General features: G+C 34.9%; 5 protein-coding genes across 9 annotated transcripts in view; 2 read left to right on the top strand and 3 right to left on the bottom strand.

Annotated features, from left to right (window-relative positions):
- Positions 1-828: 828 nt before the first annotated feature.
- On the top strand, positions 829-9,252 carry LOC132628170 (uncharacterized). 2 transcript variants are annotated; one of them, XM_060343913.1, is made up of 12 exons: positions 829-1,246; positions 1,873-2,092; positions 3,012-3,212; positions 3,367-3,437; positions 3,673-3,832; positions 5,488-6,081; positions 6,697-7,077; positions 7,524-7,599; positions 7,690-7,753; positions 7,930-8,068; positions 8,317-8,430; positions 8,517-9,252. In XM_060343913.1, the coding sequence occupies exons 1-12, from the start codon at positions 1,134-1,136 to the stop codon at positions 8,580-8,582; spliced, it is 2,199 nt and encodes a 732-aa protein (XP_060199896.1). In that variant the 5' UTR covers positions 829-1,133; the 3' UTR covers positions 8,583-9,252. The 2 variants fall into 2 exon arrangements, with proteins under 2 accessions (XP_060199896.1, XP_060199897.1); XM_060343914.1 differs by lacking the exon at positions 829-1,246 and having other exon boundaries at positions 1,954-2,092; positions 3,017-3,212.
- Positions 9,253-9,437: 185 nt separating this feature from the next.
- On the bottom strand, positions 9,438-17,121 carry LOC132628171 (uncharacterized). 2 transcript variants are annotated; one of them, XM_060343915.1, is made up of 15 exons: positions 16,845-17,121; positions 16,058-16,449; positions 15,750-15,870; positions 15,545-15,659; positions 13,563-13,726; positions 13,376-13,447; positions 12,212-12,280; positions 12,035-12,115; positions 11,836-11,955; positions 11,687-11,761; positions 11,489-11,569; positions 11,103-11,176; positions 10,959-11,019; positions 10,228-10,283; positions 9,438-9,706 (listed from the first exon to the last, which is right to left on the bottom strand). In XM_060343915.1, the coding sequence occupies exons 1-15, from the start codon at positions 16,974-16,976 to the stop codon at positions 9,622-9,624; spliced, it is 1,698 nt and encodes a 565-aa protein (XP_060199898.1). In that variant the 5' UTR covers positions 16,977-17,121; the 3' UTR covers positions 9,438-9,621. The 2 variants fall into 2 exon arrangements, with proteins under 2 accessions (XP_060199898.1, XP_060199899.1); XM_060343916.1 differs by having other exon boundaries at positions 13,563-13,717; positions 16,845-17,118.
- Positions 17,122-27,113: 9,992 nt separating this feature from the next.
- Positions 27,114-32,380, bottom strand: LOC132628173 (L-ascorbate oxidase homolog). Its single transcript, XM_060343917.1, has 8 exons — positions 32,109-32,380; positions 31,710-31,819; positions 29,404-29,674; positions 28,741-28,843; positions 28,293-28,638; positions 27,828-28,190; positions 27,650-27,728; positions 27,114-27,554 (listed from the first exon to the last, which is right to left on the bottom strand). Exons 1-8 carry the CDS (start codon positions 32,241-32,243, stop codon positions 27,342-27,344), a joined length of 1,620 nt encoding a protein of 539 aa, XP_060199900.1. The 5' UTR covers positions 32,244-32,380; the 3' UTR covers positions 27,114-27,341.
- A 17,119-nt stretch (positions 32,381-49,499) lies between these two features.
- LOC132628174 (uncharacterized) lies at positions 49,500-50,252 on the bottom strand. The gene has a single exon (XM_060343918.1). The coding sequence runs from the start codon at positions 50,142-50,144 to the stop codon at positions 49,806-49,808; it is 339 nt and encodes a 112-aa protein (XP_060199901.1). The 5' UTR covers positions 50,145-50,252; the 3' UTR covers positions 49,500-49,805.
- Positions 50,253-63,268: 13,016 nt separating this feature from the next.
- The window catches only part of LOC132628175 (ubiquitin-like domain-containing protein CIP73), an 11,057-nt gene continuing 2,754 nt past the window's right edge, over positions 63,269-71,571 (top strand). The window contains exons 1-15 of one of the 3 annotated variants that reach the window (XM_060343920.1): positions 63,269-63,549; positions 65,189-65,352; positions 65,655-65,772; positions 66,819-66,923; positions 67,023-67,144; positions 67,237-67,305; positions 67,549-67,698; positions 67,794-67,863; positions 67,941-68,095; positions 70,229-70,393; positions 70,476-70,547; positions 70,658-70,781; positions 70,907-71,080; positions 71,247-71,401; positions 71,482-71,571. The exon at positions 71,482-71,571 is cut by the window's right edge and continues 60 nt beyond it. In XM_060343920.1, the coding sequence (XP_060199903.1) occupies positions 65,224-65,352; positions 65,655-65,772; positions 66,819-66,923; positions 67,023-67,144; positions 67,237-67,305; positions 67,549-67,698; positions 67,794-67,863; positions 67,941-68,095; positions 70,229-70,393; positions 70,476-70,547; positions 70,658-70,781; positions 70,907-71,080; positions 71,247-71,401; positions 71,482-71,571 (1,698 nt within the window). In that variant the 5' untranslated portion in view covers positions 63,269-63,549; positions 65,189-65,223. The remainder of the gene's footprint in view (positions 63,550-65,188; positions 65,353-65,654; positions 65,773-66,818; positions 66,924-67,022; positions 67,145-67,236; positions 67,306-67,548; positions 67,699-67,793; positions 67,864-67,940; positions 68,096-70,228; positions 70,394-70,475; positions 70,548-70,657; positions 70,782-70,906; positions 71,081-71,246; positions 71,402-71,481) is intronic. The other 2 variants (XM_060343919.1, XM_060343921.1) reach the window with 2 other exon arrangements.

Genomic DNA, 71,571 nt, shown 5'->3' on the forward strand with positions numbered 1-71,571 from the left:
TCTATCTAAGTCGAGTGCCGAGGCCGAATACCGTGGCGTCGCTAATGTCGTCTCCGAGTCCTGTTGGCTTCGCAACCTTCTGTTGGAGCCCCGTTGTCCCATCCGGATAGCTACATTAGTTTATTGTGATAATGTTAGTGTCATATACCTATCAGGTAACCCAGTTCAGCACCAACGCCCTAAACATATTGAGATGGACATACATTTCGTACGTGAGAAAGTTGCCCGTGGAGAAGTCCGTGTTCTTCACGTCCCATCCCGTTACCAGATCGCAGACATCTTCACAAAAGGTCTTCCGCGCGTGCTCTTTGATGATTTCAGGGACAGTCTAAGCGTACGACAACCTCCCGCTTCGACTGCGGGGGTGTGATAGACTATGTAATAGTCTACGTAAATATTGTAAATATTAGGATAATCTTTTCATAATTAACAACTACATATTAGGCATGATCTCTTCCTTATGTATAGTAATTAGGTCCTATAATTTAGCCTAGTATTATGCTGATAATTAGATACCTACTTTGTATATAATGACTTTCATACCTCAATAGGATTGATTTCCTACACTTATAAATTTTAATACGTCTTCCCCAAACAATTTTGTTTTTTTCTAATTTATCCGCACGATTAATTAAATATTGACCAAGACAACTAAGACCCCACAATTCCAAGAGTGCATCCGTACGTCATTTTCTTTTCCCATGATATTAGATCTCCTTACGATAATGAAAGAATCTGATGAAAATGAGTGTCCCAAAGTATATGGCGACATAATTCACAAAATGACAACACTTCTCATTTCTTTATTACTTTTCGCGCGTATTTTAGTTTATCTAAGCCCCAAACAAACTATTCAAACTTTGACATCTTCCTCACAATGTTCTCATTTGTACACCAAATCACGCCATAATACTTCATCTCAATTTTCTACAATATGCATACCTGGTTCGCATTAATACGTGACGCTTGTCTTTTCTTCTATCTTATATTTAACTGGTGCAATAAGCAACGTTGTTCCTACGTCAAAGACTTCCAAAAAAAAGCCTTTTGATTCATATTAAGCAACCTTAGCTTGTTAAATTTTACGTCAAAACTTTCCGATAGAAGGATTTGTTGACGTTATTTTGTGGAGAATGGGTTCGCTTCAGGCCATTGACGAGCCCAGCCGGACATATCCATTTGCTCGGCGGGATGAATCCGTCATTGATAACTATCACGGCATCGACGTTTCTGATCCTTATAGATGGTACGTGTTACTCTCCCTGTTTCATTTTATATGATATTCATTCGTTCTTAAATCAGAATGACAAATTTTTATACTTTGAAGTTCTTTAAACTTTAATGACCTGCTCTTATTACCATAGAATTAATATCATGGTACTAATTAGCATACTTAAAAGTTAAATCCACTAGTTTCAAGTTTTTCCTTAAATTCCATGACTCGTCAACGGTTGCGTAGCTTGTGGCCAGGCCTCAATTGAATCCCCTTAGCATATATTCTGCATTATTAATAGAGTAAAAATGTTTTTTTTTATTTTTTTTTTGGTTATATATATACTGTTGAATCTCTTTGACATAGGAAAAGAGTCTAGTTCAGTAGCTACTGGCTAGCATAGGTCCGTGGAGGTTCAAAGTTTGCTTTGGGTTAGGTTCAAATTCTAGGTGTAATATTTTCGTATTTTTCTGAATCCATTTGTTCATGTTTCTAGTTCCTTCACTGCATGTATGAAATGGAGTATAATTTGGAGAAAAGAGCTTATGCATGCTCTTAATTACCGGTTTTTTATAACTATATAGAACGTTAAATTGAAGGAAATGGATTCATTTTTGGCCGTGTTTTGATTTATTTTGTGTTTTTGAACTTTGTGTTAGGCTTGAGGATCCAGATTCAGAGGAGACAAAAGAGTTTGTTGAGAAACAAGTGACTTTGACTGACTCAGTGCTCAAGACTTGTGAGACAAGAGAAAAGCTAAGGGAAAAACTAACAAAATTGTTCGATTTTCCCAAGTATGATGTTCCATTTAGGGCAGGTGATAAGTACTTCTACTTCCATAATACGGGCCTTCAACCTCAAAAAGTCCTGTATGTTCAGGTTCGCGCTCTCACTCTACTATACGCAATAGTTTAATTTTATCCTCTATTACATTTTAGGCAAAGGTGTAAATATACCCCTCAAATTTGCGATTTAGAGCAGATATACTCCCATTAAAAAAATGGTGTATATATACCTTTGCCTTTATACAAATAGTGCAAATATACCTTTTTCGCGAACGGGTTTTTTTTTTAAATCATTTTGCTTATTTTTTAATTAAAAAAATGACATGTGGCTTTAGAAAAATATGTCTACTAAAAAAAATGGGTAGACCTTTTTTTTAAAGTCATGTGATATTTTTTTTTAATTAAAAAATAAACTAAATGATTTAAAAAAAATCCGTTATCAAAAGGCGTATATTTGTACCATTTTGTAACGGCAGGGATATATTTACACCACTTTTATAACGGAGTATATTTGCTCTAAATCGTAAAGTTGAGGGGTATATTTGCACATTTTCCCTATATTTTATATACTTTATGGTCGTTCATACCCTAACACGTCGTTTCGTATTTGTACCTAACCTGGACCTCCAATTTGAAGTATAAAACCATAGACAAAATGCAGGGTAAATTTAGAACTTTTTTCTCGAAGTTTTTTGACATACACATGCATGTCGGGAGCTCTGTTAAATCGGGTAAATTCACAAATAGCCACAATTTAGTTGATTTCGATGCAGATGGCTATTTTCCAAAGATAGTGCTAAAAAGTGGTCAGTAGGCGCGATTTCTATGATAAAATCACGGACAAATACGAGACCATTTTCTAATTTCAGGAGTGTGAATGACCGAGGGTAAAATCAAGATATTTCATATATTGTTAAACTCTGGAGGGATAAATTTGGACATTTCCTTTTCTTAAGTCGCTTTTATGTTATTTTACTAATTTTATTTGTATGGATTGTGTTTTGTTACTCTAGGACAGTTTGGATGGAAAGCCAGAAGTACTGCTTGATCCAAATACACTTAGTGAGGATGGCACAGTTGCATTGAGTATGTGTGCAAGTAGTGAGAATGCTAAATATTTGGCATATGGTATTAGTTCAAGTGGAAGTGATTGGGTGACTATCAAAGTTATGAGAGTGGAGGATAAGGGCGACGAGCCTGATATAATTTCGTGGGTAAGTTCATAGAAACATATAATATCTCTATTTAAATTTATTTATGCTGACAAGATGAAAAATCATTACACTATCAGTGTACTATGGTCAAATTTCATTAGGTGCTTAGACTTAAATTATTCGTTATGGTCGTAATATAATTTGTTCTCTTCAGGTTAAGTTCTCAAACATTAGCTGGACTCGTGATAGTAAAGGATTCTTCTATAGCAGTTATCCAGCTCCCAAGTGAGTGTTGACAAATTTAAGTTGTATTTTTCTTAATTTAACTTGTTTCCATAGACGATTTGCTGAAATTTTACAGTATCACTACAATTTAATCTGCTATAGAAGGTCAATTGCCTGAGTGTTCGATAAATTATAACACTTAGTATGGACAGCTACCGTTAGTACCTTTCAAATGACCTGATAAGAAAACTATTTTATTTGATTAATTCTAAAGTCCGGAGATTTTGCTTCGCAGGAATGGCGAAAATTTGGACGGGAGAGAGACAAATGCAAATTTACACCAGCAAGTGTATTATCATTGCTTGGGTACTGATCAATCTGATGATATATTGTGTTGGAAAGATCCAGAAAATCCAATGCATAGACATATAGCTTCAGTGACCCAAGATGGAAAGGTAATTAGTACTTGTTAAGTCTAAATCTACCTTAATCCTAATTGTTGCATGATTGTTGTGATGTGAGCATTAGGGAATCTTAAAATAAAATCAGTTAAAACTTGATTTGAGCTTGTGGTTAGAGATTGATTCAAATACCAAAAGAAAAAATACATATTAAGGATGGTCATGCTAATTGATAATATAAGTTACATTGATAAATGGAAATAAAGATATTCATGATGCTAATTGATATAATATGTCACATTGATAAATGGAAATACAGATATTCATCAGCAACCTATTTTCCCTGCTCTCTTTACTGGTTGCTTGCAGTTATGAACTTCTTTTTCCCTCCCACCCTCCACAAATGGCATCCAACACTGCAGTTATCGATGCTGGCAGCACTAACCGACACAACTATGATAGTCCAGTTCAATCCTGCGTCGCAACTTCCAGTTAAAACTCGCAGAAGCCACAACTTTGCCACCTGGAAGGCACAATTTTCCATGATCATATATGGCCACGGCCTCTATGGTCATTTGAACAGACCTACTCCCGCTCTGTCTCACACCGCCACATCAGGCTAGGAGCAGGAGTAATCTATTTAGATGACCATAAAGGTCATCGCCATACATAGCATGGACAATTGTGCCTTCATGACAACAAAGTTGTGACTTCTGCTTAGTTTAATCAGAAGTTGTGAAACGGGGTTGAACTGGACTACCTTATAGTTGTGCCTGTAGTGTCGTTGGCATTGACAACTGTAGTGTTGGAGGCCATTTGTGGACGGTGGGAGGAAACCGAAAATAAGGTGAATGACTCAGATACATTTTATTGAACTAGAAGTAACATTTAAATACAAGTCAAGGGAAACAAACTTCCCGAGTGAACTCCTTTGATAGAGGAAAATCTCCTTAAAGGAAGGAACAACAAAAACAATCGTACTGAAGAAAAGGTCAAACAATAACAAGAAGAATAATTCTTGCGCCACTAGTTACATTTAAGGGGTGTCAAATGGGCAGGTCTGGATTTGGGCATATCAAAATGGGCTAAAACGCAGATGATAACCCAACCCACCCTATTTTTCATTAAGTTTTAATTCTTTGTTTGTTTGTTTTTTTTTTTTTTACAATAATTTTTAAGTACCTAATAAAACCAATTTTTTTCTTTATTATAACTATATATAACATACTCCCTCTGTCCTAATTCATGTGATACACTTTCCTTTTTAGTTTGTCCCAAAAAGAATGATACATTTCTATATTTAAAAATAATTTAACTCAAAACTCCCCTTTTACCCTTAATGAAATGATTTACAGTCACACAAATATCTATAAATTGTTTTAGACCACAAATTTCAAAAGTCTAACTTCGTGCCTAGTCAAACTAGCATAAATTGGGACGGAGGGAGTATTACATTAAAAAAATATCTTTTTGAAAATATTTCTGACAAAGTTTTCTGAGTGAATCTGGGCTACATATCAGCCTAATTTTTAGATGGGCTGAAATGAATTGGGCTAAAATAATAAATGTGTGGGTCTGAAAGGGTTGGGTGGGTCATGTTTCCGTGGGCTAATTTTGTGTCCTTAGTTAAATTCATAAATGAAAATAGAGTTTAACTGCTCAAAATTATTCCTTTTTGCCTAAATTAGATTTTCTGTTTCGTTTTGCAGTATGTTCTCCTATACATTTTTCGGAACTGTGATACTGTCAACCAACTATATTACTGTGCTTTATCTACATTGCCAAATGGGATTTCAAGTTACAAAGGCAAAAACGTGGCATTTCCCTTTATCAAGCTTGTTGACAAATTTGATGCATCATATGATTATGTTGCACATAATGGCACTGTTTTCACTTTTCAAACTAACAAGGATGCTCCTAAGTACAAATTAGTCAGAGTGGATGTCGAAAATCCTGATTTCTGGTTTGACATAATTCGAGAGGACGAAAAGGATGTGCTACAATCAGCTGTCGCGGTTAACGAAAATCAACTTGTTGTGAGTTATTTGAGAGATGTGAAAAATGTTGTGCAGTTGAGAGATTTAGAAACAGGTGCCTTGCTTCATCATTTACCTATTGATATTGGTAGCGTATCAGGAATTTCAGCTCGTCGCAAAGATGATTCTGTTTTTATTGGATTTATGAGCTTTTTGATCCCTGGATTGATATATGAGTGTAACCTCAAGGGTGAAGTTCCTGATCTTAAAGTATTTCGAGAAATCGTCGTTCCTGACTTTGATCGGACAGAGTTCCAAGTTAATCAGGTGAATGAGTTTTTCCCCCTATTAGTTTGTCATTATGGCATTAATGTGATGCTTATGAATGCGAAATTTACAGAAGTTTGTTCTAAAGACTTTTTAAACGTTGAATCACCTTATCTTAAAATGATTTTATAACCATTATTAAATTATGCTGGAGTATTGAAATCTTTACTTGAATATGTTGCATTTGCGTGTGTATTCCTGAGTTTACATAATATACATCTTTTACACCATCAAGTCATCTTTACCTGTTGTAGTAGGTAACATATCTTATTTTCAAGATTTCAAATCCCACATTTTAAGGAGACTTACCGGTAGCTATCATTTGAATGACCTGATAGTGCAAAAGTTGTTTGCTCTGACGATATATAAAACTTAAACTCGTGTATTCATTTAGTTTTTGCAAAATAGGACAATTACTGGCACCACGTCTGGAAATAGTGATATTTTCGTTTCCTTTGTTTGTATGTTCTTTCATCTCTCCTCTTGTGCTGTTAATTCCAGCCGATGTCACGACACTTTAATACAGTAGCGGAACCAGGAATTCAACAATTTATATATACAAGAAAAAATTGTTTTTTGACCAATTCTTCTTGTGAACCGGGCTCCATTTTGCAGGTATTCGTGCCAAGTAAAGATGGTGTCAAGATACCTATGTTCATAGTGGCTAAAAAGGGCATTTCTCTAGATGGATGCAACCCTTGTTTATTATTCGGATACGGAGGATTCAATGTCAGTCTTACTCCATATTTTTCTGCTGCTCGCGTTGTGCTTGCAAAGCAATTAGGTGTAGTTTTTGCCATGGCAAATATTCGTGGTGGTGGAGAATATGGAGAAGAGTGGTACAAGGCTGGTGCCCTTTCCAAAAAGCAAAATTGCTTTGATGACTTTATATCGGCTGCTGAGTATCTTGTAACTGCTGGTTATACACAGCCCCATAAGTTGTGTATTGAAGGTGGAAGCAATGGTGGGCTTCTTGTTGGAGCCTGTGTCAATCAGGTACTTTCAGCTATTTGTTCAAGGAATTTAACTCATACAGTCAAACCTCTAACCTCTCTGTAACGGCATTTCACTATAACAGCTAACTCTTTTTCTGGAATCGGTTTTTCATGTTATATTATATTATGTGTTCTCTATAACAACATTTAGCTATACCAGCTAAAATATAGCCAAACAAACTTCGCCGTTATAGGGAATTTTCACTGTATCTACTGGCATTGTAATGAGACAGTGCAACTTAACATGCTATGTTACAGATGTTTACTTGCATTATTGTTCAGGTTACTAATTCCACCTTTGTAGGTCGTTGCACTTTACTTGATAGTGTAAAAAACGTTTACACTGTCAGTGTGTAGAAGTTAATCTTGAAAATATATGCCTACTTTTACTTTTTGTTGCATAGTGTTTATAGATCAGTGTTAACTGTGGGAGCTTCATAATTGCAGAGACCTGATCTGTTTGGTTGCGCTCTTGCTCATGTTGGTGTTATGGATATGCTTAGATTTCACAAGTTCACTATAGGTGAGTGTGTTGTTTTTACAGTTATATTTTGCTACTACTTTGGTTGTTGGTTCTGTATGTTACAACAATTTATTTTCCCTTTCTCATTAGGCCATGCATGGACCTCTGATTTTGGCTGTTCGGATAAGGAGGAAGAATTTCAATGGTTAATCAAGTGAGTTCTTGAACTCTTATTTAAAAGGGCTTAACTTCGATTCTTTTACACTATCATCACTCAAAAACTATGTTGTTCGACTCTTCAAAAATGCCGATAGGTGTGTCTTTTGGAGGATCCAACACGTGCGACTACATTGAATTTACTCATCATATATACAATTTCTCCCTTTTCAGATATTCACCATTGCATAATGTGAGGAGGCCATGGGAACAATCTGCCAATCTAGCATATGTTCAATACCCTTCCATCATGCTATTGACTGCAGATCATGATGATAGGGTGGTTCCGTTGCACTCACTAAAACTATTGGCTGTAAGTTACTAATTAGCCAAAACATTTGTTCTTCACTTGTGCACATTCAAGGTGCATTAATTTATTTTGATTAGCATGAATATTTGCTGTTCATGAGATGCATCTAGCTATGAACATCGTGTGATTAGTAACTTAGAACAAATAGAAAGCAAACATGTTATAATAGGTTAATAAGTTACACTGATAGTATAGAATAATGTTACATTATCGGTGCATATAACTTAACTCCATACCGATATGTTCTACAGACAATGCAATATGTCTTGTGCACGAGTGAGGAGAAAAGTCTGCAGACCAACCCTATTATTGGTAGGATCGAACGTAAGGCTGGTCATGGATGTGGACGTCCAACACAAAAAACTGTAAGCTCCTCACCAGTAATTGTTGTATTTCTATTGTATCTTTGATTCAAAGTCAGATAATTGAACTTTATTAACCTGCATTGCAGATTGATGAAGCTGCAGATAGATATGCATTCATGGCTAAAGAATTGGGTGTTGCTTGGATTGAGTAAAATGATGTTTGTACAAAGGCATAATAAGGAAAATGGTGGAAGAATAAGGAGGTCATATTTTGTTGTCCTCACGGTTGGTGCTATATTTCCAAATAAAGAAATCTGTTTACAATAACAGTGTTCTCGAAAAAAATGAGAGGGTTTCACCATTTCAGTATCATTTGGGATTCTCCTGGCGTGAGGATGCAGCAACAATTGCGCCTCAGTCCCAAGCAAGTCGGGGTCGGCTATTTGGCGTGAGGGTGCACGGGAAAGAATTTAACAAGATGAACAACTTCTCATGTAGAATAACCACTGATCTAATTTCTTAGTTTTTATAGTTTTTGAAGCACCCTTTCCTGTGTGTATAAAGCTGGTAACCGCAATAAGACTTTTGGTTGATGGCGCGCCCCAGAATACTGATGTGTACATAATATTTCTATGAAAGAGAAATTAGAGCTTGTTTGGATGGACTTAAAAAAAGAAAAAAATAAGTTGGGTAGTCCAACTTATTTTTTTTGGTTTATAAGCTGCTTTAGATAAGCTAAGCCAAACGGATTCAATTAATTTTTTGGGCTTATTTTAAGCTCAAAATGACTTTAAGTTGGCTAGCCAAACACATAAAAAAACTGAAAACAACTTATAGGCAACTTATAAGCCAATCCAAACGGGCTCTTAGTATATTTGGATATTACCTTTTCCTCTTTTTCTTGACGAAGAGCCGTTAAATAGCAATCCTCCATTTCAATTTATGTGATACTATTTACTCATTAGTCTGTTAAAAAAAATGTTAATTTTTTTATTTGGAACAATTAACCTTACATTGCTTATTTTATAACTTAATGAGAAGTCTAGCGATACAAATGCTATGACATCTAGTCCTGCTTTTTGCCCCTAAAAATTGGGAAGACAATTTGAAATCAACTGATTTTGGAGAATTAGGTGTTTCCTCACATAATAAATAGTACAAAACGCCATCCTATGACGCATACAACATATTACACCAGAGGTCGAAAATCATGTTCAAATGCAAATCCCTGGTTCCAATAGAATATTGTCCTCAATCCTCCTGAAAGCAGTCCATTTTCACGTCCGTAACATCTAGTTGCAATATCTCTGTTCTGCAACCAAGAATTGAACCAATACTGCAGTATACAAAAACATTTGTAAATTTATGGTTGAAGAATTGACAAGTAGATCCACAGAGCTGAACAATTGGATATGATGTCTCACAGACTAAATTATGCCCTCCTATTGTTGACAAGAACATCGAAAGGCTCCTCATCCAAATCCATACAACAATTTAAATATAAGTTATTGACCATGAATTAAAACACAAGCATAAATCAGCACAGTTGGTGTCACTGATAATTTCCTCACTATAAATTCAGCAAATTATAAGCCTCTCTATAGGCCCCCTCAGAATACATCATTTCTGGGGAAGCTATTTTTAGTTTAATTATTTCTGGGAAAGATATGATATGAGCTTAAATGAGGAAATGAGGATTCATATAGTCGACCCTAACTTGTTTGGGATTGAGGCTTAGTTGTTGTTGTTGTAATTATTTCTGGGGAAGCATTTAATGATGAGAATGAAGTAGACGACTAATAACAACCACATAATGGTAAAGGGAAAAGCAGTAGACGATAGATAACCGCTTTATACCTGGGTTGAGTGCGACCTAAATCCCCATGAACAAATTCTTTGATATACGTCCCAGCCTGTAAAAGGTAGCTGTCACTCCATTATGTTCATTTACAATAATTTTGAAAGAACTCTTTAGCCCTTAAACAAATCATGCATTACAGAAATGACACTGTAAAAAGATTCACAGGAGGTTAAGGATCCTCAAGCCTTGGAACAACCTATGTTACGAGGTCAAAGGAGACACAACAACAACATACTCAGTGTAATCCTATAAGTGAGTCTGGGAGGGTAGGATGTACGCAGACCTTACCCCTACCTTGTGGGGGTAAAGAGCTGTTGCTCGGAGATCAATAGTTTCAATTCTTCTTAACTTCAATACTTCATACTAATCCTTATTTCAAAAACAACAAAATCTAAAACACTATCTAACACCACCTACATACTTTCATAATCCAAATTTATACAACTTAACATTTTAAGCCAACAAAGAGTGGACCAATTTACATAATCTAAAAGGCTTAATCAATTATATGAAGTGAAACAACAGTTATGATTTGAAACAGAGGCATTGACAATTGCCCTCTTTCTTTAAAATCGAGACCACTATTAAGGCATTATCATTCCAATATCAAAAGAAAAACAAGTTGCCAACTCAAAAGAGACTTGAGACAGCTATTTATTAATTTATTCTCTTTCTCAAAAAACATAGTTAGAGAAAAACAAAATAATGTCTAACTGTAGATGGTAACCTGAGTACACAGATGCAATAGAAGATATTGTGAGCTTCCAGATATCCTCTCCACTTTCATCCTTTCACAAGAGACAAAACTAGTCAGAGATTGATATAGAAGTAAACCCATAGCTGCTAGTCTGTTGCTAGAAATTGTTCATACCAATGTATAATTCTCTCTCTCTCCAATGGACTTCGGCGATGAAGAACCCTTATAGGCGTGTTTTGAGCCACTTTCTGAAGCCCAGAGGAACAAAAAAAAAGGTGGAGAGAAAATTAAGCAAATCATCAGATAAGATGATCGTGGATCAGTCCTTAACAAATTATCAATTACATACACAATCAAATTTGATACTAGACCCACGTTTAGAAGTAGTTTAAAGCTCAGAACTAAAAGGATGTGCTTTATTTCAAAACAAAAAGGCACACTTCGATTCCAATAATGATAAGCTAAAGGTAATCGTGGTCTTAGTTGTTTACCGTAAATTTCACAAACAATTAGGAATTCTTCAAACTCTTTCCATTAAATGCAAATAGAGGACCACTCACCAATTCCTTTAGTGATGATATAGTTTCCAAATCTTCATTGCTGACAGGACGAGAAATCCACACCAATGCAGCGTACTGCTTCTGTATTGGATAGAAGTAATCTTCTTATGAGAAAATGGAATGGGAAATAAATAATTTATTCAGCAGAGGTCTGCTGGTAAATATAGCTAATACTAGCTTAAATAACCAGAGGTCTACCTGCTTCTCCGACTCTCCTTCACGCATGAGGTCCCACCCTTTACTACCTACAGCTCTAAGATTTTTAACCCGGACCTGCATGCAAAATATTTAGAGACTGCGCCATACTCATTTAAGTTATCAAAGACAACTTATAAGTGTTAACTCACATATTGACTTTCTAGACAATTAATTTTCCTCTCTATTTCTTTTATGAGAGCTTCAGAAGGGACTTGGCGTGCATTTTGTATCTCTACCAGAAAAGGACGGCCTGTACCTAGCATCCGGACCTGAGAAAGGTAGTTGAGACTAGAGGATCAATAATCATCCAATACTTATGGACCTTTTAGAAATTTAGATCTTTCTTACATCAATGTCCTCCCTACCAGCAGCATGAAACTTATAATTGTCACCCTGGAAGACAGGAAGGATGGCCCCACCTACTATTTCCTATGAGAACATTCAAAGAAGGGTTAACATTTATAACCATTTACTCACAGTAACTACTACCAATAGAAATTACTACTATGAAGAGTAGGCTGATACCTCAACGGATGCTTCTCCCATTCGTTCATCATCAATAACCCAGCGTGTCTGGCTGACATTTCTTGAATACTGCAGTAAAGGCACATTTTCAGTTAGATAACTCCATAAAAGCAACTTTTTAAATGGATGTCGGAACTAAGAAGGTTTGATCAAAGATAAAGTTTGATGATAATGGGCAAGAAGCCGAATTCACGACTATAGAAATAAGTCAATAGCCCATCCGATAACAGTCCTATGTGAAGGATGATTTAACTTCTCCACAACAATTTGCATCCTTCTCCTTATAGTCTTATTACTCATTTTCGACAGAATTCAGTGATGCCAGTCAAGAACTTTCACGTTCAGAAGATGAAAGTCGCGGAAATGCGAATGCTGCGATGGATGTGTGGGCACACTAGGAGGGATAGAATTAGGAATGAAGATATTCGGGACAAGGTGGGAGTGGCATCGGTGGAGGACAAGATGCGGGAAGCGAGGCTGAGATGGTTTGGGCATGTGAAGAGGAGAGGCACAGATGCTTCAGTGCGGAGGTGTGAGAGGTTGGCTATGGACCGTTTCAGGAGAGGTAAAGGGAGGCCGAAGAAGTATTGGGGAGAGGTGATTAGACAGGATATGGCACAGTTTCAGCTTACCGAGGACATGACCGTAGATAGGAGGTTGTGGAGGACTCAGATTATGATAGAAGGCTAGGTTGCGTACCCTTTCACCATAGTTGTTGTAGTTTTGCTCATTCGTTTATTGTCATTTGATTTCTGCATTTGATTTCTGCTTATATTTGTTGGGCCTTTGTACTTTGATTATCTTATTTATCTATAGTAGTTAATGCTCCTTTTTTTCCGGACTGTTCTACCATGACTTTCTCGCTTTTGTTATTCCTTGTTTTCATATTGTTTTTGATATGCTTGGCCCTATCTAACCTTTTGTCTTGTTTTTCCTCTCTTGAGCCGAGGGTCTTTCGGAAACAGCCGCCCTACCTTTCAAGGTGGGGGTTAGGTCTGCGTACACTCTACCCTCCCCAGACCCCACATGGTGGGATTATACTGGGCTTGTTGTTGTTGTTGTTGACAGAATTCAGTGATGACAAACAACCAGTGGTGCTTATTGATGGGTTTTTGCAGAGAAATTTTGTTTACAACAAAGCTTTTCAGGTTGAACTTACTATACCTTAAGATATCTCCCTCCAAGATATATAGAGCTTCTACAACAATGAATGTTCAGACAACAAGGCTTACTGACCTGTAAGTGCAGAAAATCTCAATATATAAAAACATGCACATTGAAAATACTTCAAATAGAGTGAAATAAATGAAAGTCAGAGAACCGACCAACTGAATACACCTGGATGCAGTACCTTATCTAACTGAGCCATTAAGAAACTACAACTGAAATCTCGGGACTCCTTGGGACGAACTTTAGTGTGTGCATCTCCATCACCAACAGAGCTATCAGAAGACTCAACATGGGGAGTAACAGATTCCCCAGTTATCTTGAGGTCACCAGTGGAACCTGCTTTGTCTGTCAACAATCAGTTATACTTTCTATTGCTCCCAAATAAACTATGGGATGGCAACCAAAGAAGCATTTGATCCAGCAGATATTATGAAGCACAGAATGGAACTTTGTTAGCACAGGTAATTAGAAAATGAGGAGTACTGAGAGAATACTTCTTCCACCTCATCTATTAGATCAAATAATCATACGGATCTCTATTTTTCTTTTGTTTTAAAACTACTTCCTTTTAACATTGATATTAGACTCATACATCTCCTAATATTGAATCAAGCAAGATACTTAAATGACAATTTAACTGAATACTTCTTTCCGGCCAGTCTGCTCTAGGCAGCATAAAAAAGGGCAGCCCGGTAGGCCTGTGCACGAATCGGTTCGGTTCGGTTTTGGCCATCATCGAGTTGAAATTTCGAATTTCGACTTTCTAAAATTCTCAACCAAACTCGATCCATTCTAGGTTTAATTCGATTCGATTTTCATTATTTTGGTTCGGTTACACAAATCGATTTGTTCGGTTTGTTTGAAATTTAAACAAGCAACTATTTTCATTTCAGTTTTAGAGTAAGCATATCCAAAAATAATGAGATCCTAAATTTGCAGCCTTATAACCAAGACATTAACCAAGAAAAAACTATAAACTTGCAAGCATAATAGCATATAAATAGCAAAACAAGAGCTTGACACCTTGTGCAAGCATACAAATCCGCCAACACCACATTACATATACTAAATTAATAATCCAGCATCTTGCAACTTGTAAGCAGACAAGCATAATAACTCAGTTTGCATCCTCAAAAAAATCAAAGAAAAAGCTCTAATTTGTACAGGCTAAGATCAAAGAACAAACAAAGTCATGGGTGGAGGCAATGGCCAAAAGGCAAAGATGGCTTGTGAGAAGAATGCTGAAAAGATGAAAGGCCAAAAGGGAAGTCAGCTTGAGGCCAGCAAGAAGGCCCTGAATATCCAGTGCAAGGTGTGCATGCAGATATTTATTTGCATCACTTCTGAGGTTAAATAAATATTATTTCACTATTAAGTATTAAGCGTATATATAGTTAGAGTATTAGTCGTATTAGTCGTTAGTGGCATATAAATTCGGTTTGTTCGGTTGGTTCGGTTGATAATTGAAGCCAACCGTATCCGAACCGTTAAACTATAATATTTTACAATTGCATTTGTAAATCGAAATCAAATTGTATTATGCAAACTGAATTATCCGAATTGTTTCGAATCGGTTCGGAAATTCGGATTTAACCGATTTGTGCACAGGCCTACAGCCCGGTGCACTAAGCTCCCGCTATGCGCGGGGTCCGGGGAAGGGCCAGACCACAAGGGTCTATTGTACGCAGCCTTACCTTGCATTTCTGCAAGAGGCTGTTTCCACGGCTCGAACCCGTGACCTCCTGGTCACATAGCAGCAACTTTACCAGTTACGCCAAGGCTCTAGGCAGCATATGAAATAATAATACGAGTATCACAGGATGATACTGCTGGAGGTACTAAATATAGGCAAGGGAAAGAATTGGAAGAACCTAAAGCAGAAGATTTTTTGACGTAAGCTTCATAGAGTAACAGTCAAAACATCAGAAATATTGTCTATTTACATCATCCTAGCATTCTCTTTCTAGGCCATGAGATTCACTAACAACAGGAATACATGAAAACTAAATATCGTTCAACAAAACAAAAGAAAAATAAAGAAACTTAAGTATCAGAAAGAATGAGATTCAGTAACAGTAATGAGAAGACAGCAGGTAAGGTACAAGTATCGGAAACTTAAATCTCAAATGGGAAAAAGAGAAGTATTTTGACAAGGCAGCATGCCTGTTTTCCTCCTCTTATTTCCTACATTTCCTTCCTGAACGTCATCTCTTGTTAATGAATCAGAATGTGAGTATGTTAAGCGAATGCGAAAAGTACTTTGACTAGATTTTACACCCTGCAAAACATGAACAAAGTATTACATAATTTCAAAAAATTGATATTACTGAAGAGGTGCAAAAGAGATCAGAAAAGAAGATTTCATTACCAACAATCTTTGTAATGGATTTATCACTAATAATTTCAAGATGTCTTTTGTAGAAATGAATTGACATTCAGCCTTCTCTTGGAACCAAAGTTCATGGTGGTACTTATTTTTCATATACAACCTGAAAACAAAAATATTTCGGAAGTTACTCACATTATATATATATATATATATATATGTATATCCAAGTATTAGTTTCAGATCGAAAAAAAGAAAATAATATGCAGTCATATCTCTAAGCATACAGACTCTGGAGGGGCATCTGACCCAATGAAATTGATAACAAGAAATAAGACTCTAAATCTTACCAGACTGCTTCATCATTTTCTGTTACAGCCGAAGGTAATGAGACTTCAAGAGAAAAACTGTCAATTTGTTGATATTGTTTCTTTACAAGTTCAGCAATAACTAAAGCAAAATCATCGGCACTATACTTTTTCAATAAAGTTCCAGTATCATCATAATAGAGAAATTGCAAAATGCCTAAGCAAATTTTGCAAAACCTAGTCTCCCTTGATCTTTCTTGATGTGATTGCTCATTACTAAATTCTCCATCTGTTTGGGGATGATCAGCTGTGTCAACGTCTTTCTTTCTCATAACATCTTCTAAAATATCACACCACTTTGATATTGAGAGTAAAGGATGTGCACACATGAGTTCGTGAAGTCCAAATACTCGAAAAATGCATCGAACGCATGCCTAAAATCAAACAAACCAAAAGAAATTTATGAATTGCTAGATTAAGAATTACTAATAGAAAACATCTTCTACTCCAATTGATTGATAACAAAATCTAACTCAACGACATACATAAGAAAGTTCAACTCTTTTCTAAGAAACAATTAATTGTTTTATGAGAATATCAATAAACAACATACAAACCCCAAAGAACTCTTTTCTATCCTTTCTCCAATAGTTTCAATGAATTACACTAATACTAATCATAGGAATATCAATGTGATACTACAACAAAGTTGAAGTTTTTATTTCTTAGAAAAAAAAACTACTGATTGATAACAAAATATAACTCAGCGACATACACAAGGAAGTTCAATTAAGAAACAAAATCAATTGTTTAATGAGAATGTGGATACCCCAATGGACCATAAATCTTTAACGGCGTTAACAGGCAGGGCATTGACGGCTTCACGGAGAAGACGTAACTTATCCTCTTCCTCAGCCCAACTCATGTGTTTGACGGCGTTAACCTCTATTTCACTCGCCATATCGTCTATCACACAAATTTGGCAACTGCCGGAAACTATTTTTTAACCAAATAAATTCTCACATGCTTCTTTATAGGTTGCCTCTGATCAGTGGAAAAACTTGTATGAACTTTTAGGGTAAACATTGAGCGACATGAAAACTTTTGAGGTAAAAATTGAAAACAAAAAAATAAAAGTAAAGGTCCAAAACAGAAAATAAAAAAAGTGAAAAATAAGGTTTTGGTTATTTTTCATATTCCAAATATAATTTCAAGTTGTATTTGAAATTTTTATTGCCAAACACCATAAAGTGAAAAAATATTTCGGAAAAAAGTGAATAATTCTCGTGGTCAAACGGGTCCTAAATATTCCTTGCAAAAACTATAACCAAACACAACTGCATCTTCAACTCCAACTTCAAAATTTCAAATAAAGTGAAAAATATTCGATTTTCATGGCCAAACACCTACTTATTGTAATCTCCCTCGATACACATTCAGATTTACACATGATTACTCCCTCCAACTTTTTTTCTTTTCTTTTTTTAAATGAAGGGAAATTGAGGAGGGGATTACAAGTTGAGGAATCGAACCCATTGAGCTAATAAGACTCCTCATTACTCCCTCCATCCCAAATTAGTTGTCATGTTTCGCTTCTCGATATCAACTTAACTAATGTTCGAAGCTAAATTAGATTGGACTTACAATTAAAATTTAAAGATTCAAAACCCTATATGAAAAAGTACTATACGTTGTACAGTAACTTTTTTATGTCAATTTGATAGATAATATGTTTTAAAATGTTGGCCAATGATCATACAGTTTGACTCTCGAGAAGTAAAACGTGATAACTAATTTGAGACTGAGAGAGTATTTTACTGTATGTTAAATTTAGAGTAAATTTCACTTAATTCGCTTAACCTTTGTTGATTGGGAGATAACACCCATCCATCTTTTGAATGATAACCCTCTTAAACAACATTTTTCGATAACCTTTAAAATTTTAATGCAAGAAAATAAATATTGTTATCGTTATATTTCATTAACGCAAGCCTAGCTTTGCTTCAAATCTTCACTCCAAAAGCTCTCTCCAGCAAGAATAGTGCAACTAAGTGAAATCGTGAATATTTTAAACTTTTTTTAGGATGTATGAAGTATAAAAAAATCTGGCTCACCATGAAGCATCAACAAAGGTTGTTGGCATTGAAATATTGATGGGGTTCAAATGTTATATAGGTTTTGGTCAAGCATATATAAACGTTACTTCCACACCTATTGAAAGGTGATTCACATGAGACTTCTTGGAGAGCACATCTCATCCGATAGAAATAAGTATTTTGTTGACAAAAAATGATAATCATGCTTCTTTCCTTGTATTAAAATTTTAAAGCATACCAGAAAAAGTTATTTGAGGGGCTATCGTTACATTCAAAAGATAAAAGGGATATTGTTTTCTCAATCATTAAAGGTTTCGAGGGTTAAGTAAAATTTACTCTAGATTATACACTATCGTTATTGAAACTTTTGTTAAGGCAACTTTGGAACTTTACCAATACGTCCAAAGAATTTGTTAGACTATCATCTAGTAAAAGCAACCAATTTAACAGTCAATTACAGCCTAAAACGACTCACAAATTTGTGAAGGGAACGCGACCAATATCCTTTGTTACGATATAAAGAAGACTGAATACTATATATTTCGATTAGCATTGGTTAATGAATCCCGGCAAAACATGTCAATTCTTTTGAACATAAATAAGCCTAAATGGAGTGATATGGATGGTTAAAATCCAATAGCCAACCTAAACTCTCTTGAGATTGAGGCATAATTATTCTTGCTGACATTAGTTCATGAAATGAAGAGCTCATACTTTTCTGATTTAATTAAAACAAATGACCCAAGCACGAGAACGATATGATCACAATGATTTTACCAAAATCATGATGGACTTATAAACGTCTATAAATCCAGAATGCATTTTATTTAGATATAGGAATACAAATAATTAAGGTGCCCTCTCCTTGGAACACCATGAGAAATCACAGAGACGAATTAACACGATCAAGATCAACAAATCCCGAAAGAACTGCCCTATTGCGTTCTTTAACCTTCACCTGATATATGACTCTGCACTTTTGAAATGCCTTTTAGTGTGCTAAAAAACAAATGGATGGACGGAATCCTGTTATGTACTATGGACATTTTCAACATACCTCGAGCCTTCGGGTCACATTTCTGTGATTAAGGTTTCACCTGGATAGACATGTAGCAAAAATCTGCCAGATATGCTCTTGATCAAGGTGTGGTCACCTCTGCAAATATGTCCAATGATAGCTCTAACTGCAAATCCAAGTGTGCACAGCCCATGCTATTAGGTTTTTGGGTTTTCCCTTCCTATGTCGAATTGAATTAATAAAACCCAATCCAATTTGGACCAAGCCACTTTTTCCCAAAAATACCTCTATATATAGGATCAACTTAGGTCTTATTTTTATAACACAAGAGTGAATTCATAGCATCCATATAAAGAGAAAAACGTGAGAGAGAAAGCAGATTGTCGTCCAGAAATTTTCTGCTACAGCAGTCCGCTTTAAATTGCCTTTACTGATTCGTTAACCGTTGGATCGTGCTGAAATTTGAACTGGGGGTTCTCAACATCAGTTTCTTAGATTTCAACGGTGGAGATCGTATTTTGAAGTCTGTAGCTCCAGTTTTCGAGTACGAACAGTAGCTCGTTTTGGGGGTGATTTCTCTCCTTTCTTCACTAGTTTTGGTGCTATCTTTTATGTATTGTTGTTCCGTGCTTGGCTTTGTTGTTGTATCCATTTGGAGAACATTGTTGTAACTCTTGTTGATTATAGTGGAGCTTTTGTGAGCCGGAGCTCCCGTGGATGTTTCCTCTTCACCTTGAAGGAGTTTTACTACGTAAATTTGGTGTCTCTTCCATTCGATTTGTTTTTGCTTGCTTTGTTATTTTATTATTGGTATAGCTGCTGCTTGGATTTCTATTTGTGCTAGTTTTTTCTCTTGGTTCAAATAGTGTGGGAAGTTTCGACTTGGGTATTTCTTCCGCTGTTATCTCGTCGTGCAATTTGGTTATTACCTGTTTTTTCACAACAAAGTGGTATCAGAGTTTGTGGTTGTATTTGGTTGTGTTGATCGTCTATTTGAATGATGGAGGCAAATATGAGCAAGATGGTTTGTTTAAATAGCAGTAATTAGCATATTTGGAATGAAAAAGGGTCAAATATACCCCTGTACTATCGAAAAAGGACAAAATATACCTCTCGTTATACTTTGGGTCCAAATATGCTCTTACCGCTATACTTTAAGCACAAATATACCCCTCCACCATCAAAGTTGACCAAGGTGGAGCCCAATCCCACGTGGCATCAATATTTTAATGAAGTAAATACCATGTGGCATGCCACGTCACCGATCAAACTCAATTTTAAGCCCCTCCTTCCTATCATCTTTCACCATTAGTACCTCCCCTCCACCACCGCTGCACCACCATTATGCCCACCACCTTACTTTATTTGGTGGTTTCAATAGGAAATTCAATTTTTGAAAACCCAAAACCCCCAAAATCCAATTTCCAAACCAAAATTTTCACAGAAAGATTCAAAACCCATCTCTAAAATCCTTCAATCTTCAATACCCAAAATATATATTTTGTTAAATTTGAATTTTTTTCTTGTATATTTCTTCTTTTTTCCACCATTTCCCTCTGTTTTTTCTTCTTGTTGGTCATCATCAAGTGTCTTGCTAGAACCATCAATGTTCCTGTTTCTTATCTTAAAAATCTGTTCTTTTCCACGTATTTCAAGATATACACTCTTAATTATTTCTTCCATATTAGTCGTTGTATAGAGTGCTTGAATTAAAAAAAAAAAAATCAGTAGAATTATTGCTTGTTCTTAAAAATTCCCTTTTGGTTGCTGTCCATTTTACTTCTTTAATTATTTAGTTTGTCTAGCTTTTTGTTCACTGATATTTTTGCTTTTTTCCCCTTCTAATTGTTAAAGATGTGGGTGATTTTGTTTCTCTGTGTTAACATGTGCTTTGTGACTTAAGCTTTCCGTTTCGCAGTCAACAATATTGTTATTCCGGAGAAATCAGTGGTGGGCATAATGGTGGTGTAGCGGTGGTGGAAGGGGAGGTGCTAATGGTAAAAGATGATAAGGAAGGAGGGGCTTAAAATTGGGTTTGATCGGTGACGTGGCATGCCATATGGTATTTACTCCATTAAAATATTGATGCTATGTGGGATTGGGCTCCACCTTGGTCAACTTTAACGGTGGAGGGGTATATTTGTGCCTAAAATATAACGGTAGGGGCATATTTGGACTCAAAGTATAACGAGGGATATATTTAGCCCTTTTCCGATAGTGCAGGGGTATATTTGGCCCTTTTCCGTATTTGGAAAAGCAAGATGAAAGATCTTCTATTTGTCAAGAAATTGTATTTACCTGTGTTTGCTTCTAAGAAACTCGAGTCTATTGAAGATGAGGATTGGGAATTTGAGCACTTACAGGTTTGTGGCTATACTAGGCAATGGGTTGAAGATAATGTTCGAAATCATATTGTGAATGAGACAAATGCTAAAAGCTTGTGGGAAAAGCTCGAGACACTTTATGCTTCAAAGACTGGCAATAATAAGTTGTTCCTACTGAAACAATTGATGAATATTAGATACAAAGAGGGTAGCCCTATTTCTAATCATATTAATGATTTTCAGGGTGTCCTTGATCAGCTGTCTGGAATGGGTGTCAACTTTGATGCAGAAATACAGAGACTTTGGCTTCTTAATACTCTGCCAGACTCTTGGGAAACTCTTCGAGTTTCTTTGACTAATTCTGCCCCCAGTGATGGTGTAATTATGGAATATGCTAAGAGTGGTGTTTTGAATGAAGAGATGAGAAAAAGATCTCAAGCTTCGTCTTCTTCAACTTTACACTCCGATGTTTTGGTTACTGAAGACAAGGGGAGAAGTAACTTCAGAGGTTAGAATGGCAAAGGCAAAAGTAGAAGCAAGTCAAGATCCTCCAGGTACAAGAATCTTACATGTGACTATTATCACTGAAAGGGCACATCAAGAAACATTGCTACAAGTTTAAGAGAGACCAGAAAAGGCAAAAGAAAGAAGGCGATAATGAAAATCGTGTTGCTGTTGTTGCTGAAAATGATCTTTTTGTTGCTTGTGGTAAAAATGATATCAATCTTGTTTGTGATGAGTCTGCCTGGTTTGTGGATTCAGGTGCCACTTCTCATGTCACGCCAAAGAAGAAATTATTTTCTTCTTATACTCTGGGTAATTTTGAAAATTTACGAATGGGCAATGATAGTGAGGTTGAGGTACTTGGTATTGGCACAGTTTGCTTGAAAAATAATAATGGTTCGAGGTTGGTTCTTAACAATGTCAAGCATGCTCCAGATGTTTGGCTGAATTTAATTTCTGTAGGAAAGCTTGATGATGATGGTTATGATCAAACCATTAGTGGTGGCCAGTGAAAGCTAATTAGAGGTTCAATGGTTGTGGCTCGAGGTTACAAGATGTCTGACTTGTACTTATTTCAGGGCTCCATTTGTGGTGACTCAGTAAATTTGGTGGAGAATGATACTTCATTTGTCCATGGAATTTGATCAGTTATTGAAACAAGTTTGATTTTTTTTTTTTTCAAGTTCTAAAAACTGAAAAAACTTTTGGAACAGTTTTTGGGTGAAATTTTTCTTCCTATCACAAAACTTCAAATTTTACCTTTGCATATCCAAACACAACTTCAAGTTTCAAAAATTATTTTTCAACATAGCTTCAAAGACACTTTTTTTTTCAAGTTTCACAAAATCTATGGCCAAACGCTAGTTGAATCCTGATCCAACTCTTTGAACCTAATTGCTAAACCATAAAATAAAAATAAAAACTGAATACAACAACAAGAACATACCCAGTATAATCCCACAAAGAGGGTCTGAGGAGGGTAGAGTGTACGCAGACCTTACCTCTACTTTGGGAGGTAGAGAGGTTGTTTCCGATAGACTCTCGGCTCAAAAAAAGCAATCAAAGCAGTTCAGAAAAAATGAATAGGCCATAACAAAATACTATATAAAGCATGAAAAACAATCTGAGAAAAGAACAGTAACTATAATAAAATAATATGCTAAGTGAAGAACAAGAGACAATAGATAGTAATTAAAAACTGAATAAGCTACTAATTTTACCAGTATGTATGTAGCTTACCTTTCAGTGTAAGTATATGAAGTCTGCAAATTACAAAACAGGCATATTAATAACGAAATTTAAACAAGTTTAGAAAGCGAGAAAGCGAGAACAATTAACCTCACCTCGGGAAATGTGTAAGAAATGATAGATTCTGGATCAAACTCAGAACTTCTAGGGCCTGCCATGCAATTTTTAACTAAAGAAAATCAGAATAATCTTCAATTTTTAACAGAAAAGAAAAACAGAGAGGAGTAGGCAGTTGGTCACATAACTATCATTCTTTTTTACCAAAGTAATATTCTAACACAAAAGTTACGTAACTATCATTTTTCACTAAAGCCACTTAACTATATTTTCTAACACAAAAAATTAAGCATACTAACACAAAAGTAACACCTATGAAAAATCTAACTTCCGATGAGTAATAATATTTTTTTATTTTATTTTTAATCTAATGGATACAAACTCCACTAAAAAAAAAAAGAACTGGGCCGATCCAAAATTCATATGCCTATGTTAAACTACTAAAGAAAAAAACCAACACCTTCCACCAAATACACTATCGTTCTCTCTCGGGGCTCTCAAGCCAAAAATACACAGAAATAAAATGTTCATTTAAGGAATAATTTTTTTTCAGTTTGATCCCTTTTTTTTCATAATTATAATGCAATTCAAAATCTTTTTCTATATGATTCATTTTCATGAGCAGAAATAAATATTATTACTTGTTATACTAACTGTTGGATGATGGAATTCCCTTGATTGTGGTATGCAAATAAAATGTATCAGAGGATAATATGACCGTAGATATGTTTGTCCTTGATTATTTAGTTATATGCTCAAAGACTAAAATTCTGGGAGAGCTATTTTTGGAAAACGTTATGTTCGTAAATAAATATTATATTGCTTTATGTAAATATTAGTTAACTTTGGTTAAATTACTCGAAACATTTTTTTTTTTTTGCAATCTTAGGGTATATTGATCCTTTTTTTGAATATATATTGAAAAGTGTTATATTTTGTTGGCTAGTAGGAAATTAAATTTTATTCAGTAATAGGTATATTTACATCGGAAGTAATAATCTTATGATAATTTTTTTTCAAATTTATTCATCCTTCTAGTATTTTAATATATGCATATGAGTTTTGGATCAGATCGATTCTTTTTAATTGGGTTTGTATCTATTAGATAAAAAATAAAAATAAAATATTACCCATCGTAAGTTAGATTTTTCGGTAGGTGTGACTTTTGTGTTAGTAAGTTCAAAATTTTGTGACTTTTTTGTGTTAGAAAACATAGTTAAATGACTTTAGTGAAAAAAGTGCTAGTTAGGTGACTTTTATGTTAGAAAACATAGTTAAGTGACTTTGGTGAAAAAAAGTAATACTTATGTGATCATCTATGAAATTTGCCGTTAATTTTATGAATGGTCCTTCAACTTTTATTTATTGTATCAAAATTACTAAAATATTTTTTATAGTAAAAATTATTTCAATTAGATTTAAATATCACGAAAGTTACAAATTATTTTTCGTGACGAAAAGTCACTTAATTTTTTATAAATATTACGGAAAGCTCTAGGATGTATGGTGGTAGTTGTCATAATGCTATTTTTATGTTATTTAGGCAAAGTTGAGTAACTTTTTAACTAAAAAAAAATGTACTAACTTTCTGAGATATTATTCGGCAAAGTTAAGTGACATTTTTGATAAAAAATTATTATTATGATTAATGCAATCTTAGTGACATAAATAAATTACTCCTTCCGATTCATTTTACTTGTCATGTTTTTTTTTGCACACCGCTTAAGGAAAATATTAACTAGAGGATAATTTGACTAAATTGTCCTTATTTATTACGCCTCCTAATTAATACTACTCTCTTTTTATCATTATACCTTGATTTTTTAAAATGACAATTATTTTGGATCGTCAATTTTTAGTAAGAACAACAAGTAAAATGGACCGGAGGAAGTATAAGATTGACAATAATGCATCACCGAGACCTGGAATCTAAAATTTGGCTCAATAACCATCCGATAGTTAAACATAAAATGGAAAGAGAGTTATTAATATTCCCTCCGATTCAAAAAGAGTGTCCACTTAGCCATTTGCACCTCTTAAAAAAATATTAACTTCTGGGCTAAAATAGGTAATTTGACTAAAGGGATTGAGATTTGGTCACTTAACACTTAATAAGGACAAATCTGAAAAAATAAGGTTAATTCTTTCTTGATTTGGTAAGTGAACACTCCTTTCAAACAAAAAAAAAAAGTTAAATGGACATTCTTTTTTAACGGGAGGGTGTACTAGTATTCAATTTGCAACCAATCTATTAACTGCTAATCCAAAACTTAAAAGAAGATGGTATTTACGTAGGCGGCTTATGAATATGGTTGTAAATTATTGCTGAAATTCGCAAAAATTATGGGTGAGACACAAAAGTTAAATGCTCATCAAATTTGCTACCAATATAGTTGATATTTCAACAACTCTTCACCTGTCAATGTACAAATACATTACTATGCGCATTGATTAGGTTGTGACCTACAAAAATTTTGCCACATTCAATCTCTGTATGCTAGATTAAAGTTATTTGTATGTATAAAAAGGGAAAGAAATATATGTTAACAGCGAATTGTGTCGATAATACCAAGGTTATGATAGAGCAGAAATGGAAGCGTTTTTCCCAAAGCTAAAAATTTCGAGCACGAATCCGAATTAATCAGAGTATTATAGACTCATAAGCTGGCAAACTATGTCTGAACATAGCTGAGAAAAGGACCAAAATCATCCATAATGTTTGGGTTTGGATCAAAATCATACATATTCTTTCACATGGTGCACTAATAGTACATTATGTTTACATAAGTGGTGCACTTTTAGTCACAATCCCAAATAAATTTAACGGAAAAGAACAAAAATGCCCCTGAACTTTTAGAAAAGGTATAAAAATACCCTTTATTCATCTATTTTGCTAAAACTACCCCTCAATTCAACTTTTTGAGAATTTATTCCCCTTGACTAATGGACAACACTAATTTTTTTTTAAAAAAAATAAAAATAAATTGCACATGACATTTTATTACTGAAAAATTGATTTATTCTTTTAAAAATAAATCTGAAACCTTGGAATTTTTTTAAATTTGGAAAACTTTTTTTTAACGAGTAAAACCTTGACTAACGGACAACACTAATTTTTTTTCTTTTCAAAATGTGAAAAATTAGATTTTTATAAAAATCTGAAAAAATTAAATTTTTTATGGAAAAACTGTGTTTAAAAAAAAACAGAAAACTATCTTTTTTTAAATCTAGAAGAAAACTATGGAGTATTAGTTTTGCACATTTTACTTAAAAAAACAATCAGTTTTTCAGATTTAAAAATTGAATTTTCTAAAAAAAAAATGGGGTTTCCACCCGTTAAATTTTTTTTTCCAAACTTAAAAAAATTCCACATGTTTTAATGAAAATTCAATTCTGTTTTTTTTTATATATATATATATAAAAGGCTTACTACATTTGTTTTTTTAAAGAAATGGATGTTGAAAAATTATTTTTCCTTATTCTACAAATAACGATTTTTCAGATTTCTTTTTAAAAGAATAAATTAATTTTTCAGTAATAAAATGTCATGTGCAATTTAATTTATTTATTTATTAAAAAAAATTAGTGTTGTCCGTTAGTCAAGGGGAATAAATTCTCAAAAAGTTAAATTGAGGGGTAGTTTTAGCAAAATAGATGAATAAAGGGTATTTTTATACCTTTTCTAAAAGTTCAGGGGCATTTTTGTTCTTTTCCGTTAAATTTATTTGGGATTGTGACTAAAAGTGCACCACTTATGCAAACATAATGTACTATTAGTGCACCATGTGAAAGAATATGTATGATTTTGATCCAAACCCAAACATTATATAAAAACTAAAATGTAAAAAGCATACAGTAATGAAAAAGCACTTCATTTATCATAATTTAAGACACTACAGCAATGAAGAAAGAACCAAATACAATGTTTCGTGGAATTGAAGAAAGAATGCGACCTTGAGCTAAGGTCATTCAAATTAGCGGCTAGTGGTACACCAATGGCCGTAGTAGTAATAAGGTATTACTTCTAAAAATCGCGATAATATAAATAAAATTCTTGTCTATTATAATTGCAACTTTGCTTAAAGTGGCCGTGTGTGCCGGCCAGCCACCTTGCCACAAAGACGAGCGTTCCTTGGAATCGGATATTCGTCTCTCAATGAGGTTGAATCCGTGTAAACTCTCATGTATAGTTGTTGTCCGAGGTACTGTCGTGCCCAAAATTCAGTCCTAAGGTTCCACATTCCCACATTGTCCAATGCAATGTATATCGCGGTCCATGACTTGGGATACACCTGCATTTCACATTTTATCGCGTTAGTTTACCTTCTTACCAAGAAACAAGTGACTTCAAATCCTGTTCTCTGTTTTGTTCATTTTATATTTTTACCTGAGCTGTGCAACGTGCAACTGCATCACGAAGATTGTATCCGTCCCTACTAGCTTGAGTCCACTGACCTCCATCCATCCTGCATTTAACATTGGAAAAATCAAAATCAAGAATGAAATAATTAGGTGCAATGTTAGAAAATCATGGGTCAGTACTAGTGAATTTTGTTATAACATACCCTACAACCCAGAAAGAGTAGCCATCAAGATGCCAGCTCTGGACGATGTCCTCATTGTTCTCGAATATTATCTCAATGAATTTCCTATAATCGGCGCCTAGGACTGACGTGTCTTGGTAAATTCCTCCACCGGTTGGGGCATCGTTAATGCTTCCAACTTTGAATCCACCAACCTTGAAGTAGTCGAGGAGCTTAAGAGGAGTATCAAGTGGCACAAACGACACACTGTTGACTGCATATCTTTGCTTGCCATTTACTTGACCATGAGAGCTAGCAAGTCTGATGGTTCTAGTTGTGTTGATCATACCATAATGATATGATCCTTGTGGGTTTGGCCTTGGTCCACTTGCTGACAAGTTTGTCCTAAAAGACAATAGTAAATAATCAGATTGATGCTTATCAGCTACTTTTAATCAGTTAAACTAAACGGGCTCCACATATGAGCTTAGTGAAAGCTAGACATACCTAATGGAGCGGGCTTGGTTAAGGGACCAGTCGATTTGAATGGTAGGTCCACCAGGAGGAGGGCCAGAAACGGGTTTGTTAGAGCCGCTATAGTGTAGTACACCGGTGGTGGTGAGGACCGGAGTTGTGAAACGGGATGAAACAACGATGTAGTGGTCTTTTGCTTCTTGATTAGCTGTAATGAGGACTGAATAGGATTGGCCAACATGAACATCAAGTGAGGAATAACTTGTTTGCAATGTGTGTGTTCCCTCTACTTCAACTAATGTCATTTTGTGTCCTTCAACACGGAAGTTAAGTGAATTTTGTAATCCAATATTGGATATTCTCAATCTATAAGTTTTCCCTGTTATAAGAAAAACTTGCTGTTAGATTATCAGAAAATGTGATGACATTAGTCTATGAATTCTCACGCGATTTTAATACCAATATTTGTCCTTCTGTTTACCTTGCTCGACGGTGAAAGTAACACCGTTAGGGCCACGACCATTGATCAGAATGCCATCAGGAAAAGGTAACTTCTTGCCTCCATCAAGAATTTTTTTCAAGGCCTGTATTGTATACGACGAAATTCGAATCATAAATAAATTTGAGTTTCTATATCTGAAAAATGGCTAAAACTTATTTCATTTTAACTCTTAACTCAAACTTATACATCTATATTTTCTTTTCAAAACAACAATCCTAGCCCTTCAGTAGTGAAAGTTATACAACTTGGTTGACAAATCCAGAAATCACTTTGACACTTTCACAATTCACATGACTCTGCTCAATCATGTTTAACTCAGGATAAAGAAGTTTGATTTGATTTTTTTTTTAATTAAAAAAAAAAAAAAAAAAAAAAAGAGGTGCACTTTCCAGTTGATGTCTCCTATGGGCCCGCATTACTAAAAGATTGATCAAGGACAGACTCAACAAATTACGCCCCACGAGACAAAGCACACTAAATTCCAAAAAAGCAACTACACTTTACCTTACCGACACTCAAGACATTAGACAACCCATGGTCCTTTGACTATTACTGTATTAGTACGTGCAATGTAGAATTAAATGCATTTTATCAAATTTAATTTTTAACTTTTATATATTGACGGTGTAAAAGAATTTATACCGTGTGATTCTTCTTGTACCAATCTCCGATGAGGATGGTGTAATCGTCTGCAGGTTCCGGGAAAGGAACGGGAATTCTAGGCCTGCTGAGAATCCTAATTCCTCCAAAACCACCGGCAGCTTTGTGGAATGCAAGAGATGGGAAGTAGTAGAAACTCCCAATTTGATCCTTCACTTGTAGAGTAAATGTGTAATTTTTCCCGGGGGGTATCGGGCATGTTGTTCCATATACTCCGTCTTCGAATGAGTTTCTCCTGTTCTGTATCCCGTTCCTATAAAATTTCAAGATAATGAGACATTAATTTAATTTTTTGGATAAGATAATTCACAAAATGTAGTATGGTACGAGAACATGAAGAGCTCTTAGGTACAAGAATTATTATTTTCATGTTATTAGACAAACTCGGAAATAAAATGAATACCCCAAAGAGAAAAGAGAATAGACTTTAAGAAAAAGGTGGAATAAAGAAAGCGAATATTAAGAGACATTGATTTACCTAATATTTAAAACTTAAACAAGAAAGCTGGGTCTAGGAATAATAAAAACAAAAGAGCTGAAATGGCCAACACACTGCGCTTTCGACTTACTTTAAATTATTCTATTGTCCACATTCAAGGACAAAGCACGATCCTCAAAGAAGCCAGAATAAGATGTAGCAGCTACTTTTCACATGTATTGCACATGACCCACCGACTAGTTACATTCAATCTAATTTTTACACACTTTCATCATTTGTTAGGCAGACCAAAGGAACCATGTGATTTTGAATAAATATTATGAGAAACAATTCACGTTATATTTTTTCCCTTTTAATCATTTTGTAGTCGCTGATATGTTCGAACTGTACAACATATATACCAATTAATAAGTGGTTGAATGCGATAATCGTAGTGTTCAAATATGCGCATCTCTACTAGCTTTACAGCGCATTTGTTACCTCCCACCAGCCCAGATACTGAGTACCTTTGTCCACCACAACTTCGACGGATAAAAAGAAATCACCTACCATTTTGCCTTGTTAAAAATTGAACTTGAAACTTCATTATTTTCAACTCATTTTATTAAAACTTTTTGATTATTAATGAAGCAATCTCAACCATGTAACCACATTTCGTTATCCCCCTAATGGGACCAAAGCGTTGTTGCTTACATGCTCGTCTAAAATTATTAATTGGAAAACAACTTGCTAATAATTATACAGCTGGATAACTAACTTATTAAGCTCCAACCAAAAATAGCTAAAATTTGATTCGTTGCGTGTTAATTTAGAAGAAGCAACGAAGATTCCGACGAGACTTGGACAATGTTGATGTCAAAGCCCATGTGGTATTTTTCTATTTTTGTTACCCCGTTTGTTACGTTAGTAGAAGCCAGCAGTGAGCAAGTGGAACTTGTCAACTTGTCGTCCAATCCTACCTAAACCACAAAAATAATTAATTCCAATAATAGCTTTTGTGTACCGAAAAAAAGGCATACTCTCACTGAATCGATGAATTTTGAGATCAAATCTACTAGTACTTGTTCTAACTTGTATGGCACTTCTTCTACTTTGGAACTTATTTACTAGTACTATTCCACGTGAAATTGAAATTACTCAAATAAAATTGTTCCTTTAAGATGACGAAAGAATAAACTAAATGAATAGGAATCAAATGAAAAGAAAAAAGAAGATTCCCTATTTCCCTATTCCAAAGTAGTAGATTTCTGTGTAGAATGGTAAACAGGGGTGGTAATATTCGCCGGAGTGTGCAAAGAACCACATTTACATAGTTGATACTAATGTGTAGAAAAATGTAGATCTATGTTAACGTCAATTACCACAAACTAACAGTAGCAACATAACATTTTATATCCACTGATGATTTCGTCAATCTGCTTCTTGTACTAAAAAGGCAATATATAGAGACGAATTTAGGATCTAGAGTCGATTAGATTTAGAAATATGTTTATCCCGTTAAATGCCTACATTATAAATTTTCGCTTATGTATACATAGTCCGAGAAAAAACTAGGAGTTCAATTTAACTCACAAAACTTGTCTTAAATCCGATTATTATAGTGAGATCTGACAGCATAACATTTTAAAATCTACCTAACGAGATCGAAAAATAATTACTTTATTTTTTGGGGGGGCCAAAACCAATGCACTTGATAATTGTAAAGCCCCGAGGCAAGTTGGAGATTCAGCATTAAATTCAGAACCCAAAATGTATTCCTAAGTAGCTATGTCCGTTAACTAAGAAGCATGATCTTCAATGCAATCAACGCACAAAGTGTGACAAAAAAAATGGAAGATTGATGAATTACCAGGACAGAAGAAAAGGCTCATCCAAGCTATTGAAAACGTTGATAATGAGATTGTCATTGGTGACAGAGTGAATATCAGGACCAGGAAATTGGCCATTGATCAAAATTCCCTACACACAAAAAAAAATAAAAAAATAACATATCATCATCAACAACAACAACAACATACCCTGGGGAGGGTACAGTATAATTATAGTTTTACATGTTTGCAATAAAAACAGTTTGAAAAATGAAATACAGGAAGTGAAAGCCGTACCAACAACGAAATAATGCGACACAAAAAGCAGTACGTAGCATGAGCGTATGATCAAAATAAGCCCCAAAAAACATAGATCCACACAAAACACACACACACATACACACATTCCATTTACAGAAATGGAAGAAAGAAAAATGTACCTGTTGAGGAACTCCAAGAGGCCAAATAGTGCCATAAGTAACATTCCAATTGAAGAATTTGTAAGGATCTTCTGCTACTACTGTATTCACAACTAGTGCTAAAAACACCACAACCGCAAGTTTTAGCGGCACCATTTTTTCTGCTTTACTTTATGTTGCGCTGAGATTTGCTATAATAAGAAACAGAGTGGAAATAGAAGGAATTTAAAGAAGAAAGAGGGGGTTCTCGAAGAAGGGAGTGGGGAGAGAGATGGGGTAGGAGGGAAGTATTAAAGTGAAGGTGATAAAAAAGGCATGGCATATTTAAAAGTGCGGTACAGACTTTATTTAAGTTACATATAATTATCATGTATTAAAATTATAAGTTTTAAAAATTACTGTTGGATTAGTTTAAATTTGCCATGTATGATCAATTGAAAGAGAAATGCTCCATAATTAAGGGCCTATTTGGACATGTAACTTGTTTGCTTTATTTCAACTCTTTTTTTTTTTTTTTTTAGAAAAAGTTTTAACTTTTTTGTTCTTTTCAACTTAAAATTCATATTTTTAAGTTTGGAAAAATGTGTAAAAGGGTTTTGCTTTTTCTCGTCAATATTTTTTAGGTGAAATGCATGTCCAAACATAATTTTATTTTTTAAATTTTTCTTAACTTTACTTCAAATACTATTTATTTCTAAAATAGTTTTTTTTTATTACATGTGATCAAAACAAAAACAACTAGTCTAACTGTCTAATTTATATGACGCCCTTTCTTTTTAAGTTAGTTTTCAAAAGAATAACACATTTTTATATTTAGTATAGTTTAGCTTTAAAAAATTTATAACTTATAACCACACCTTCATGATCTTCGCATAATTGAGAAGAAAGAAGTACTAATAAATAGCAATAATCTCATTCATCTCACCATACTTTGCCCCGGAGAGAATGTTATAGTCTATTTGGCTAAGTTTATATTTCTTCAAAAGTGTTTTTTTCCCTAAAAAAAGTGCTTATTTTTAAAAAGTGAGGTGTTTGAATTGGTCAATCTTTTACGAGAAAATAAATGTTTTAGAGAGTAGCAGAAGCTGTTTTTCAGAAGATAAAAAAAATAGTTTTTCTCCCCAAATATTTTTTTGAAAAGCATTTTTAAGAAGAAATTAGAAATACTTTTTAAAAGTTTGGTCAAATACTAATTACTACTTAAGTGTGATTTTAAAATTAATTGATCAAACTCAAACAATCTTTCACTAAAAGTACTTTAAAAAATAATAAGATCATTTTAGAAGTTTAATCAAACAAGCAATTGCTACTGTTAATCGGAGTAAAAACTAAGTTGGGGGCAGGAGTTCGGTCCTAAGTAAATAGTAGCCGTAAAAGGAGAGGGTAAGATTAGCGGAAATTTTTGAAATTGACAACTGCAATTCTGTAATTGGGGAAACCAAGAAATATTATAAGAAATTAAAATAAAAGGGCGGTTTGATGTGTCGGTGCTGGGGTCCACGCAGCACTACACAATAGTAGTAATTGGAAGAACTCTCATTTGACCCCTCCACATGCTTCTTGTCTTCGTCTCCTTGCTCACTAATTAGCTCATAACCAAAAGAGTGAGTCCACTTTATACCCCTAACATTTAACGGTGCGAAATGATACCCCTCACATATTAAATAGGAACGATAACTTTCTTATTTAATATTTTTTGGTGAGAATAAGTAATTAATTTTAAAAAAATAATAAAAAGTCACTAAACTAACCATTAAAGCGAGATTTAATCTTTATTAAATCTTACCTATATTTTTCTCTATATGTCCAAATTTTGTGTTTTATTTTTAATTGTTTATATATATATATATATTAACAATTAAAATTAAAACATAAAATTTGGTGGACTGGAAACAAAAGAGAAGATAATTCAATTGCTTATGTAAAATAGTAATTATTAAATTTATTAATATATCTTACGACAAGTAACAAGCGAAAGTTTCTATTTATATTTTGGACTAATTCAAAATCACGACTAAAATCATATATGATATTGTTTTGATTAAACGTAAAATACTAAATGAAAAAAGAAAATAATTAAAATATCATAGTAAGAAAAACTGAATGAGAAAAGGGTTGGAGAAATGTGTGTGTGTGTGTGTGTGTGTATGTATATAAATATTCATTATGAATTAAATCTAAAGATTAAATCAAATAATAATTAAAAAGATTTAATTTGTTTCCTTTAATTTCACGGAAATATCATTAATTTGAGTATATTATATCGAAAATTAGATGATACTTGACATTTTGTTATGATACAATGTACTCAAACAAGCGACATCACAATTTAACATAGATTAGCGTCTTTTAATATCGTCCGCTCGCGTGGGTACTAATACTAGACTGTATTTAGCTTGTATAATAATTAAGATCTTGGCAACCTAGCCCCCCCCCCCCCCAACCCCCCAACACTCCCGCCCAAAAAAAAAAACGAACGAAATGTAGCTTGATTTTTACAAGTAGTTGTTATACATTATTTTCAGAAGAATAGGTGAATGAGACAATAATAAGAGTTATATATTGTATTTAATTCTAGAGAGAAGAAGAAAAAAAAGATCTTTATTAAAAATAAAAGATTCTCATCTTAAAATATTGAATAAGGGGGTTATCATTCTCATTCAATATGTGAGGGGGATATTCTTTCCCAACTCTTAAATGTTAGGGGGTAAAGTGGGATTCACTCTAACCAAAATAAAAGATTTTATATTATACAAATCATATCTCACAAAAAAATGTTACATGTGTTTGAGCTTCCCTTGAATTTGAATTCTATCGCAGTCGCGTTTACTATCACATTTTATCCTTTTTTAGAGAAATTTTTTTGGACTTCTATATATAGAAAATCATTTTTTTGTCATACAACATAACATCATTCACAATGTAATCACTAAAGAGTCTTGTTTATAGGAAATTATTTTCTCCATAGTATTTTATGTTTTTTTATATTAGTTTTTTATATATAGATCACTTGACCAAATCGTATTTAGATATTATGTCTCCCTTAGTATACTTTTCCCTGTGTAGATTATCATCGTTAAAAGTTTGCAATTATTAAATTCTACATGACGTCATAATTATTTCGACCCCAATAGTATGTTTACTTTCTAATTTTATTTACCTAAATCTCAACAATATCACAACTACTAAATATATCTGTCGGGAAAGAATAGCATGTGCTTTAGTTATTAACTAGATGGCGTATGCCAGTGTTGCGCATGGGCCCAACACTTTGTATTATAGTATATCTATGTGTATGTAGTTGTATTTAGGTAGTGATAATATATATATTTTATATTATTAATAAACATACATAAGTTTGCACTGTTTTTATGCATATATATACTATGTTCAAAACACGATTAATATAATATTGTAGTTTGTGCTCCGTATCCAAAAATTTATTATATTAGTGTTTGCTACGAATACAAAGTTTGCAAAAATTTATTAATACTTTTTAAACTAGAAGAATTATTTAAAAAGAAACTATTTTCCTCTCTTTGAGACAAAACAATATCAATATTTAAGCAACAATCAGTTGATACTTTGATTTTTAATTCGATTAATTTAAAGGTGTAAAATATTCTATTGTTAATGTATGCAGGTTGGACCTAAACAATACTTATTATTTTTTATCAAATTTTGATTTGGATAATTCTAATTCAAATTATTAAATTATTTTTACATGTTTAAAATGAAACAAAGTAGAAATTTGATTTTCTATTTAAACGAAGAACTACTATTTTTTAATTTTTGGTGAATATTCTTAGTTTAGCTCATTTTACTTGTCATGTTGTCTTTTGCACGGTTTTTTAAGGAAACGTCAATTAGAATTAGAATTTGACTAATTTACCTTATTTATTATTTGATCTCCATTTAATATTATTTTTTCTTTTACGACATTAATCTCTTTTCACATTTATTAGAGTAAGAATATAAAAAAAAAAATTCTATCTTATTTTAAAATATAAATATTTTAAATATATTTATTTTAGTAAACATAACAAATAAATGACATGGCGAAATATCAAATACAACAGTTAAATATCTAGATTAGATCTCAGGCTAATATAAGAAAAGAAAGGAAATTGTATGGTTTAGCTACTTAACCTTTTGAAGAAAAACAATAATATGGGGTCCACGTTTTTACTGTACAATAATTTCATTTGCTCCACTAATGGGTTGATACGCATGTGGCAATGAATTCACCATTATTGACTTAATAGGGATACTTTGGGAATTACATGAATATTGTTTGATTTTTTAATATGGGGTGCATGTTTTTTTTTTATATTGATTTTTGGCAGAAGGGTCTAGGACCCCTCTGAACTTGTCGATTTTTATGCAGTGTATACCTAAACTTTACGTTGACCTAATTACCCCCCTCAACTTGAAAATATGATAGTCTGGACCCCCCTAGACGCTGATGTGGCAAAGAGCGTGGATACACTCTCTTTTAGGCGCGTGGATGGTTGAAAAATTGAAAAATCAGCTTCAAAATGGGGTATTTTTCAACTATTAATTGCCACATAATCAATTTAATGATTTTATTTGATCCAATTGTATTTCTTATTGGTTTTTCTTAATATACATTGCATATTTTATCCAAATTGTGTTTTTTTCTTTTTTCGATATGATGATTATTTATTTTAGCTATGTATTTTTTTTTCTTTTTTCGGATCCAAATCTAAATAACTTAGTTGAAAGTTTCAACTTGAAATTCTATTTATTTTATTCAAATAAAAATAAGGTTTAGCAAGAGTAATGAAGTTTAGACGGTGTATTTTTTACAAAAATATTGTGTATTTTTCTTTTCATGCAAGTACTATTTATTTCAATTGTGCATTATTTTTTTCGGGTCAAATTCATAAAATATTTGGTTAATATTTTATTTGATTTCTTTTTTAGATTCAATGATTATTTGTTCTTACTGTGTATTTCTTCTTTTCCTGGCCAAATATATAAAAATAACTTGATTATAATATCTTTATCTTTAGGCAAATAAAAAAATTATAGTCAAAATATTTATATAAAAATAACTTGATTATAATATCTTTATCTTTAGGCAAATAAAAAAATTATAGTCAAAATATTTATATAAAAATAACTTGATTAGAATATCATAATCTTTAGGCAAATAAAAAAATTATAGTCAAAATATTTTCAAGTTCTTTTTTAACAGATTTGGCCCGAAAAAGATGATTCAAATAATTGTTGAACTTAAAAAGTAAAAAATATATATTTTATCCTTTAAAAATGCCACATGGACAAAAAAATCCATGTGGCAACGCGTGTTGACCACCTCCATGGGTTGTCAGCGTCCGGGGAGGGGGGGGGGGGGGTCCAGGCTATCATATTTTCAAGTTGAGGGGGGTAATTAGGCCAATGTAAAGTTTAGGTGTACACTGAATAAAAATCGACAAGTTCAGGGGGGTCCTAGACCCTTCTGCCATTAATTTTTTTTTAATATGGGGTCCACTTTTTTTTTTTTTTACATGAGTTGGAGGTGGACGACGAAACCACCTCCAACTCATGCTTCTAATATATTTATTACTATTATAGAAGACCATTTATATTTCGCCTTCTTGATGTTATACCTCATTCTTGGTGTTAGACGTATGGTAAGTTTTAAATCTTTTGGTTTTGTGACTTCTTTAGCAGTTTTTGTGTTCAATTTAAATCGTTATTTATTTTTTCCCAAACTTCTCTTTTTTACATTTTTTCTAAGCGTACCTTTACCATTTTATGAACTTATTATCATTATTTAAATATCCTATTTTTTTCTATTGCAATTGTCTCCTACTTCTCCACGCGGACCCCACCTTAATTTTTTTAAATCTCTACTATTATGGAAGAGTAGGCCCCACCTTAAATATTTTTTTCCTACCAATTGTCTCCCACTTCTTCAAGTGGACTCCATTTTTTTTTTAATTGTCTCATAATTCTCCACACGGACCCCACCTTAATTTTTTTTATAATTTTTCTACCATTAAAAGAAGATTGGGGCCCACCTTTTTTTAGTAGTATTCTAATTCGAATACTACTATTCCAAGGATATACTTCATCCGTCTAAAATTATATGCCGTCTTTATTAAAAATACTTGTTTCAAAATATTAGTCATTTTATTTATTCAAGATAAAATTAAATAGTTTTTTTTTTCTATTTTACCCTTGTATTTATTACATCAATGGGTTGATTTTGTGAGTTTACATACCAACATTTATGAGATTTCATCATTCATGGAGTTAATATTTATTGAGGAGAAAGAACATGATGAAATATGTTACAACAACAACAACAAGCCCAGTATAATCCCACCATGTGGGGTCTGGGGAGGGTAGAGTGTACGCAGACCTAACCCCACCTTGAAAGGTAGAGCGGCTGTTTCCGAAAGACCCTCGGCTTAAGAGAGGAAAACAAGACAAAAGGTCAAATAGGGCCAAGCATATCGAAAACAATATGAAAACAAGGAATAACAAAAGCGAGAAAGTCATGATAGAATAGTCCGGAAAGAAAGGAGCATTAACTACTGTAGATAAATAAGATAATCAAAGTACAACGGCCCAACAAATATAAGCAGCAATCAAATGCAGAAATCAAATGGCAATAACAAATGAGCAAAACTACAACTACTATGGTGAAAGAATAAGCCACATAGCCTTCTATCCTAATCTGAGTCCTCCACAACCTCTTATCTAAGGTCATGTCCTCGGTGAGCTGAAACTGTGCCATATCCTGTCTAATCACCTCTCCCCAATACTTCTTTGGCCTCCCTTTACCTCTCTTGAAATCGTCCATAACCAACCTCTCACACCTCCGCACTGGAGCATCTGTGTCTCTCCTCTTCACATGTCCAAACCATCTCAGCCTCGCTTCCCGCATCTTGTCCTCCACCGATGCCATTCCCACCTTGTCTCGGATATCTTCATTCCTAATTCTATTCCTCCTAGTGTGCCTACACATCCACCGCAGCATTCGTATTTCCGCGACTTTCATCTTCTGAACGTGAAATTTCTTGACTGGCCAACACTCCGCCCCGTACAATAAAGTCGGTCTAACCACCACTTTGTAGAACTTGCCTTTAAGTTTTGGTGGCACTTTCTTATCACACAGCACTCTGGAGGCGAGCCTCCATTTCATCCACCCTGCACCAATACGATGTGAAACATCGTCGTCGATATCCCCATCTCCCTGTATAATAGACCCAAGATACTTGAAACTTCCTTTTTTTTGAATGGCCTGGGTACCAAGCCTCACTTCCTTGTCAACCTCACGTGGTACGCCACTGAACCTGCACTCCAAGTATTCTGTCTTGGTCTTACTCAATTTAAATCCTTTAGACTCTAACGTCTGTCTCCAGCCCTCCAGCTTATCGTTAACTCCGTTGCGAGTTTCGTCAATCAGAACTATGTCATCCGCGAACAACATACACCAAAGCACCTCACCTTGTATTTGTCGCGTCAATTCATCCATCACCAAGGCGAATAGAAACGGGCTAAGAGCTGATCCCTGATGAAACCCTCATCAGAACAGGGAAGTGCTCCGAGTCTCCTCCTACCATACTTACCCCGGTCTTAGCTCCATCATACATGTCCTTTATTGCTCTAATGTACACCACAGAGATGCTTATAAATGTTTTCTTAGTAGGCGTGTAAATGAAAAATAAGACAAATATTTTGAGACGGAGGGAGTAGTAATTATATTCATATTCGATGGAAAGTTTAAGATATCACAAGAGCTTTGATCGTTAAAAAGTAAACATCAATAAGTACACATATTGTAATTTCACAAACGAATTTTGTGATTAATTAGTGTGATAGTTCAAGTTAAAATCTCACTCAATTCGGATATTTGTATTTTAGAGCAACAGTTTAGTTTCGAAATTTGGAAAGAGAGGCACAGTGCGATGCGATGGATCGAGCCCTGGGAAAGTGGATGTGATGAGTTAAAAGCAGCAGGGCCCACGCCTATATCCTACGTCCTGTCTGCTCCTTCAATATAATTCTCCACTCACTATCTCAAACCAATAAACACATGATGTATTTGTATATGTTTAATATTTTATGACATAATATACATAAATATGCTTTTAAATTTGCAAGGGTGTTCTCCAAGTATGAGTGTTTACATGCCCCTAAATTTATATAAAATTAAATATGTAAATACAAGATTGATGTGACACATAAATTTTGGAGTTATCTAGATGATTATTTTGTAAGTTAGAGTATTCAACTGACAAAGTGGAGATAAATTAAGATGCCTACTTGTACATACATCAAAGTCAGTAAACATACTTACTACCTGATATCAAATTTGAAGGCATGTTTATGTATTATGCCATGTTTAATCATTGTTAATTGATATACATATGCATTCACTGTATCAAATTACTTTAACTATGATAAACTTACATAGAGCCTGTTTGGATGGGCTTATGCCTATAAGCTGTTTGCAGCTTATAAGCTAAAAAAAATAAGTTGGGTAGTCTAACTTATTTTTTTTGGCTTATAAGCTGTTTTCAGCTTATAAGTTGTTTTAGATAAGCTAAGTCAAATGGACCCAATTATTTTTGTGAGCTTATTTTAAGCACAAAATGACTTTAAGCTGGCCAGCCAAACACTCAAAAAAACTGAAAACAGCTTATAAGCAACTTATAAGCAACTTATAAGCCAATCCAAACGGGCTCATAGTAACTATGATAAAAATTTACCGCTCAGCGGCGCATGCAAAGAGTTGAATTGAATTTTCTTCGTCAATATTTTAGTAGTGCTTTTTTTTTTTGTTTTTTTTTTCAAATTTCTTGCATAAATTCTTGACTATCTCCCACTTTTGCACATTTACTCATTTCCTTTTCCTTTCCTGTCTGACGCCCCCTTTCCTTAAAGACCTCATTTAACTCACTTTCCATCGGCCAGCAGCTTCCAGCTGCCATTTTCTCTCCAATAATAATATTCAGATCACATCATTCAAGTCAATAATTATTAAATCCAACTTTACTGGGAGTAGTTTTATTGGTATCACATCCTGGGAAAATCGCACTCCAATCAATACTTTACTCTCCCACTGTGGTCCAATTACAAATTAGACATGGATTTTAAATACTTCTGGTTAGATAATTTGGTATTTAAAATTTTAAATTTTACAATTTGACATCGAACTCAAAATCTTTAGTTAAGTGACAAGGGATCCAGATCCCTACAACCGTAGATCTAAACTTTACTTCCTCGCATTGAATTTCTTTTACAAATTTAGTGCCCTGATCGTTTTTGCGAGATTATTCATCTTTTTTAACTTATCAAGTCATGCTCATACTATGTGCACTTATTATGAAAATAGTTTTTACCTATGCAAAATTAAAATTCTTAAGATTTTATTATTCCCCACATGCCATAGAGTGAATACATGTGAAGAATTTCAGACCAATTAAGACTTCCAAATCAGATTAAAGGTATATATTTCCAAGTTAAGAAATAAGAAACCTTTTACCAGCATTGCAGGGACAAAGTTCTGACGTTGAACATTGTACATTCAATAGTTCACGCATTTGGCATACGCTGTCTGAAAAATACTAAAAATAACCAAAGAGACAGAGATAGTAACCTTAGTCTAATCACGTGGTGGATGTATTGAAAAGATACAATGAAATGTAATTGTCTTTCTATTTAGACAGATGCTCATTTTTTTAATGAAACGAATCTGTACATGTTCACATGATAGGTAAAGAAATCGATACAGTTAATTATTTCAAAAAGTTGAACTGCACGTCATGATATGGACAAATACTTTCTTTAAACCAATTTCAATATCAATAATAGGACAGATAATGGATGTGCGACTGTAAAAAGATTGCATTTACAACAAAGTCAAGCAAAATGAGGGTTCTTTTTCTCTTTTGTGGTTGTGAGAAATAGGAGAGTTTAACAAATACATAGGACTAGCTTCGAGATTTGTATGGCTGGGTAGTAAAATTAATTTATGAAAACATGATCCATTTATTTATTAACTAAGCTTATTTTGACACGCTCAATTCAGCTTATCTAAATATAAGACTAATTTGGAATAAAATATGTAGCTCAAATTTGACCCATGAGAAACCTTATCAAAATGTTTATTTCATTTTTTTATATGTTAGATATAACTGTTATAAAGTTTGGGGGGGGGGGGGGGGGCGAGGGGATTATTTGATAATTAAACAACCAGCCCAGTCAACACCTCTATGTATAGCATAAATAAGAAAGTTTACTATGAAAATGCATCATATGTTTGAATTAAGGGAGAAGGCATAAGAAACATTCTAGTTGAAGATTCTAAGCACAAAAGGCATATTAAAGGAAAAGAATGTCCTAGTTTCTTTTAATTGCAAAAAGTAAACGGAATAAAAAAAAAATTAAAAACAGAAGAACATGAGTGTGTACCATGATTTGCAAACAGTGGGCCGTGGTATTGATTTTGTATAGACTTTCAAGGTAAGGCAACATCCAAGAAACTTAACTACGCAACTGTATTGCAGTGTCCCTTTATAAAATGACCAAATTTTACAAGTCCCACCAAACCCATGTGCCATAATTGCAAACACCATCACTAAACTTTTTGCCCTGCTCTTCTAAAACTATCAACTACTTATGTGCTACGAATTTTTACAGGACATCGATTTATATGTGAGTGTCACTAAAATTTCAACAATATAAAATTCTAACCCCATAATTTCAAAAATACAAATGTACAATGAACACAAAAGGTTAGACTCGTTATGTTTAAATCATGAATCTGTATCTCACTCCAGCAGAAGTCACTCCAGCACCTTCTGCTATCAACTCTTTTTGCAAACACCATGCTGACACTATTTAACTAAAACCAGAAAAGTTTAACGAGCCTTGACAATGATAATTAACAATAAAGGAGTTGAAACTTGAAAGTCATAATACACATGTTTGCTTTGCTGTAACGGCAAAGGTAAGGACTAGGAAACAGAGATACACATTATGAGATTAATAGATAAGAAGCAGTCAATATTTTGATAATACTAGGACCCAACTTGCCGCAATCAGTGGCCACGTTCGTGTCCTTGTGTGTGAAAAATGAACGTGCCAATGAAAATGAAAGAATATTGGACTCGTGCTTAGACAGCCAAAAGAAAAAAAGAAACTTTAGTGTAGTACTTAATTTTGCACTACGATCAACATCAACATCAGAATTGACACCCTGATGCTTGTATTTGATTTACTAAAATGTCCTTAAATATCGACTTATGTCATCACAGTTAGGTGTAGTCTTAACCCTGCAACAACTCTATTGGCTATAAATCTAAAATCCAAGAACAGATTTGGTGGTAGTAATCTGTCCCTAAACGTTCAGAACTCAATGAATAATGAGCTAGTCCCTCTTTCCTTCTCCACTTAAATAAATTGTTTATAATTAGACGTGAAGTCAGAATTTTCACTGAGAAATTTACAATATAAAGAATTAAGCATATGAAAAAGCCAAGGGAATTCCACACTTACTATATATACATAAAAAATAATTTTAATGTTATATATACAGTGTAATTTTCAATTGCAAAACCTTGACTTGTGCCAAATCCACACATCCAGTGCAACACTCTTACCATTAGACCAAAACCTTGAGGGCAATTGTTCTTGAACACGACGTTTTACCAATTTCACAACGTGTATCGTTGTATATAAAGGAAAATGAAAACGAAAGGATTTCTCGATCGTGTTACAGCAAAAAAAATAATATACTCCCTCCGTTTCAATTGGATCCGGCTCCTTTCCATTACCCTTTCTCTCCATTTTGTCAAGTACACATTTAGATGAGAGACATGTGTCCTATTTAAATTTTAAAGGCCAAGATTTTATTACACCAACAAGTATATTAACCATAGTTAAGTGAATAATTTTGGAAAAACACTCTCCAACTTTGGAAAGAAAAAGATATTTCTCACAACTTTTGGTACTCATTAATATCATTAATTACATCTTATATAACAATATTTAAATGTTAACTGTACGACTTTTTGTGCCAGTTAATTAATTTTTAAAATATTGTGTTGAGAAACAATAAAGGGGAAAATTTTCATTGTTGAAAAAAAACCACAAAATAAAAAACAGAAAAAAAAAGAGGCCAGCCTACTGTGTGTGTTTGAAGGAAAAAAAAAGAAGAAATCTTTTAAGAATGTTCTTTAATCTTTTTCTTGTTTTATGAAAAAAATAAAACAATGTTTAAAACCCAAAATGTTTTTGAAGACTACTGTTATCAGGCTAAACAAACACATTATTAGGTTCATGTTCTACAATTTTAACATTTAAATATTGTTATACAAGATGTAATTAATGGGTACCAAAAATTGTGGGGAATATCTTTTTCTTTCCAAAATTGGAGAGTGCTTTTTCAAAATTATTCACTTAAATATGGTTAATATACTTGTTAGTGTAATAAAATCTTGGCCTTTAAAAATTAAATAGAACAAGTCTCTCATCTAAATGTGTACTTGACGAAATTGAGAGAAAGAGTAATGGGGAGGAGCCGGATCCATTTCAATTTATGTGAACCCATTTGACTGGGCACGACATTTAAGAAAGAGATTGACTTTTGAAACTTGTGGTTCAAAATAAATCTTAAATATTTGTGTGGCTGTAAATCAATAAAGTGAATTTGTTTCCAAATTAGGAAAGAGATCATTCATTTTGGCACGGACTAAAAAGGAAATAGTTTCACATAAATTGAAACAGAGGGAGTATATATTATAAAAGTACTGGGTAATTCTGCCCCGAGTCGACATCCAAATTGGGCTGATGCCATGGGGTTTGATTTTACAAAAATGACCCAAAAGATGTCTACCTCTTTCTTCTTCTTCTTTGTTTTTTTTTTTTTTTTTTTTTTGGTGGTGGTGTTGCGGGGGGTTTGGTGTGTGTGTGGGGGGGGGGGGGGGGCGAGGTGTCTCAGGTAGTAGTAGACTTATGGTCTCAAAACCAAGAATTAACTTGCATATTATGAATAATGATCGCAGATATTGATGATGGATGAGTTGATTCTGCTTTAGTTCGACTAAATTAAATATGCATTCCAGACGTGACATTGCCACAACAAATCCATGATCCATGAAAATTAAACAGTGTTAACTACGTTAAGAGTTCAAACTAATTATCATTGCATCTGCAAAAACTAAAATGAGATTTTCATAAATTGCACTAGAAGTGTCATAATTACACAGGACAGTTAATTAACTTTACTGAGCCAAGGGTCTATCGGAAACAACCTCTCTACCTTCAAGAGAGGGGTAAGATCCGCGTACACTCTAACTTCCCCAAACCTCACTTGGTGGGATTACACTGATATGTTGTTGTTGTAGTAGTTAATTAACTTTACTCCTTTCAGTGAAAATAACTTGCAAGATGATGAAAACTTCAATTTTGAATCTAAGCCCAATCAGCTGCAAATGTATTTTCAAGCTTCTACCAATTAGATTATCTGCATCTTTTAAATTTAAGCATAGAACAATTTAAATGTTCTATTGATTGGGAAATGAAAGTTTTATCAGCATTGTTCAACCGAATTGTAACATTAAGCATGCCACTTTGGCAGATGCCATGAATCATTACCGCTCATCCTGTAGTATAACATGTCCCCAGAGAACAACTCCATTTTCTAGAATGACATCACCAGAATTGAAATTCCTTGGGAATAATACACCATTTTCATGAAAAAATCTGGATTTTCAAGCAAAAATGCCCACTGTACTCCAAAATCCCATACAGTCCAACACCAACTGACCAACCCCCTCACGGATCATGAGGAAATGCTCCAGTTCCCCTTCAACCGTCACCGTTTTAGTCCTGAATAGTTGGTAAAAAATGTTCAAAATGGTTCTTAGAGGCACAAGTGGAATGGATCTCTGCTACATTCAGCCTGTCAAAAGGAAAAGATGCCTTCAAACTATTGATGTTTAATCCAGTTCCCTGAGTAATTAAAGATCCTGCACTTTTGAAATCAAATTTGGTTTATCTATGTTTTAAACCAAATATGACCGTAGGCTTTGGACAATGAAGGATACAGTACTAGATATACCACAGCAAATTCTAAAATCCTAATCTCACAGTCTTACTCTGTCGCATCTATCCACAGTGCAGAAACAAGCAATTTCATGCATCAAAGATAACCCAAAAGGTAACATCAATTAAGTCCAACTAATTTAAAGAAAGGGAGTGGACACTGGAATAGTCATAGAGCTAGAAACAGTTGGCGTGAGGACAGCAAATGTTACTTAAGGTCTTCATACTGGACCTATTTTTTCCCTCACTATGCTGGAACACATTTAAATATTGAAGGAGACTTAAAAATTATGGTGCATATAAAAATAAGCTTAAACAATACAAAAAGCGAAACCAAACTGTCAAAACACAGTAGTGGCTGGCGGTAAGTGCTAAAAGAATGAGGATAGACAAAAAGTTTCTGAGTCATTTGCATTTCTCTTCTTGTGCTTTCTCTATCACATTTTATGGGACAATATGTATTTGGGCAAGAACAAGAAGACAATGTAACCTAAGAATTAACTATTAAGTAATTGCTAGTGAAGTAACTCAAAGTAGTTGCTGATTTATTTTTATTTTTTAAAATGGAAAGTTAATCAGCAGCACTAAAAAAGTGCTGAAATATGTACAAGTGAACAAAAACCAAAAGAAAATCCTATTCTAATCTTATAGCGGTTCTAAGAGGCTAAGTATAGATTTTGCTTCATCTATGAATTCCTCTTTACACCAAAGGAAAACAGAAGTGTACATTTGGACTTGATCTGTTTGATTGAGCATGTTTTTTCTTCAAAACATCTGGCCTTTGTTTCCTTCAATACGGTCCACCAAATACTTGCCGGTATGGTTTTCCACTATAATTTGTCTTCTAATTACTTTCCTTAGCAACCAGCATTGTAACAATTGAGTTGTGGTTTTAGGCATCACCCATCTAAGCCCCACCACGTTCAGGAAGATTTACCAAAGTTGGCCAGTCACATCACAATGAACAAAAGATGCTTTGCAATTTCTGTGTCATTTCCACAAAGATAGCAACTATTACGAACAGTAAAGCTCCTTCTAATAAGTTAGCCTTGTGTGAGGCATGCTTGGGCCACCAACCATGGAAAACATGGTTTTAAAGGAAGAACATGGTTTAGGCTTTTACAAAGATGTTCATTTATTGAAAGTCAAAGTTGTGAAGCATTATATTATTTCTAGAAGCATAGGATTTTTTAAAACGACCTAATATAGTGGAAGAATTTATACTTTATTTATTAGGACGAAGGCAGTAATTCTCCCTTTGGAGATACTATAAAATGTAAAATTCCTTGACAAAGCAATTAAATAATACTAACTAATTACTTCACTTAGAAGAGACAGCAAGAATCGAGGTGGGAAACACATAAAATAGGATAGTACCATTGACAGAACATGTAAAAGGAAAAATAAAGACCAATTACCAATTGACTATGAATATGATGCAGCAATTTGCAGAATGATTTAATCAGAAATTGGGAAGCTAATGGAAAAGAAGTTTCACCAGAAACGTCTTATCTGATTTTCATGCTAATCAGAAACTTGGAAAGCAACAGTTTCAAACACAATCGGAATGGTCAAAGGCCCGTACAAACAAATTGATAGGCAGTGTGCACACCTAAACTTAGTTAAAAGTACATAATTTGGGTGTTAACCCCTTCTAAGAAAATATAATCATCAACTATGACGAGCTGTTAATGTTGGAGGCTTCAAAAAATAGAGTTATCTGTTTCTGCCAACATCTTTTGTTTCTCTTTTAATAATAATGGTGTTGTCCCGGTTAGCTAGAGCACACCTCGACTAATTCACTGAGCACTTAATACCTTCTACCACACGTCCCAAGTAACACTGTCCATCAAAACTTAGGCAGATTGGAAAAAAAAAAATCACCTACAACACCAACAACATACCCAGTATAATCCCACAAGCGGGGATGGAAAAAAAATTAGTGTCCCCTATTTAAGCCAATATCTTAAACCACCAAAAGTGCCATTAAATACTAATATGAACCAAAGACAAACATCACTAACTGAAATGAAATGGAATAATATCCCATTTGAAATGGAAAAGAATAGACAACCTCCTGATAACTTTAGAGATGTTGCAATACACAAGATACTCCAACAAATAAAGGCTTTACCTTGTTTGATCATCGAAATCCCCGAAGGCTCGTGGCACACAGTTTGAAACTTGATGGATCGGTCCACGCTTCTCCACTTAAATTCTAGCCTTTTGTCTATTGTAAGGTTTGAACTTGTGACGTGCGCCTAACACGCATATCACGCCGTGCTCTTACCACTAGAGCAAAGCCCTGGGAGCTATAAAGGCTTTACCTTGGAGCTACACGGTTATAGCTTGTTTGCTCAGTTGAACTGCAGGCTCCTCCTCGAATACATTAAAGCTATTACATCGCCCTTTTAACATCAGGCCTACATGCTACATTTCTTCCCATAAAATTCTAAGAAAAACAAAAGTTGTGATTTGCAAAATATGCTACTTTTGACATTTGAAATATTTCAAGAAATCCCTAGTGTATAAATTTCTTATTTTTGTAAGGAGTCGTTTTATGCTGGTTAAAGACTGTATATTCATGCAGATACAGGCATAAAGTATTACATAATCTCATTTTTTAGAGTATACTAGTGTGCCTTTAAAAGTGGACCTTGATGGAGCGGAATGGATAGAAAGTGAGGCCTAGTTGATTGACTCTGGAGACTTTACCCAATTCTTACATTCCCTTAAACTTCATCAGCTGTTGCAAATTGCAATCACCTACTAGATTTACCATAAAGTGTTCCCAAAGGCCATAACATTTTCTTGAACAATATGATACCTTCTAACTAATGCAAAAGACCTTAAAATGATGAATTTTGAAGTATCTGGAGACAAAAGTCCTCACATTTAACATTCTAGGTGAAGTGGAAGCCTACAAAATCCTAAATTCCAAATTCCATAATTCTGCTAATATCGGACATCCTATATCCGATAAAACTGAAATATAAATTCAGACAGAACAACAAACTCAACTGTTTCAACTATCATCACCAAATAGGCTTAGAAATGACAAATTAAAAAAGCTGAAGATAAAAGGCTTCACATATAACACCCTCTGTCAAGATGAAGTCTACAAAATCCTAAATACCACAATCCATAAATTTCTATTAATACTGGACATCCTATATCAGATATAAATGAAATATAAACTCAGATAGACAAATCATACAACAACAACAACATACCCGGTGAGATAGACAAATCATACCATACACAACAAATGTGCAAAATAACAACAGTAACTTAAAAGACCTTAGAAGTGACAAATTAAGATATCTGAATAACAAAAAGGTTCACCTTTAACACTCTAGGTCAAAATTCAGTCTACAAAATCCTAAATTCCAAATCCAGTAAATTCTAAAATTGGACATCCTATATCAGATATAAATGAAAAATAAACTCAGACAGAACAACAACCTTAACTGCTTCAACTGTCAAAATAGTAAGTTCGAAACAAAACTTATTATCCGTTTTCCATTTTACCCTTGAAGAGATAGTATATCTTAAAAGACATAAATAAGGTCAAAATAGTCAAAACCCGTTCTAAAAGAGAAACACGACAGATAATTTGAGACGGTATCAAGTGTCATCACCAAAGAGGCGTCGAATTCGGGAAGCAAAAGCACCAGTAGGCTCAATAGCAGCTTCATCAATGAGACTCTGCTTAATATGATTCATTCGATTAACAAGTCCTTCTTGTTCTTCCTTTAGCGCAGCTTTATCTTCCTCTAGATTATTTATGCGGTACTTCTGCCCAAGCGATCTTACACTTAGAAGAAAGATTCCTGTCATAGCGAAGAATTGTATGAAGCTATGTTTCCTCTTCATTGCGTTTGCGAAGAAACCTAATGATCGATTAGGGTTTTGATACCCGCCGCCGGAAGTGGCGGCGCTAGACGGCGGTGTAGGGATAGCCATCACCGCGAATGAAATGAACTCTTGTCTCCGATAGTATAGATTCAAAGTAGATTTTTAGTTTCTGTCTAATATTTATGGAACTTTATCTATTAAGTTTGTTGGCGAAAATCACATTTAGATTTAGTGGTGCAATTTTATAGTTTATACTATTTTTAATTTATTTTTAGGGTTTGGTGTAACTTTTGAGCTGATTTTTTTTTTTATTTTTTGGTTAATCGGATACTTTATATATAAATATATCATACTAATAATTACAGACTAGATGGACCAGCATTGCCCGTTACTTGTCTTGGGCGGTCACCCATTAACGGTACATCACAAAACGGAATAGTGCCCATAACATCATCATAATAAGTACTAAAAACAAAGAGGGGGAGGGGAGGGGGGGGGGGGTGAGGGAGCACTTGGGATGAGTCTGGGTTCCGCAAAAAGTTGTTGCCTTTCTTTTTCTTTGACCAGCAGGTCCGCTTTAGCTCCCTATAGTCATGCTTTAGTACCGGAAGGCCCAGCGCCATTAGTAAGGACCTGCATTCAGAGATAATATTGTTATTAGGTAGGTGCCCATGTGATATCATATGTATTACCTCTGTTGAGTCAGTGTTAATCTCAATTGGTTTTAAATTATCCTCCACAGCTAATCGAAGACCCTGCATAAGACTGGTTAGTTCAGCAAGACTTAGTTGTATGGGAAAGGCCTTTCATGTACCTTAACACCCATTGCCCATGGCAATCCCTTATCCCCCCTCCTCCCCCCCCCCCCCCCCCCCCCCCCCCCTCCCTAATTCCTCCTTTTCCTGAATTGTCAAAGCATGATCCATCAGTATTTAGCTTATAATGGTTGGGGGAAGGAGGTTTCCATTTGATGGAGATTCTAGTTCTGGTTTTTGCCATGGGGTTGCGGCTACATACTAGGGAGAATTCAATAGCTTGGCTGTAAAGATGTCTAAAGGAAGTTTGAGGTGTAATTTCTCTATATATATATTTTTTTTTTTATATTCTTTTAGTGTAGTTTTTTGTGTTGCATATTGTACTTGATCAAACTTAATAAATTTAGCTTTTAAAAATACCACATAAATTGGGGCTGAAAAAGTATTAGCTATAAATTCCGAGAGAAAATGAAATTTTTAGTGCCTTTAGTAAAGACTATTTGGTCCCGATGATGAAGTTTTATGTCATTTCATCCTCATACTAGGAAAATGGGGTTAGAAATGACGGGAAACTTCTTTTATTTTGGCACTTTTAGACGCTAAGGATGAGCTCGTGAAGTTAAAGTTAAAAACTTAATTTTTAAAAGTTACAACTGGTCCCATTACTCTCTCCGTACATCAAACCCAACGGCTCCTTTTATTACCGTTAAATTCGCCTAGGGTTCTGAACTCCGGCTACCTGCCGGATCTCCGGTACACATGGCCCTTCAAGGGGATCCACCCCTTGGGGCTAATCGCACAGGGGAACTTTTCCCTAAAAGTTCGCATCCCTCGCTAATCTTAGACGACAGTGTTCAATTGGGGAGTTCGTCAGAACCTCTTTCGAAACCAACCTACATGGATCTGTTAAAAGGGCCGGAACCTCCGACCCAAGCCCTACCACCTCCTATTACTCTGCGAAAGGGAACCCACCTCGGCAAACCAACAGTTTTCTTCAACGCAGAGGATTTCTTTATCAAGCTAGCAAATGACTGTAAGTACACTTTAGTTGGCAAATTCTCTTGGGGGAGACCTAGTATGGATGAAATTAGGAAGCTTTTTACTAGTAAATACCCCCTAAAAGGAACTGCTAAATTTGTCTACTATGATGCTCGTCATGTGTATATTAATTTACTCATTCGGAAGATTTCTATACCATTTACTTCAAAAAATTTGTTGATATTGGTGTATATTTTCCGTTGGACTCCAGATTTTGATCCTGACCAGGAAACCCCCTTAACGCTGGTATGGGTACTCATTCATAAACTCCCATGGCACCTATTCAAAAGGAGCATTATTTCTCAGCTTATTGATCAAATTGGCACACCTATGGGGCTGGACCAAGCAACCTACAGTAAAACCAGAGGCAATGTGGCTAAAATAAGGGTTGAAATTGATCTATCAATACCTAGGCTAGATGAAGTGTGGATCGGTTTCAAGAGGTTAGATGGTTCGGATGATAGTTATATGCTAAAGATAGAGCATCAGGGTGTTCCAGAGTACTGCCAATATTGCTACCTGCAGGGACACAAAATCAATGAATGTACTACAAAATTGAGAGTTGAAACCTTTGAGAAAAAAAAAAGAATGATGAAACCAAAGGGAATGGGAACAATGAGAAAGCTAGACAAAAGATTAAGGTTACTAACACTGAGGTCGTTGGACCATCGAATACCAAAAAAGACGAGGAAGGATGGAAGGAACCTAGCAGGAATATGAAAAAAAGGAATAGAAGGCAAGCAGCTAAGCAAATATTTGTGCCCAAAGCAGATACTAATAAGAATCATAATGAAAATGATGGGGACAAGAATCAGGAGGAAGTTTTTGAAGGGAAAGAAACTAAGCAAACTGAGGACAATATGGGCAATCAAAACAATAATAACCATGATAGAAAGGTGAACCAGGTGGGAATCAACAATGAAAGCAGTAAGGCAAACACCTCTCAACAATCTAATAAAACTAATATCTCCACAAATGAGATCAAGGAGCAGGAAAAGATACACAATATTAGTGAAGACAGCCCAAAGCTGGTCTCTATTGAGAAAAATAAGTTTAAGGGGAAGGATTATGATCCGGATTTGGATAAGAGTCTATCTCCTAACCTTGTTGAAGAATCACCTATAAGTGTCCCTAAAACACCTGGTTTTGCAAGAAGTGGGGAAAAGGATATTTTTATACCTTGTGATGATCAGGAGGAGAATGGGGATTTTGATCAGATCGTTGATGGTAATAAATACAAAGTCATAGCCTCTGAGGAAGAATCAGAAGAGGAAGAAGAGGAATATGAAAGCATGGAAGGGAACTCATCAAGTGATGAAGAATTGAAACAGATTGCCACTGCCTTTATATCTCAAGAAGATCATGATTTTGACAGAAATATGGTCGAAGAAGCTTTTGGGGATATCACTGAACAACATAATCTCTCTCTCAGAATGTTGAATTTTAGGAGAGGAAGGGGAGGAAGCAGGTTCATGGGCAGAGGAAGAGGAAGGGGAAATGATACTCCTCCTAAAAACAGATCGTTAAGATCTGCTCAAATTTTCTCCAACAAATGTTAGTTATGATTAAGTCCCTTATATGGAATATTAGGGGTATAAAAACCCAAGGGGCTTTTGAAAGACTAAAGTTTTTAAAGAACTCTAACAATCTCAATTTTATTGCCTTACTTGAACCCTTTAGATCCCTCTCTGATAAACTGGTTCAAAAGTACAAACAAAAGCTGAATTTTGATTACTGCTTTGCCAGTTCCAACAACAAGATTTGGATCTTTTGGGATGAATATCTAGACTGTAAAATTGTTGATGATGAGGAACAAGTAGTAACCTGTCAACTAGGTAATGGAGATGGAAGAATTTTGGTCTCTATTATGTATGCTAAAACTGATCATTGTCTCAGGGAACTTCTCTGGGATGACTTGAGGAGGTTGGAATCTTCTTATGACCTTCCTTGGTCCATACTTGGTGATTTCAACACTACTACTAATGCAAATGAGAAAAGAGGTGGCCTCCCTCACAAAGCTTATAAGAGTCTCCCCTTTATCAACTGCTTAGTGGATTGCTGCCTCTTAGATGCGGGTTTTTCTGGTTCCCCTTTTACATGGTGCAACGGTAGAGCTCCCAAATTTAGGATATGGAAAAGGCTTGACAGAGTACTCATCAACCATGAATGGATCAATATATTTCCCAGAACTCAGGTCACTCATTTGAGTAGGGTGGGTTCTGACCATGCACCGATGCTAGTTAGTGTTGAAAAGACTAGAGAAGGAGGACAAAAGTTCTTCAGATTTTTGAATTTGTGGCTTGACTTCCCAGAATTTCAAGAGGTGGTCAAAAAGGCTTGGAGCATTGATGCTGTTGGATCACCTTTTTGGAAATTCCTCCTCAAGATGAAAAGTACTAGTGCTGCCCTGTCATCTTGGTCTAGAAATTCCATTGGAGATATTTTTGCCAAGACCAAGAAACTGGAAGAGGAGCTATTAAACTGTGAGAACAGTTGCCTCCAAAACAATACTGCTCAAGACAGGGGGATGCTAAACAAGAAAAATGATCAAATGATCAAACATTTGAAACTAGAAGAATCCTTTTGGAGACAGAAAGCGGGTCTAAGGTGGGCTACTGAAGGTGATTTAAATACTAAATTTTTTCACTCTTCTGTTAACAGGAAAAGGAGAAGGCTCACTTTATACAAAATCAAGAGAGTTGATGGCACATGGGTGGAGGGAGATGATCAAATATCTGATGAAGCTATTGCCTTTTATCAAAATCTTTTCTCCAGAACAAATACCAATGTGGATCACACAAGTTTGAATTATATCACTCCTTCTATTGATGAAAATGATAATTTGGCTCTGAATGCTGATCCCACTATGGAGGAAGTAAAAAATCTTGTTTTCTCTATGTTTCCTGATTCTGCCCCTTGTTCGGATGGATTCTCCCCTAGGTTTTACCAGGCTTGCCGGGACATTATCTCTGGGGATCTTTTTAAAATGGTTAAGCCTTTTTTCTCTGGAGATCTTATTCCTAGGTCTATGACTCACACTTGTCTTGTTATGTTGCCTAAAGTTGATCACCCCTTTTCTATGTCTGACCTTAGGCCGATTAGTTTGGGAAATGTATCTTGCAAGATCATTTCTAAGTTGTTAAACAGTAGACTAGCCCCTCTTCTGCCCAAGATTATTGCTCCTAATCAATCTGGTTTCATTAAAGGGAGGGCTATCAGTGAGAGCATTATGTTGTCTCAAGAATTAGTTCATAATATTAATAGGCCTAACAAGGATGGCAATGTGGTTTTTAAATTAGCTATGTCTAAGGCCTATGATAGGGTCTCATGGTCTTATTTATGCCAATGCCTTAGAGTTATAGGTTTTAATGATAATTGGGTAGATATGATCTGGAGGCTTATCTCTAACATTTGGTATTCTATTAACATCAATGGTGCTACGAAAGGTTTTTTCAATTCCTCCCAAGGCCTTAGGCAAGGAGATCCCCTATCCCCTTCCATTTTTGTTATCTGTGCTTGTTGACACCCAATTTTGTCCCTCCTTTATTTCAATTTATTTCCTGGAGCTTCTAATTTTTGACGAGCTAAACATTTTTTTTTCACTATTAATATCGTTATTTGCATTTTTTTTTACTATTACTAGCATCACTTTATCACAAATTTTAAAGGGGTTCGTCATCACTTTATTTTCGATTTTTGTACTCGTTAAATTAATTTTACTTTATTAATCCTTTACTTTCTATATATTAATTACTATTTATCTTCACGTAATATATATTGTACCAGTTACTAGTTATTAAATTAGAAGCCCGGGGATAATTAAAATGAAGGAGGAAAAAATCCATGATTTGCAACCCAATTCGTCAAATTGAGCCCAAATCATGGACCAAATTAGCCTTTCAACGATCAGTCCACATCCCTCTTAATTCGGCCAGCCCATTAGCCTTTTAACTTGACCAGCCCACATCCCTCTTAATTCGGCCAGCCCATTAGCCTTTCAACTTGACCCAGCCCACCATCCCTTTACCCGATCCAACCCAACAATACCTTACTCGACCCGGCCTACGTCATTCTTTTCTTCAACCCTAATGAAACAAAGAGAACGCAACAACTACTCTCTTTCTCCTCTGTTCTCTCTCCTCCTCGTCTTCCTTCCTCTCTCTCCGCTTCTTTCTCTCTCCTCCATTTCAAGTAAAATCCAAACCGTGCTCAGCCATGGCAGAGTTTTGCCATGCTATTTTCGTGCAACATTTTCGTCCTTTCCCTTCTCTCTCTCTCTATCCAGACGCTCCTCTGCCCTATCTGTCGTCTTCTTCTTCCTCCTTCCATTTCAAGGAGTGGTCCAAATCTTTATCACCATGGCAGACCTTTGCTATTCCATTTCTGTGCAAACACTTCCTTCTCTCCTCTTCAACGAGCCTAGTCAACACAAATGGCCAAAAGTACCTTTCTGAATTTTCTGAAACGAATCAACTTTAGAAATTCGAATTTGGAATTCAAACGGCTCTTTCAATTTATGTTTGGAGCCAAAAATCTGGAATTGAGGTGAAACCCTAGTCATTTTATTACCTATATAAATGTCTTATACTCTCAGCCGAAAAGGGGACGGATACTTTCCTACACTCAACATTTCTATATCTCTACTACTCTAAATCCGGGATTTTATTTAAAATTCCATTCGGTTCCAGAGTTCACTTTTTTTCAGTCGCATAAACCCCTTTTTTTTTAAAGATATACATTTTCAGTCACTGTATCTCAGAATATTCTTGAAGTATTAAGTGTTCACTCTTTCAATTCTACTGCTACTTTAATATCGAGGGTAGATTCGAGACCCGACGCCCCGTTCACTGTACCACAAAAGGTAATATCATGTCTTGTTTAGTTTCTTTAGCCGAGAATGTTGTGTTGAAATCATGGTTAGACTTGAAACTGTATATGTTCCGTTGCCGCTTAATAACTCCAATTAATTTCTCAATTCTGCGTTTCTGTTTTATTTAGAGTTTAACATGGCTTAACTGATTTTGTAAGCATCGAAGCTTTACTTTGTTTTGGTCTGTGAATTGTGAAGTATGAATCACTTACGATTTTAGTGCTCTTTATCTGTTCAAAAAATGACTTAGTATGGGCTGTTAGATTGTATTATTTAGCCTTCAAATGCATATGTATTTAGTCTGCAATCCTGTGTTCATTTGAGTCTGTTCTCGTCATCAGTTAAATAATCAGCCTTTAGTCTTTTCTGTCGTAGTTCAAAAGGTATATTTCCCTGAAGTTGTAGTTGCGTAATTACTGGTCTAGCGTGGCTGTTCGTAGATCATCTAGGATAAAATCTTACCTGTGTGTATGTTGAGATGATTGGGAAGGGACTGTTTTCTTAAAAGAAGGTGAAGCATTAATGGTAGGATTATATTAAGGACAGTCCCATTAAGGTCCTGTTTCGTGGCTTTGGACATTATGATGCATTGCAATGCACAGGCTTTTGAGATTATATATTATAGAGACTTTAACTAGTAGATTGAATGTGAGCATACAACAGATGGATTCCGAATCATGAATTCTTCACTATGTTTTCCCTTCGCTAATCTGTTAAATTGAATTCTGGAACATTTGTTTGATTGACGATTGTGAGATTGAATGTTAGGATGAGATCTTTCATTAAGTTTATACTTCATTACATTATGTATTGACCTTCTCCCTCTTCGGTTCAAAACACTACATTTGCAAAAAATCATGCGTAGGCTCTGTTTTTTTTTTGTTTGTTCATCTGTAAATGAACCTGTGTACAGAAATCCCATAACCAAGAATTGTGTTGACGTTACATCTTTGTGGTTTCGTACGGGGCGGTTTTCCTATTTTCCATTTTTGACACTTCACTTTGCCTATTTTCCGTGAGATACATGCCACATGTAGGTGAAATGTTTTCTTTTTAGTAACAAAATGCTTCAAGATCGTATAGGGAAATGTTTGTTTTCAGCTAGTGTGAGCCTTTAAAGAGTCTGCCTGGAGTTTCTAATTGCCGTATATGATAACAATGCTCCTGGTGTTGTAAAAATATTGTGACCTCTTGCTTGTTGAAATTGAAGAATTGAATATAATGTTACTTCTCATGTCCGTCTTCCTGTATTACCAAGAATCAGATTTCTCTTCCTAACTATTTTCTTTATTGTTTGCATGTACACCGGAGCCGAAGAGTCTCAAAATGAGACTCGACGATATCACCGCTAGGCGAAGACCAGCATTTCCTCCTCATTCTCTTTCCATCTACTTCTCTCGCCCTCTCCAACTACATCTGACAGAAATTTGAAAGAGGGGCGAGGGAAGTGATGAATATTCTGTTACATTTCACTATAAGTATTTTACTTTGTGTTGGGATGCTATTTTGTTCAGGTGTTTAGAAAGTCTATAGTTGATCCATAATTTCTCATTTGGATATATTAGCATTTCTTGAGCAAAGATAGGATTTGACATTTAGATATGCGAACCTAGCAACCTTAAGTTCGACTATATCCTATTTTCCATCTATTAACTTCATTATAGCTTTGGTCATTTATTAACTGTAACCATTTTCTTTAAAATGACTTCTTATTCGAAATTAATATGGCCATACGCTTTTTTTTTTTACTTTGAATCAAGTTACCAAACTGATTTGAACTTGTGCAAGATATTTTCAAGTCTAAAAAATGATTTTAAATAGAATGATGTCTCTTTAATGCGAAAGCGTTCCGGAAAGCTTCTTCATACCCGTTTGAATATTTTTATCTTTTAGAAATCAAGTATTCTTTTCCCTAGTTATCGATTTAAATATTAATCTTCCATAACTATCCACTTTAATTTTCATACTACTGTATTACATATACTTTAAAGGGCTAGTTCAGCACCACATTTTATAACGCCAATTGGATTTATACATAGAGTTAGTCATTGCTTTTCACTTTTAAATACTAATCCCCTCTCCTCATCTATAACTAATCAATTATTTTATACATCATCACTTATATTCTACGAGTCCTATTTTAAATGGCATTATTATATGTCTATAACCTTAGCTACACTCACCAGATATTTTCTTAAATATCTAAAATATTACATCTACAGTCTTAGCCTAATTAAATTTGAGTCCGGTCGGATTAACCATTGTTAATGGAATTTAGAGGATGCTTAAAAAAGGATGAGCTCGTGCACTTTTAGTACAATTTATATTTTTATTAAAATTTGTTCTTTTGTATTATTTTTGTAATTGAAATAACTTATTGTATACTCCCTCTGGATTACAAAGAATGTCCACTTAGCCTCTCTTTTTTGGGTCAAAAGAGTGTCCGCTTATCAAATCAAGAAAAAACTAACCTTATCTTTCCAGATTTGCCCAAGTGTTATGTGATCGAATCACAATACATATTTAATTAGGAGCATTTTAGTAAAATTACCTATTTTTGTCTAGGAGTTAGTATTTTCTTAAGAGATGGTAATTGGCTAAGTGGACAATCTTTTTTATCTGGAGGGAGTACAACAATTTCTTTATTGATCCAAGAAGAAACATATTATATTATATCAAACTAAAGATTAATCATATTGGGAGAGTAGTTTGGTAAGTCTGGGTACTGACTTTCTAATACATCATCATAGGTCGCTCGCTCCATAGGAGAGAGGTTACAAAATAAAGATGAATCGGAGGTCTATTACTACTAAAGGTCAAATTTCTCTCTAATGAGTATCCAACAAGTGTGAGGTGAATGCTCATTTGATGTCTTAGTGGTGTGTCGAACCAATGGATGTTGTCGTTGATCATGTTGGAGAATCTCATTAACAAAAACTAGAGGGCGATAAAAAATTGTAGTTGTGGACATCGAAGTTTTATGGGACTCTACAAGACGAGTCAAGTTCATGTTCAAACTCTAAGTCTGTTAGGATTTCTTGGAGGTTACTCCGCCCTAAATCTTAGCTCACGCCTATATAAAAGGACACATATTCCCATGAAAAGACATCTCGAGTATCCCATAAATTCCAGGGATATTCACAGAGAGATCAAAGCATATCTCGAAAATCTTATAAATGCTCGGGATCTTCACAAAGAGATCAATGTATCAAATACTGCCTTTATCAAACTGCCAGACGTTTTTGGAGATCAAATGCATCATAAGGAGGTCTTCCTACGTTCGAGAAAGACGATACTAACGGCCCTTGAATTACGGAGAAATATTAGAAGAAAATAATCAAGGGGATAAAACAGATTTGTACCCGTAATATTCATCAATAAAATTTCTATTTCTTCAGATTTTGTTTGTGATTGCAGTTTATATTCCACATATTAAACATTTGTCGCAAATAGTAGCATAATCCATCCGGCTATTGCATCCAAAATTGCTAGTGCATCTGCCAATATATTAGCCTCCCTGCATGTGTGTAAGATTGTTGGCTCATCCAGCTTCATCAGCAAGTATCTGCAATCATTAATGATATTAGCATAACGTGGCAGAAGAATAGATAAAAGATTTAGAACTAACGAATCGTCAAGGTTTATCATTAAAGGTTTGATTTACGATGATACTCTAGTTCGAGACAATGAAGTAGATATTATATTGTTAAATTGTTCCATTGGTGAAATAAATTAGTTTTCCTGCAAAATTTAATGTCAATTCGTCCATGCAACCTTCATATGTATTTCTACCGGCATATGTAATATTATTTGAATTTGTTCAGTGAATATAAGTCAACTCTGAAACACTAATAGTCTATATAAATAAATAACATTGATATAATATATAACAAAAAAGTATTAGATGTAACAATCAAATAGCATTATTTTGTTTTAAGTAAGTATATCTTTATGCATAATGATGAGCATTTATTACTTTGATCATATGAAGTTTGACATTGCCAATGTTGAGATCGAATCAATGTATAAAAAATGGACAAAAAGATTTTCTTCTTTTTAATAGAAATATTTTAGAATTTGAACTAAGTTATTCAAATCTTCATATTAGTAAATAAAATTTCTTACAATAACATGTAAGGTAATTAATCACAAACACGTGACTAATAACTCATTACCTTGAATAAACCCTTACTAATATAAATAATAGAATTTATGACTTGCACAAATACTATCATATAAACACTAATATATATAGATTATATTAAAATGTATAAAGCCTCTTACTAAAAATTAGCTTTAGGCCAATAGTTTTATTAATCCAACCTTTATTTTGTTGACCGCAATGGAAACCTGTATCGTTTTTCATTGTGCCTCTTCAGTTTCTGAATCCGCCACTAGTTTGATTAGGTAGCTACTGTTCACACTATTGTTTTTATTTTTATTCATTTTAAAGTTAACATACAATCATCGCAATTGAACTTATAAATTGGTGACCAATTGCGATGATTTGAATAAAAATTACCGGAACAAAAATGGAGGTATCCAATTAGGACGAATAGAGGGAGTTGAGGCGATGAATCCGAGCAAGACAAAGGGAAAGGGCTGTATATTAGCAATTTTACAATCAGGAACGAGCTAGGGGAAGGGAATTAATGGTGGCAGTCATGAAGAATATGTAGTTGGGGCAGCTGAGATTTTTGCTATTTTGGGGAAATTATTAACTATTTGATTCAGACAAAAGTGTATTTTTTAAAACTTGGGGGCTGGTTTGAAAGCTTGGAATAGTTTTATTTTATTATTTATTAAATCCTTGAACGAAAATGCATTTTTTTAAAAGTTGGGGGCTTATTTTGACACCCCAATAACTTATCTCCACTTTATTAGCCTTAATCCTAAATGGGGTCAAATTACCTAATAATTAAAACTTGGGGTCCAGCTTCCAAATAAAAACTTACTTGGGGCTCGATTAGCACACTGCCCCCACAAACTGAGTTGCTCTGATATCGTTTCTTTACTTCAGACTCCTGCATCTGTACACTGATATCTCAACTAAAATCATACCATTATGAATGAAGAAAAATAAATAAGATCATACCTCTTCCGATGTAAAAAATAAAAACATCTCAACTTTAAAGTCTAACAAATGGTTTCAGATTTTAAAAGATTCCTTTTTCTTTATCTCTACTCTCATTAATTAATAAGAAGGTCCTACTGGTTTCAAGATTATTCCATCCAGAATGAAAAAATCAAAGTAAAAAGGCAAGCAATCATAATTAAGATATTTTCAAAAGGTTAAAATGATTGAAAATAATAGGAATCGTTAGTTATACATTAAAACTAATATGGAAGATTGTGATATATTATGTAAGTTTGTATAGATCTAATATCTAAGTAATTCAACTTATTAATGTAATAACTTTTAAGCATACTAGATGAGATAGCTCAATAAATCACCAAACTATTGCCAAGGCAGAAAGTTGAGAATACTGGATACAGATTCTAAGGTTCTCCGATTAAACAACTAATATAGTTGTGAGTCGATGGATCATCTCCAATTTATATATAAATCATACAACAATGTGAAATGGGAGAAAAATCACTAGTTCATTTCATAAAGTACTTATTAGTATTGAATTCCCCAAGAGCAACCATTAAGGTTGCTCTCAGATTCTTTGACCAGAAGAGATGAAGGCATGCTTTACTATTGGCAATTACTTCCAACTTTTTTTGGTATATGCACATCTCGCGCACCACATGTGAAGCTTAGTTGGAATATGGCCAGTACGATTTCTCGTACATAAAATATACACATCATTGTTTTTATCAATCAATTTTTGGATAGCACTAGCTATACATTTTTCATATGCTTGGAATTGTTCTAATCTATTTAAACATTTTTTTAATTAAAAAATTATACTTTTACTTTGAAATACTATTAAAAAAAAAACTAATTTATAAACCTACAAGAACAAGAACAACATACCCAGTATAATCTCATAAATGGGGTCTGGAAAGAGTAGGATGTATGCAGAGTATTTTAATACATAGATGGTGATAGTTCAGGTAGAAAAAGGGAACAACTACGGAATACCCTTGAATTAACAAATTGCAAAGAGAACAAGCAGAAGCAATGACGTGACTATAGATGCGAATGTTACTAAGTTGAGCAATTATTCATAACTTTTATTTAGTTAATTAATCTTATATGTAATGATTTTGCTAACGTATTTTGAACAATTTTAGCTGCAAATATACGTTTATTAGGAGTGTCTTTCGCAATGGTGTTAGTTGATGATGAACTTTAAAGACAATATTTTAGTGTTTAAAGGCCTCAAATAAACAATTGCCTAAATACAATACAATACGATATTGGTCGGGGAAGCAAAGACCTTTTATTCGAGCAAACTTTACTTATGAAATATATTATAGTCATAAGCAAAGACCTTTATTTTTGTGAGGTACACTGATTTTGTTAGACCCTCGACTCAACATAAAATTAGATAAACAAAATAGCAAAATACAAGATAAACATCACGGATTTAATTTGTAGGAAAAAGAAAGAAAAAGGAAACGGGCAAGAAAATAAATGTGGACTTAAAGTGGACTTGGATATGATGACCCGAATACCCATCAAATCACATCCTACTCAGCTCCAGCTCCATCGAGGTAGAAGAAAATTAGATCTTTCTGGAACGTTATAACCGAGCTGGCAAATTTTAGATTCGACCCGTTATACTGAGAAGAAGGAAAAAACGCCTATTTTTTCTCCGATTCGCATTTCGTCAATAGCTAAAATCTTTGACAAAAGTTGACGATATTCTCCTTTCGATCTCAAAGCGAAATCCTGTTTGTAAGTTTCCTTCGTTAAATAATTTGTTACTTTTAAAATCAATCGTGATTTTAGGTTAAAATGCTTTTTTTGTTTGATTCGTATATATGCTTCAATCTCAAATTCATGTATAAAATTTGTTGCTTTTACCGTTTTACAAGCTATATAATAGATGCTTAAAATCTCAATTTTGTGTATTAATTTGTTGCTTTTACTGTTTTACGAGCTATATATATATGCTTAAAATCTCAATTTTGTGTATTAATTTGTTGCTTTTACCGTTTTACATGTTAATGTGCGCTCTAGCTCTCATTCTCACGAGGCAGAATCATGTTATGTCTTCCCTGATGATTTTTAATCTTAATATTAATTGTGAATGAGGTTAAAATGCTCTGTTTAGTTTGATTTGTGTATATGCTTCAATCTCAAATTTGTGTATTAGTTTGTTGTCTTGTTTGCGTAATGTCTACAAAGTTTTTCACTGTGTACCCGTCAGTATATGCCGTCAGTTTCCTCAACATTTTATCTAAGAAAATGGAAAAAAAGAGATAAGTCAATACTTATACGAGTGTTCTGTTGGGATCGCAATAATCAGGGAGATGCGTAAGCTAACAACTGCAAACATTGAACGGCAATAAATCAGAAACAAAGACAAGATATGGTTTGGCCAATTAGGCTACACATATGAGGAAAGACTAAGATAAAAGAAAGATTAAAAACTATTGAGAGAATAATCTTCCCCTAAACAAGACTCTTTAGACTACATTGTGGAATGTGGATGCTATTATGTTATGTATGAGAAGAAAAGATCGTCCAAAACTTCTCCAAGAAAAGAATAGATATAAGAGAGTCCTTTTCTACCAAGAAAACCTTTTCCACCAAGAAAACCTCTTTGAAGTAAACTACAATTATGGTGTAGAATCCAAATAAGGTAGGAAATTCTGAATAAACCTTAACATGTTCATCAGGTGTTGTGGGAGTTAATGAGTCTTGAAACTTTGTCCTGGAAAATCAATCACCTTTCAGATTTTTGATGAACTTAAAGCTCTGGGTGTGGTTTGACCTAATGTGTAGCTTCATTGAGGGTTGGAACTTTGATTCCACTTTTGGATTTATGTTACTGGAACCTCATATGAACTGCAACCAAGCCGACCGAAGCTGTATTCACATTTATCACTAGGTTTTGGGCTAGCTTTTGTAACTGGGGGACTGCTCTCCCATCACCATTTAGATATTGCAATTTCCACATAGCAGAACACATGTTTGACCAATAGGGCCAGTTGCGATGGACAAGAAGATATTTTAGGGGCTCATGAAGGTCCATTTACAGGTTTGGCTATTTACTTATTTAAAGCATTGTTTAAATAAGTCATAGATGAAGTCCCATTTGAGATTATTTGTATTGCTGTTTTAATTGATTTTGCATTTTTCTTTGGGGGTGGGGGGTTAAGGTTTTATTTTGCTGCTAATTATGCTTTGTTGAATTATTATCCTTGCTGCTCATGAACCTCGAACATGTCCGATTCCATATTGGTTGACCTAATGGATGGTATGGTTGACCTTCCTGCAAAATAATTTTATTTTTGCAGTTGCTTCTTTGTTATAGTTTGTCTTAACTATTTTGAATGGCGCTCTAATAAATGCTTACCGTCCATTGGAGTTTCCTGTTCAGGTCGTTGTTGTTTCTGAAGTCTCATGGCTGATCAGCAAGCAGTTGAAGGGTCAAGCACAAGTAATGATTCTGGTGGAAGTTCTGAATCAACTGTGGAGCTCAATATCAAGACCTTAGATTCCCAGACGTATACTTTTAACGTGGATAAGAATGTAAATCTTGTTACTTACTCTGCTTCTGTTACAAATTACGTTGAAAAAGAGTATTTACCACCTTGCTTATTCAGTTACATGTGGAGCTTTCTCAAATTGATGCTGCTTCTGAGAAGTGATTGTTTCCCCTTTATGCTAGTCAGAAAGAAACCTTTTCTCGAATAAAGTCTTATCAATATGAAGTTGAATGTTGATTTTAGCTTTTGGAATCTTTTATCAATCACGTGCACTGTACTCATGTGACACATCTCTTATTTGACACTCATTGTCTACCTTGCTTCTCTACCAAATCTCAATTTCAGATGCAAGTTACAGCCTTGAAGGACAAAATAGCAAGTCATATTGGTGTACCTGTTGAGCAGCAAAGATTAATTTTTAGGGGCAAGGTCTTGAAGGATAATCACCTTCTTTCTGAATATCGTATCCTACCAACTGAGAAATTCTAATTTCCCCTTCATACATATAAACATTTTGTGTCTGCAATTCGACCTGTCTTCGCTGGAAATGATGTTTTCTGTCTAAATTTATTGGACAGGGTTTTCTGTTAAATGTTTTGTAGATGTGCATTTGGTTTCTTACACCTCTCTTGAAGTACTTTCCAGGAGTTCACAATTTCATATAAGCTTTCCTACCTTTTCTGTTTCAATACTCATAGCTAATTGTTAAATGCTTTAAAATTTGCCATAACTGATTCAGAAAGAATCTCTTACCTGTGGTCATTGAGGGTGAAAGATGCTGGAGTTCATGGAAACATAGAAGCCTTGAACATAATTTGAAATAGTTTTTCTGGAAAACCCCTTCAAGCGAGATTACACAACTGCACAAACCTAAATACCTTTTTTGTCTGAAAATCAACCCTTGAACTTGCGTGAGTATAGATATTTTTGATAACCAAGAATCCCTTAGAGCCAACAGGTGCATAGTTCGAAACTCGGTGGATGTTGAGCTCTCCCCTCTACTCTTCTCCACCTGAATATCATGCTTTTTGTCCATGGTAGGTTTCAAACTCCTTGTGTGCGCCTAATCCAAACAAGCTTAGGAATGGATCTAATGGAAATTTAGGTCTGTCCTCTTTGAATATTAATCTCAAGAGGGTAATTCTAGTTGACATTTGGTACTGCCACAAACCTAAATACCTGTAGGTATCATATGCCCCAAACCTAAATACCTCTAGATATCATATTTCTACTGCTCTTTTCCCTTGGTCCTCTAGAGGGTGTCCATGTTGGTAATTAGTAGTTGTTTTCATCTAACAAATTGATTGATTTCTCACCTCTTAAGTTCTAACGTGGCTATGATTGATACTAGAGAGATATCTTCGACCAACTGATTAGATGCAAACTCCAATGCTTTGTTAACAGATATTTAACAGATTTACTTGATTGGATATAATATGTTTGCAAAAAAAGGGGAGCCTCTTTCATCTACGACTTTTGGGTTTCTTGCCGAACCTTAACTCTTTTCAGATGTGGAAAATGGGGACACACTACATTTAGTACTGAGGCAGTCTCAGTCGCAACCTGCACCAGGTAACAGCACTGGAGGAGCTAGTACTAACAATATTAACAGAGGTAAGGGTTATGTGGTTTGAAATTTAGCTTTCAGGTCATTTGGCTGATTTGTTGGTCAGATGAGTAACAATATTTTTTTTTAATCTCTGAATATCACAGGACAAGAGCCTCAACCCACTGCTGGAGGCTCACGGAATCGTATCGGGCAGATTTCACACAGTGTTGTCCTAGGTACTTTTGTTGGAGATCAAGGGGAAGGAGCTATGCCTGATCTTAGTCGGGTGGGTTTCATAGGAGTTGCAAGTTTCTTCAATCATTGTAATTTGAGTTGATTTAGGAGAATCTCATAACAGAACGAAGTTCAACTTTATAGGTTATTGGGGCAGTTCTGAACACTGTAGGGATTGGGAACATGACTGGTGGCCAGCTTCCTGGTGTGCAGGTCCTTTTCCCACCTTTTGCTCATATATTTCAGATCTCTTAGATTTTCCTGCTTCTTTTGTATTTTTAGTGTGATATCTTTCTATTGTGTGATAAGCCCGTTCAAGTCTCAAAGTTACAGGATACTCACTTTTATGAGACTTTTTCACTTATGTTCGTTCACCTAGCAAGGTGCTGAAGAATTGCATTTGCGTTGTCCATTGCTTCCTTCCTAAATTTGCTTGGTGGATCTGTTTGTTGACAGGCCAGTGCTCCAGTTCCTCATCCTCAAGGAAATGATAGTCTAAGTCAGTCAGGAAGTCAGCAATCTGGGCAGGCATTTGCTGGTCAATCTTTGCCGCAAGTAGTGCAAATTCCAATGGGGGCAACAATAGCTATCCCGACAATTAATTCGGTAGAATGTCTTTCAGAGATTGTGTTTTTTCTGTCTCATGTTGTTCATGGCCATGTTTGACTCATGTAACTTTTCTCCTCTTTTAAATGTTGAAGCCCATTCCTGATTCTTTGCACACGCTTACTGAATTCATGAATCGGATGGAGCATGTATTCTCACAGAACGGTGAGGGTTTTTATCATATTTGCTACTTCTCTTGTGGTAGATGGATCTCTGAATGGCTTTGCATCCTCTTACCTCAGGTTACCCGCCAAACCAGTCACCTACTACTGCGGCAGATCCACCTGCAGTACAGTTGCCTACAAATTCTCGCGGCTTATCGACTCCAGAGGCATTAAGCACTGTGCTGCATCATGCTGAGCGTCTTTTTGGTGGTCACGTCATTGCGGCATTATCTGTATGTACCATGACCATAATGTTCTCTTTTTATAATTAAGGTCCTGGTCCTTCCTTGTCTCCTTCCCTTCTAGTATCTGCAGGTTCTAGTTTACAAGTTAAGATATCCACTTGCGAGAAGTATTTGTGACTATGATCGATAGCAGCATATACTGTGTAATGCACATGTTTTTGGCTAATCTGGGCCGTGTTCCTAGCTTGAGCTTTTCAGTCTTAGCAATTTGCTCACAAACTTGACCAGTTTTACTGGAGAGCGGTTTTATTTTGTTAAAATTTATGTCGTTTAGGGAAAATGGCTATTTTTTTGGCATGAAAGGACCAAAGTGCAAAAGCTCTTCTTTAAATTGTGATTAGAAGTTCTTAACTCATTGGTACCCTAATTACTGAAGACAACTGGCCCTTGAAGGAAAGACCATAAAATAACAATAAATCAGGTCTAATTATACGGATATAGATGGGAGGTAAAGGGTTGATTAGTTAAAATCACTTGGGAAGTTTGAAAGAAATTACACAGATGGGAGTGATTGAGGAGCCTTGCTAGTGAGAATATAGAGCCTTGTTCTGAGGCAACCTCTGTTTTTCCGTGCTAATATATCTTATATAAGGAGGATGTGTTCAGGTGTTAGAAGTTTACTGGAAAGTTGGAATGGGCAGAAGATTACAAGTATCCATTAACAGTTTTGTAGGACTATCCCTTTGTGTATTGTCTGGACCACTTGGAATGAGAGAAATAGTGCTTGCTTTGAGAACAAGAAGCACCAAAATTCTTGAGTCCAAGAACTTGTGTCTTCAAAATCTGTTTTTCTGGTGTGAGAGGAAGAGAGGAATCTGCTATACAATATGGATCAGTAGTTGGGCTTGATCTTATTGTAGGGATATGTGTTTCTGTTCTTTTGTTAGTAAAACTTTTACCTTATAAAAAAAAAAAGAAGGATATGTTCTGCAAAGCCACAGAGAAATTGCCTTCCTGATGCTAGTGAATTCCTCTTTGACAAATCAAAGGTGGCAGACTCGTTGCCACCAGGAACCCCTTAATACAGAAGAGGGAGAATGAGGAGAAGAGGGTATAGGTAGATTTGGAAGAGAGTTACTGGTTTTCCGGACCTTCTGGTTATTCGCGGGGCTTGCAAATGGAACCTGGAACTAGCTGCTGCTTGTGAAATTAGACTTGCTTATACAGTAGGAATAAAAGGGTCAATCCTATTCATGCAAGAAAATGCACCGTAGCTTTGGGAGGTTGAGCTCCGCCTCTGCTTGAGAGTTGCTAGCTGCAAGTCTCAATCAAACTGCAGTTGCTTGCAAGTTGGCTAAGCTATCATGCTGAGACTTTAACTTGCGCCATATTTGTCTATTCTTGACAGGATAGTAAAATATCAGTCCTTTGTGGTTTAGTGGTATGGATTCTTCTTCTCTGTTTGTTCTTATCCCGGGAAATGGAACTGATATTTCCGTGTCTGTTGAATCACATCTTGATTCCAAACATTCCGGAGCTTTAATGATGATAGATTGTCATCATGTCTGGGCTCAATAAGCAATTTACTTGACATATTATGAGGATACTAAATACAGTGCTCGGACATATCTTTAGAGGGAAGTACAGCAACTCTCTCGTGCTCACCACTTGTACAAGTTGTGCGTTGTATGATGTTTGCCAGTCTTCTACTGTAACTGCATGCATGCGTGGTACCATACTGTGTATATTGCTCTTATTCTCCATTCTCTAAAACAACTTGATGGCTCAAAACAACATCGGTCCACTTGCAACACCAAACTGTGAAATCTTTTAGGGTTAGATGCAACGCGTGTGCAGCCTTACTCCTGCTTTGCTTAGGAGAGTTCCTTTACCTTCTGGCGCTGATGGACTCCTTACAGTCGCATTAAGTATCACTAGCAAGATATCATAAATGATCAATGATAAACTGATAAAGATATGGTTCCTAGAATTGACACATCATTCTTTTTCTGCTGTAACTTCCTGATGATTGTCGAACGCTTTACTTTCTTTTGCATTGTGAACTTGCTCTTACCCATCCATACAAACAGTTGCTAGTTACATGCTCTTTCTTTCGGAAAAGTTGTCCTCTTTCTTCTTTTGTTCTCTGATTTTGTTTGCTAATCTTCTGCCACTTTGTAGCACATTGCAGGACGGTTGGAACGGGAAGGGGTCTCCAGCGATCCTGCAGTAAGGGGACAGGTGCAGACAGAATCAGTGGTAATTGGTCAAGCAATGCAGCATTTAGGTGCGCTTTTACTAGAGCTTGGAAGGACGATATTGACTCTCAGAATGGGACAATCACCTGTATGTCTATTTCTTTCTCTTATTTGTGGTTAAGCATTTTCTGTAATTGCTTTTCTTACAGTTGTTAAGCTGCTCTTTGCAGGCTGAATCTTCAGTAAATGCTGGTCCTGCTGTTTACATATCTTCCACAGGGCCGAACCCGATAATGGCTCAGGTTTGTTAGCCAGATACGGATTAGGCTAGGTTTGCAATCCAAAAAATAGGTAGACACTCCTTTTTTGCACTCTTGTTTTTCTCATGACTTGTTGCTTTTCCTCGATGTAGCCTTTCCCCCTTCAAACCAGTTCACTCTTTGGTGGCTCTGCTGCTGTTCCACCTATCCCTGGTACCTTTGGCGCTGTTGGGATTGGTAATGCCCCAAGGCATGTCAATATTCATATACATGCCGGTATGAAAAATATGCTAGTACAGAATTTTCTGTATTTTTCTTATTGTTTTTCCTTATTTTCATGTGGAGCATTGGAATAATTGGGAGGAAATTTGTGTTACCTTTCTAACAATGGGTGCTTTTAGCACCTATTATTTCTGCAGGTGGTGCTAGGGCGACCAATGGAGATGGAGGACAGGGTGAACGTGGCAATGGAACTGATTCTGGCCAATCAAGGGTTTTGCCTGTCGGAAATATAGTGGCTACAGCTGTTCCACCAAGGCCTACTGTTATCTCAGTCTCTAATATGCCACAACCTGGTATAGTTTTGCAGATTTATGTGCTAGAATAATCTACCATCATATCTAAACTTTTTGCATACTGAGAGCTTCTTGTTAGCACGTGTAACATCTATACTTCTGTCATTGGTTGATAATGATACATAATGGCAATATACTTTCTGAAGTGCTTTTCTGTATAATGAAGGCCAACCAGAGAGCCCAAGTGGCCAAGAGCACTCTACTGTGTCTGGTGCTGAGAATGATACTGTAAGCACTCAACTAGGTGTCTCATCTGCAAATGGGATGAGCGTGCCCGAGCCTCTACTGGCGCTCAATGTTCCCGGAAGAGAGGATAAAATGGTCTGTGCCCAAAATGATTCCATGACCTGTCTTTTTTCCCTAGTACGACATTCTAGACCTAATTAAACTTGTATTGCCAGAGTCAAGGTCAATCAAGCGAAATGTCTCACAGCAAGTCAGAGGCCTCAGCCAGTGCTGGAGGAGCTCAAAGGTCTGGTCAGGAGTTAGGT

The sequence above is a fragment of the Lycium barbarum genome, chromosome 2 (assembly GCF_019175385.1).
Source record: "Lycium barbarum isolate Lr01 chromosome 2, ASM1917538v2, whole genome shotgun sequence".
Lineage (NCBI taxonomy): Eukaryota > Viridiplantae > Streptophyta > Magnoliopsida > Solanales > Solanaceae > Lycium > Lycium barbarum.

Bases quoted from the DNA above. Each gene is read 5' to 3' on its own strand.
- LOC132628170 (XM_060343913.1), top strand. From the start codon at position 1,134: ATGGGTTCGCTTCAGGCCATTGACGAGCCCAGCCGGACATATCCATTT. The intron at 3,833-5,487 runs GTAATTAGTACT...TTCGTTTTGCAG, and splicing joins CAGTGACCCAAGATGGAAAG to TATGTTCTCCTATACATTTT. The intron at 7,078-7,523 runs GTACTTTCAGCT...TCATAATTGCAG, and splicing joins TTGGAGCCTGTGTCAATCAG to AGACCTGATCTGTTTGGTTG.
- LOC132628174 (XM_060343918.1), bottom strand. From the start codon at position 50,144: ATGGCTATCCCTACACCGCCGTCTAGCGCCGCCACTTCCGGCGGCGGG.
- LOC132628171 (XM_060343915.1), bottom strand. From the start codon at position 16,976: ATGGCGAGTGAAATAGAGGTTAACGCCGTCAAACACATGAGTTGGGCT. The intron at 16,450-16,844 runs GTATCCACATTC...GTTTGATTTTAG, and splicing joins AAGATTTATGGTCCATTGGG to GCATGCGTTCGATGCATTTT. The intron at 12,116-12,211 runs GTATCAGCCTAC...ATGTTCTCATAG, and splicing joins TGGGAGAAGCATCCGTTGAG to GAAATAGTAGGTGGGGCCAT.
- LOC132628173 (XM_060343917.1), bottom strand. From the start codon at position 32,243: ATGGTGCCGCTAAAACTTGCGGTTGTGGTGTTTTTAGCACTAGTTGTG. The intron at 28,844-29,403 runs GTATAAATTCTT...TATACAATACAG, and splicing joins GGTACAAGAAGAATCACACG to GCCTTGAAAAAAATTCTTGA. The intron at 27,555-27,649 runs GTAAAAATATAA...TGTGAAATGCAG, and splicing joins TTGCACGTTGCACAGCTCAG to GTGTATCCCAAGTCATGGAC.